Source organism: Lontra canadensis, unplaced genomic scaffold, assembly GCF_010015895.1.
Source record: "Lontra canadensis isolate GAN:19392208 unplaced genomic scaffold, GSC_riverotter_1.0 scaffold117, whole genome shotgun sequence".
NCBI lineage: Eukaryota > Metazoa > Chordata > Mammalia > Carnivora > Mustelidae > Lontra > Lontra canadensis.
In genome coordinates this window covers 1,787,748-1,848,695 of record NW_022631111.1, presented here as the reverse complement: position 1 = coordinate 1,848,695, position 60,948 = coordinate 1,787,748, and the positions used below count along the sequence as shown (strand labels likewise).

Sequence of the window (60,948 nt, the reverse complement as noted above, 5' to 3'; positions counted from 1 at the left end):
AGTCATTTACTCAGTCACCCTACATGTCATTGTTGTTTGGTCTTTCAGTATGCCCTTAAAAAAAAAAAAAATCACATAAGTAGGCCTTATTGTTATTTTATATAGACATGGCTTGTTTAGATTTATCTTCACGGTTACTATTTCTTTGTTTACCATTCCTTCTTGTTTTTTGGCTTCCCCTGGGACCACTTTCCTTCTATCTGAAGTATACTTTTTAGAAGTTCTTTAGATAAGAACTATTGGTAAACTCTCTAATTTTTGCATATCTGAAATGTCTTTATTTTGCCTTCTTTCTTAAAGATCAGTTCTGCTAGATTTACAATTCTAAGTTGGGAATTATTTCCTCTCTGCACTTTCAAGATGTCAGATCACTATTTTCTGATTTCCAATGATTTGTTAAGTTTGTTACAATTGTGAAATGATTTTGAGCTTCCTAGTGTGTCTAGGTGTGGTTTCATTTTTCAGATTTGCTTTCCTGCTCAGAGGTATACATTGTACTTTCTGCTTTTCCAGAGTCTAGTATTTTCTACCATTTGAGTTCCACTTACTTGTATGTTAAACTTTTTCATTTTAACCTCTATTTTATATTTTCTGGCCATTTGTCTCCTTTTTTTTTTTTTTTTTTTTTTTTTGCATTCTGGGTAATTTCTTCAGCTCCATTTCAAAATTCACTAATTTTCTCCAGTCAGCTATTAAATCCATCAAAATAGGTTTGTTTCCAACAATCTCTCATTTCTGAATTTTCTATTTTTCATCATACCTGATCCTTTCATTGTGCCTTATTTCTTACTTATTTTTGTGACTCTATTTTTTAATCATTTAGTATATCATCATTTTCTATTTGATAATTCTGTTCTTTGAAGTCTTTGGGCATTGTGTTTCTGCTGACTCTCACTTGTGGCTCGTTGATCTTAGATACTGAGCTCCCAACTTGGTTGGTCTGAATTGAGGCAGAAGGACTTAAATTTGCCTCTGCCAGGAGCCAGGGACAGCGTTGTCTAGTTTATTCGTATGTGTATGCATGTCCCCATTTATTTTCTGCCCTAGTGTTTGTTTTACCTCCTGAGAGCTTAGTGGTACATTAAAAAGTCTATCTTTCATCCAGGAACTAGTTGCTTTGTAGCATGAAGACTCCTCTGGAAGTGAAAACCTTAAATGAATTCTCTAGTTAGGGAACAGTTTTAACTGTTGGATAAATTAGATTTTTATGAGTAGGCTCTGCATATGATAGAAATTATAGAAATAAGCTAGGTTTCTGGTCTGGTAAATGAAATCAACACTCAGTAAACAAGGGGTTGATTATTCACTTGATGGGAGGATTGGCATAGAGGCTTTTGGTTGCTAAGTGCATCAAAAGTTCCATTTGTGGGGGCACCTGGATAGCTCAGTGGGCTAAGCCTCTGCCTTCAGCTCAGGTCATGATCTCAGGGCCCTGGGATCAAGCCCCACATTGGGCCCTCTCCTTGGCAGGGAGACTGCTTCTCCCTCTCTCTCTGCCTGCCTCTATCCCTACTTGTGATCTCTCTCTGTCAAATAAATAAATAAAATCTTAAAACAACAACAACAACAACAACTTCCATTTGTGACTGTCCATTTCTCAACAGAGAAAACAAAAATGAATCTAAAGCATTTTGAGTAACTATCAGAGGTCAAACTGAGTAAGATAAAGTACCTGGAATCATTACAGAAATTGGTGGGGAAAATAGAATTTACCTAAGCAAAAACTCCACTTTGCTCCTCAAACAAAATTAGTACGTTTCACCTTAGACAAAAAGAATGTTATAAACAACTTGTTTGTTTCTTTTCATTTTGGCTAACCCTATCAACGTTCCCTGGACAGCTCCTTTTGGACTTTCTCCAACGATTATTTGCAACCTTTTCCTCCCTCTTCAGCCATCAGAGTCAAGTCTTCCCTCATGGTTACACTTAGCAGATGCCTCTGACTTTTTTTTTTTTTACAAAGGATACAGACATCATCAGAAGAGAACTTCTACACCTTGCATCACCAAAGTAAATCCTCCACCCATTGGCACCTATCCTTTTCTCCTAATTTAATGTAATTAATTAATTTTGGGGGGGGGCAGCAGGAGGGGTAGAGAGAGAATCCCAAGCAGGCTCCACGCCCAGCACCCCAGCACAGAGCCCAATGTGGGGCTCCATCTCACAACCCTGAGATCACGATCTCGCTGAAATCAAGAGTCGGACCTCAACTAACTGAGCCACCCATGCGCCTTTCTCCTAATATTAAAAGACAAGCCACTCCTCCACTCCTCACCGAAGCCAGCATCTCTTTACACATCCTCTGGGACTTTGATCCCCACTCTCTCTCTTTCTCTCAACTTCAACTACTCCTGTTCATCTTGTTCTTTTCCAAGAACACCTAAAACATGTTCAGGTTAAAACAATGGGAAAAAAAACCCACAAAAACAACCAACTCTCCTTCTTCTACCCCCCTATTTCTCCCCAGTTACCAATCCTCTCTTTCTCCCACTTCATAGCCAGATCTCAGATGAGTTGTCCACTGCTCTCCATTTCCGTACTGGAGTTCCGTACTGGAGTCCTCCAGTACTCCACTGACATTCTTACTGTAAAGTTCCCATATTTCCAAATCCAGTGGACATCTGTTGGTCTTCACCTACTGCTACTTTACTTCTCTGCCTCATTGAACACTTCAGACATTCAGGGCACACTTGTACATGCACACACACTCATACACTTCTTTAGATCTTATTTAATGTCAGTTATAAAGAAGACTGATAATGTTGAGTATCACTGTATTTCTCTTAAAACCAATTACTGGGGGCACATGGGTGGCTCAGTTGTTAAGCGTCTGCCTTCAGCTCAGGTCATGATCATCGAGCCCCGCATCGGGCTCCCGACTCAGTGGGAAGCCTGCTTCTCCCTCTCCTGCTGTGTCTCCCTCTGCCAAATAAATAAGATTTTCAAAAAATAATAATAAAACAAATCACTATTCATTATTAGTGTTGTATATGTTAGTGTAAATTATTTCTCCTTTATATTGCAATTAAGACCTTCTTGATTAAGAAAGTATATGCATAGGTGGGTTCCATTTCTAAATTTCATTTTAGGTGAGTAAAAAGGATTTTCAAATCATCTATTAGCAAAAGTTGGTGCTGTCCTGGTGGGACTGAGAGTTTCTGCTCTACTTTCCTCTTTATAAAGAGAGCAGGGCAGTGACCCAGTAGAAGCTAGTGTCTGCACTTCCAAGGGCCCATGTCACTGCTTTCGAAAAAGACGCAGCTTGTCAAATAGCTGAGTGATGAATCTTCCCTGAAACTTTTATGGGTTATTTTGGTTGCTCCTTAGTTCTGGTGTGAACCACCTTAATAATGGACATAATGGACATTCTTTCATCACTTTTTTTTTTCCCTTAAGATTTTATTTCTTTGACTGAGAAAGACCCAGAAAGAGAGGGAACACAAGCAGGGAAGTGGGAGAGGGCGAAGCAGGCTCCCCGCTGAGCAGGGAGCCTGATGCGGGGCTTGATCCCAGGACCCTGGGATCATGACCTCAGCTGAAGCTCAGATGCTCAAAGACTGAACCACCCAGGCGCCCTTCATCACTTCTTTTAAAGCTTAACTCTCTCAGGATCATGTGTGGGAGGACACGGAGTTGAAAAACAAAACTCCAAGCATGAGATGTAGTGAACTTGTTTTCTGACCATGGTTCTTTTCTTTGGAAGGCTCTTTTCATGGGCTCAAGGCCGTCTTTTGGTTATTGTTCCCAAGAAACGGTTTTTAGCCACTAGACTGCTTTGTGCACATGGGTTTCTTTTTCCTTTTTGCCCCTATCCAGTAAGACAGCTCTGCTTTAGTGGAAAAGCTTGGCTACCTAATAGGTCGGCGTCCTGCCTTTCAGAGATGGGGGGCTGTGACCACATCTGCAGTGTGCACAGGCCTGTCTTTCTAGGGAGCTGACATCCTGGGGAGGGTTAACAGGGCAGCCATGCAGCCCAGCAGGGACAAAGGAAGCCATGTAAGCCCTTGTTACTTAAGAGTGTCTGAGGATCAACGTCACCTGGGAGTTTATTAGAAATGCATAGGCTAAGCCTCGCCCCAGATCAGTGACTCAGAGCCTGTGTTGGAACACGGTCCTTACTGAGACTCCAGGTGCACATTCTAGTTTGAAAAACACCACTGCTCTAACCTATTCAAAGCCGCAGCCTTCCGACGGACCGCAGCACAGACACTGCTTCCTCCAGGAAGCCTTCCCCGGACTCCCCCAGCTTTGGCTTGAGTGTTCTTTCATACACACAGTGGATGCCCCCCACCCTCGCCACATTGTCACCTGGATCTCATCCGGCCTTCCTTGCCTGTTGCTGTAGGTATGCATACCTGTCCTTCCCCAGAGGTGAGCTCTAGCCCAATCATTCTGTGCTCGCCTTGCCTATTGCCTGACTCAGAACAAGGACCAATCGGAAGGCTCATGGAGCCTGTGAATGAATGAGTGAGCAAGTGATGAGTAGGACAGAAATAAAAGCCTGAAATTCACAGAAGGTTAGGTGTTTATTTTTTGCTGCTGCTTAGACAAGCTCTACAAGGTCAACACAAAATACACAGACTATTTCAATGGCATGGATTTTAAACGTCAACCTCAGACCACGGCATTTAGGATTTCTGGAGCACATTGGTTCAGGCACTTTTGTGCCCAGAGGCACATAGAGTTTACCAGGGTGAAAGGGGGTGACTCGCTCTCATGGGGATGCTGTTGCCAGCTGCCTGGTGAGGTAAGGAAGAGCAGCAGACACCAGATCGAGCCCAAGTGCCTAGAGCACCCTGCCTTTCATGAGTTGATTGTCCAGCTGGTGGGTGGCCAGGTCCTCTACTACACCTGTTCCCTCCTGCCACCCACCTTGGAACCAGTTCCTTCCCCTGGGAGCACCTGCGGCAGAAGGTGGGCAGGGGAAAGGGGAGGAAGCATACTGGATTTTGCTGAAGGTCAGCATCTTTGGTATAAGGAAATTCTCTGGGGCCCAGGGAGGGTTAGAGAAGGCAGGCAGCCAATACAGACTGGGGTTGAGATCCCTGGTGGATCCCGGGTGCCCCTGTTCTCCCTGCTTCCCACCAGCAGGAAATGGATGGGCCCTGTTTGTGAAGCAAATGTTGGAACCTGTGCTTCGCCTGCCTCCTTTTCAGCGAGCCTCTCCGAGGACCAGGGCCCATTTGGAAGACAAGTTTCTGCCGCTCAGCCTTGAAGCAGCAGATGGAAAACATCTGCAGGAAGCAGACAGCTTCGCCTGCACTGCCTTCCCTCCATCAGTCACTGGCCTAATGAGAGATCCTTGCACTTGGCTTTTTTCCCCCCCCCTTTTCACTAAAGGATGCTTACGTGCTCTACAGACATGAAGAGCTCATGAAGCCTCCCTGGGGGGGGGGGGGGCTCTTCTTGCAGCATGGTCTTGTCAGCCTTTGCTGGCTCAACTCTCTGTTCCTGAAATCCCCTCTGGCCCAGAAGACCTGAGACATAAGCATGACCAGCATTCCCCATTCAGAGCAGAATTCAGCATTTGCCTCACTTGTATCTTCCATTGGGACTTCATCCCCTCTATGTTCAAAGCTGCTTTTTTTGTGGAGGTGACAAGATCATCCTGGTTCTAGAGGCAGGGGCGGGGGTGGGGGTGGGGGGAGGAGGGCTCGGCTAAAAACAGCTGTTTCGCCACAGGGGACATAAAAGCGGTTTTGGTAGGAACGAGCAAGAGATGGCATGGGATTTGAGGCCACATGTCCCATGACCCTGTCTGTGGTGCAGCCTCTTGTGCTTTGGAGCAGAAGCACTTCAAGTCTGTAGCTTTGGTAGAAAAGACCCTCCCGATGATTTTGACCCGCCTGGGGTTGGTGGGGGGGTAGGTGGGTCCCATCGCCCACGTTCTCCCTGTTTCCCTGGAGCAGTGGTGAACTTGGAGCCAGTCTGGTTTTCTGGCAGGTTCTTTCCCCACCAGCAGAAGACATCTGACAAGGTCCCCAATGTTTTTTCCACAGGCCCAAGCCAGTGGAGACAATCAATCATCAGTCCTTCATGCCCTGGGTGGGGCCCAGGAAAGCCTCAGCTGGGATACCCAGCGCTGTCTGCCTTGTTTTCCCCTCCCCCTCCAGCTGACTTCCAGAGGGCCTGCTCTGGGCCTTCCTAAGAGATATCCAAACTAATGATCTGAAAGGTGAGAAGGCACAGTGGTTTAAAGAACGGTCATCAGCAACTAAAAGGAGGGAAAGAAATTACACTTGTTCTCAAGATGGTTCATTAGTGGCTCCCAAACGGAGGTGACTTCACACTCCCACAAGAGATCAATGTACTTCCACTGTTGGGGACGTAGGACTTCCAGGGAAAAAAACTCTCCCCAGCTCACGGAGGACAAGGGAGATCAGCTTGGGCCCCGTCCCCCACCCCCTCCTACCTGGCAAAGGAGCCCTCAACAGTTGGCTCCAGGGTCCAGCCAGCAGGCTCACCCCCCAGTCTGACCCCCCAGGGGCTCCTGCCTGACCTCTGGCTGCTGCCCAAGGTGAATGAGGGAGGAGGCCAGCCCCTGCTCTGCCTGCTGGGTCTCAACTCTTTAGCCCTGTGCACTGAATCGGCTCCAGGTTGAGCTTTTATCTGCCCCCTTAGAGCCCCAGCTCTGCAAAAGCCTTGGGGAAAGCAGCAAAAAGGGAGTGGGGACACAAACGGATCGAATCCACCAAGGTACAAGCCTCTCACTGCCCTTTTTCACTGCAAAGAGGGTGTGTCCGTCTCTGCAGAGATCCCAACAGGCTGTTCTACATCTGGCACTGGCTTTTTAAATCTACAAGTTGAAATCTCAAGAGACTCAACTTTTTAACTAAGTGAGTATAAATGCAAATCCCGTTATATATATGACATCTACACGAACACCTATGTCACACCCGCGTGTGTGCCCTTCTGAGTATTATACTGTGTACATTAGGGTCCCAGGAATTCAGACCTCCAACCACCGCTCTGCGCCCAATTTCACCATACCGCACCATCCAGAAAAGCAGCCCTGACAGGCCCAGGGGTACTGTCTGGCCCGCGTCTGGTTTCTGGGGCCGGAGGCAGGCACCTCACACGTGGCTCGTCTTCTGGGCCAAGGTGTGGTCCATTGGCAGAGTAAACTTGACGCCACCATCCTTCTCCCAGCCCCGCCGGATTCTGGAGAGCTTGCGGCGGAAGCAGGGGAGCAGGAAGAGGCCTTTGGCCAAGATCACGACGCAGGGCACCAGCAGCGTGAGCGTGAACGTGGGAGGCAGGTAGAACTTGTAATGGCTGTCTTCGAAGGCGCGAGTCCAGCCATAGGTGAGTGTGTGCAGGGTGCTCAGCACCAGGGCCACAAAGCCCAGAGTGGACTGCGGGAGAAAGGAAAGCTGGGGTTAGGGACAGGCTGGTGACACGTGGTGATTCCTCCAAGCGCTTGTCTCCCTGCCTGGCCAAAGGAGAGGAAGGAGGGCTGCTTTGGTAGTTGAGACTGTGGGATCGGATCCCAGCTCCGTCACTCCCTCTGTGCAGGACCTTAGCACTACCTAAACTCTTAGAGCCTCAGTTTCCCCAGCAGAAAAATGAAAATAATGTCTCTATCCTGCAGGTGTGTGAGGATCGAGGGAATCATGAGGATCTGATAAAAGTGATGCTGCTTTTCCCCAAACTGTGTTATTTGTCTGGTGACTGCCAGGGGAAGGAGACTTGAGATGGAATGAAGTTCAACGATGTTTAAAAAAAATTTTACAAGTTTTATGCATAGTTTCATGTACACTAGAGTCACAGGTGTCTGCCAGCAGACCAAAGCCAGAATTTCACCAATCATATTTGGCCTAAGATGAGGCCAGATAAAATAGTGGATTGGTTTCAAGTTGATTGGAACCTGAACACAAAGTAACAAGCATACTCCGTGTGTGGATTTGGCACCATGAGTGAGGGCGGCTTGAAGTCTGCGGGCCAGGCGACCTGACACCATCTGGGAAGCCTGGCTTTAGAGCATCATGTAAATGCTCTTGGTGGGGGCTGGTCCCCAACCCACCCACACCTTGACTCATCAACACCTCAGATGGAAACCCCACCAGGTTCCTCTCTTGCCTGGAATGGAGTGGATACTGTGCGGAGACCGAGACCATCACAAACCCAAACGGAAGCGGTTTACACCATCTTGCTGGGAAGGCGAGCGTGCCAGCCCTTGATCCTCAGGCGGGCTTCTGTGTACCCACCCACTCCAGCCAAGGCCTCTCTTCATCGCCGAGAGGGCTACACAGTCCTGACTTCCCATGGGAGCTGGGAAGTCTTGATCTATAGCTCTAGCCTGGGAATCTCTAGCAGTTTCTTGTGGACCACAAGCAAGGCATTCCAGAGTCTACTCCAATGACACTGACCCCTGGGCAAGACACTAACTGAGCCTCAGTGACAAGTCAGTGGTCCCCAGAGCTAAAGCTGGAGATGTGGGGGAAGCGCTGTCCAGATGGGCCAGGGATGATGGAGAGCATGGGGCACCCAAGAGGCGGGGCACAGAGGCACAGAGGAGAGGCACTGGGCGCATTGAGGAACCACAGAGAGATCTGGGGCAGGAGAGCCCTGTGTTTATTACATAAGGAATGAAAATAGCAGTGACTCATCAAGCCATGAACACGTATGCATTTTCTCCAAGGAGACGCCGGAAGGGTTCAACTGAAATGTGGCAGTATGACGGTACCTCGGGGTACTCTTCATAGGCTGGCTTGCAGCCTCCCACAGGGAAGCTACAGTTGGGCCTCCTGGATGTCCTTCCAGCCCTGCTTGTCAGCACCGATCCAGGGCTCGACTGAGAGACACGGTCTTGCTTGTGCTTCCCTTCAAGCACAGTGCTAAGTGGGTCTGATTCTGCTACCTGGCCTCATTCTCACTCCTCCCTTGCATGGGGGACGCCTTGCTTACCGCCACTCCAGTACAAACACCAGGATGGTCAACCTTGGTCCTTGGAAGAACACTGTTTGGAAGAAGTACCTGCAATACTTTTATGAAAAAAAACATTTTCTAATGGCTCTACACTCTACATTCATAGACAGGTTCCCAAGTACAGCATTTTTGACCACTAAAAAATACTAGGTGCTAAGAGATCCCCAGTTTCTGGCCTTCCTAGCCATCTCTGTGTTTTCTTTCTTGGCTTTTAATAACTTCGGAGATGTTTTTATCCCGTCTTTAATAATTTCCTGTTGGGAAGAGCCATAGTTGGCTCTGGGCTACTACCCACACAGTCAGGTCATATTAAAATGGTCAGCCCCCAAAATGAAGGCTCCCTGACTGGGAGTCACAACCAGACCCTTGTCACTTCCAGAGGACTCTATCAGGAATTTCAAATCTCCTCTCAACTTCTGACCCACACCAACTTTGTCTAAGTTCTGATCTATCGATATTGAAGACTGGGGTTAAGAAGGTCTCCAACACTGAGGAAAGATTCGGAATTAATATGCAGACTATATAGAGAACTCCCAAACTCAACAACAGAAAACCAAACACCCCAACTCGAAAACAGGTTAAGTACTTGAATAGAAATTTCTCCAGGGAAGTCCTATGGATGGCTAAGAAGCATGCGAAGAGATGCTCGACATCACTCATCCTCAGGGAACTGCAGGTCCAACCCACAGTGAGATGTTGCCTCATACCCATGAGGATGGCTATGGTCAAAAACCCCAGAAAACACGTGTTGAGAGGATGTGGAGAAATCAGAAGCCTTATGCACTATGAATGGGTGCAGCTGCTGTGCAAGGTGGGGGCAGGGGAAGAGGGGCTCCTCAATAAATTGAAAATACAATTATCACTCACTTCGGCACTCCGACTTCTCATGTACCCCCAAGGAATGGGAAGCAGCATCCTGAAGAGACATGTGGACACCCCATATTCCCAGTAGCCAAAACACGGAGGCAGCCCCAGTGCCCACCAGCAGAAGAATGGACAAGGGAAATGGGCTATTTCTAAACAGTGGAATACGAAGAGGTAGGCATTTCTGACACCTGGTGGGACATGAACGTACTTGAGAACCTGATGCTAAGCGAAATCAGCCCGGCATGAAAAAGACAAATACTGTAGGATTGCACTTATGTGAGGCGGTGAAGTCATAGAGACAAAGTGGAATGGTTGTCGCCCGGGGCTGGGGGAGTGGACAGTGGGGGTTAGTGATTCATGGGGACAGAGCATCAGTGTTGCAGGATGGGACGAGCTCTGGAGATGGGTGGTGGGGACAGCTGCGCCACAGTGGGGATGGACTTAGTATTGCTGAACTGTACACTTCATGGCTAAGAGAGTATACTTTGTGTTATGTTATTGTACTGTAATAAAAAGAAACTGAGAGGGGAGGAAAGGTCCCCAGCACTGACCATCAGGAATAAAACTTGAACAAGCTGGACAACCACCCTCATGCTCCTCAACTAGCTGCCGCCCAGCCGCCCGGCCCCAAACCCTTGCTCCCCTTACTCACATGGATTTACTGGGCTTTGCTCGGATGGCTGGGAAGCCTTTTACTCCTGAGTCTGAGACTGTGGTTTTCAAATCTGGCTTCATGGTAAAATCACGGGGACCTTGGGAAAAACAGGAATGCCCAAGCCTGCCCAGCAAATGCACTTGAGATTGGCTTGGGGTGGGGCTCCCGCATCATTAGCTTTTAGGAATTCAGCGACAATGCTCATGAGCAGTAAGGACTCAGAACAACTGGTTAAGAGACTCTCCTCACGGGAGCCTTTCCAGCGTCAGGGATGAGAAGCCCGTGTGTGTGCCCCCCTGCCCAGGCTACAGATTACGATGGACCTGATCCTATATATCCTTCCACAAAGATCCACTGAGCCCTTGATGGGCCCACATTCTGCACTTGGGGCTTCCCCAGATGCTGAAGCAACAAGAACCCACCCAGGCCGAGGGAGCGAGCCCTGGTGGTCCCCGGGGAGGCCTCAGTATTTCCCTTAGCGACATGTCCTGGAGCTCCAGGGTTTGACCCACGTGGACCACCATCCCTAGCCCCTAATTTGGAGGGATGGATTGTGCCAGACAATGTGGATGTGCGCTGGGAGGGCACCGAGATAGCGGCTCCCATTCCCACATCGCCATCCTTTTGCCATCCCAAATTCCACGGTGACAGATGGCAGGAAGCCCCAGCCTCGGGCTAATGGTCTACAGAGAGGGCTAACAGCCAAAGATCAGACAGTAACAAAGGGCCTTTGGACTTTGCAATCCCAATGGGACGCCTGGATGGTCCCAGTGAGTTCATTTTCCTAAAACACTCTCCTTGGAAACAATATGAAAATCCCACACTGCCCTGCCCCCAACCTCGACAACCCCTGCACTCACTAAGCTGAGGTCATTTACATTGTATGTAAGCTTGTTAGCAAAAAAGAAACAGCCAGGTTGCCAGTGTCTCTTGCTCCTGGTCAATTACTGTGGCATAGAGGGGCTGCGGACAGTCATTCATGAAGCTGGGGTCAGAGATGGTCTCTGTCATTGTATTAGGCAGGTGGCTGGCGTGGGCAAGGTCACGGGAAGTCCCTCTCACTCGGGGGCAGAACTGAGCTGCTAGAGCAGAACCCCGATGTCTCCGAGTGGCCCTGACCTGGCAATTCGGCAACCCGACAAGGCTTAACTGGCTAACTTTGAGCAGTCAGCACAGCCAGGACCAAACCAAAGCCATACAGCCATTAACCACAAACCCCCAGATTTAAACCTGGGGAACAGCCTCAGGAACAAAAGTATGAACAGAAGCACAAGTCACCACCACAGTGTCAACATGCTGTTTTGGTGGCTTTCAGCTCCCTAAATCGTCAGAGACCCAGGAGTCAGGCCAAGTGCATCGGGGAGCATGGGTCTCCATGGCCAGCGGTTCAACCGTGGTGACCCGAGGTGGTCGGGTGCGGCAGCGGGAGGAGACAGGGTCCAGGCAGCCGGCTTGGGACTGAAACCCGGAATCCAGTGGCTTCGAAACCTCAGCCCGCCACCCCAGCGGTTAGCACACACGTACACCTGTCACCCAAGGAGCTCACAACAACAGACTTCTCCGGCATCTGAGTCCTTAGGTCGGGGTGGGTCTGGGCAACTGTAATTCTCCAAAAGAGCCTTGTGACTTCAGACATGGAGATGGTGGCATGTAGTTAAGAATCACATTTTTCATTACTGTCCCGGACACAACCAGGTATACCACATACGTAAATACAACTACTAAATCAATATAATTGAAAAAAAAAAAACAAAACCTCTCCTTAAGACATGCAAAGCCTGCTGACATTTTTGTAACATTCTGTCCTATTTCATTTTTAAAAAAGCTGGCTGTGATCCACTGAATTCATTTCACGACCCACCAGTGAGTATCGACCACAGTTTGCAAACCCAGCCCTGGACCATTCTGATGTTCAGGGCGGGAGTCTCTTGGCCTCTTGTGAACTCAGACATTGGTAGCTTAGTCAGGGATAACGGAAATTTGGCCACACACCCTAAGAATGGTAGCAAGATGCTTTCTACTTTCTTCCACATGTTGTCTCTCACCACAGCTCTGCACCCATGAACACCTTACAGGTGAGGTGAGGTTCAGGGGGCGTTTGTCACCTGCCCATGATTCAAGAGCTGGGACAGGGGAAGGCAGAGCTGGACTCCAGGCCCTGGGTGCTAACCGTTCCTCCTCCCCATATTAGCACCCTCTGGAGACAGAGCATTTGTTTTCATGGACAGAATGTGGGCATCTGACTTTCCCAAGTAAAACCCTGCCTCTCTACCTATCTCCCGGCCTTGCAACCTGCCTCCCCTTGCAGTGGCCGAGGGACTAACATATTTACGTTTCAGCTCTTCAATGTGTGAAGTTGAGCACGGCCCGAGAGGTTCCAGCCCGCTTTTGCTAACAAAATCAAATCCTTGGGCTTTCTCCGGCAGCCAGAGCCCGGCTTGTAATCTACCGCTGCTTAGTGGGGCAACTTTTCGGTGAGGGGAGAGACCTGCAGTCTGTTTTAATTGCGGATAAACCATGCACTCCAGGATACTCCAAGCAGGAACAGGAAAATCCGAGATTTGGGTGTGCGACCCAAGGGGATTAACGGCAGATAAATAAAATTCTGTTTTTCCCCCATTGCTGCTGGCATGTGTCAGCCCGAGCATTCCTCCAGAGACCTTCGGAGATGAGCAAAGCCAGTGACGTTCAGAAACAGACATACTTCAAAGAAAACCCAAAAAAGCCCAAACAACCACAACTGTGTTTTGTTCTAGGGAATGTAAGCGTCACCAATCGGGAACAATTCATTTGGATTGCATAAGAGCACTGCACGGTCAATGTCCCTCTGTGAATCCTGTACTGTGTCCTCAACATACAGAGAAGAGAGATGTGACAGATTTGTGTTGATACTGGGGGTGGATATGAGCGCTGTTCTCTGCCCCAATCCAGTATCAATGACAGAATGTAGCATTAGTCAGCACCCCTCCACGGAGGGATGAGTTAATCCACCAACATTTGGGGGGCTGACCGAGTACTCCGTATAGAGAACAGTGGGGGAATGCCAAAGCAATATGAAAATGGTCCCTGTCCCAGTCATCCTTGTAACTGAAATGTGGCTGTGCTTGTCTTGTTCCCTATCACACCGGAGGCCTACCACGGGGCAGTCACCGCCCAATAAACACTTCCCGAAAGAACACCTGCAGAAAGGCCCCGAGCCCTTTAGCAGCATTTCCTAAACCGTGTCTGGTGGAATGCAGTCGCTGTTGTCTGAAAACCAGAAACAAAGCAAAAAGCCAAACCTGCAAAAGTGGGGGGAAGGAGAGTGTTCATGGTCAAAGAAGTCTGGTTAACAAGGTCGGTTTGTTGTAGATGTTACTAGAATCTTCGATGTCCCAAAAGCACACTGTGAATCTCTTAGGGAAGCAAATCTTTTCTCAAGTGTATTAGACTACAGGTCTCCTTTTCTCTGGGTGTGTCACAGGAATGGTGTCCTTTGGGACGTGCAGTTTTATCCCCTGTAAATGGGTGATCTTAATGCTCACCTCCTCTTGGGCCTAAAGGGGACAACAGAGTTGGTTGAAAGGAGGCTGCTGAGTGGTCAGCGAGCTCACTCACTGGCTCACTGACTCCTAGGCTAGACCAGTGAGATACACAATGACGGTGCATCATGGAATTTTGTTTGGAAAGATCAAGAACTGTAGGAACGGAGAATGTTTTAGTTCAGGGTTCACTGTTCTGTTGTCTAATCCTTTCACATGTCTACATCTGGCTTCCCCAGATGTCCCGAGGACGAGCTTGTCCTGTAGCCCCTTTATCAGGAGACGTCGGGGAGCCCTCAAGGCTTGGGAAGCCCCCGGTGTCTGTCAGAGCAGTCCTGTCGCACAGATTATAAAGCCAAGAGGGTTCACGGAGGGTCAGGGCCAAGGCCAAACGGGCTGACGCTCACCAGCACAGGCAGAACTGCTTTACCTGAACGAAGCTGAACTCCCTCCAGTTGAGCGAGTTTGCAATGGAGGGCAGTGATGTGACAGCCAGCAGGGACAGTGTACCAAGGGCCAGCACTCCCAGGGAGAGGTAGATCTCCATCCGCCAGACCTCTTCCTCGATCCACAGATGACTCTTGTTGGCCAAGACCTGACGTGGGTGGAGGAAATACCATGAGCACAGCGGCAGAGGTTCGTGCCCTGGGGTGAGGGCCAGAGGGTATTGTAGGGCTAGGGAAACACCGGAATGACTAACATTCCCACCATGTCCCACATGGGCCTGGTCCTGCTCTAAGTGCTTTTCAGGCATTAGCTCACCTAATCCTCAACCCCAGAGGTCGGGGGCACTGTTATCCCCACTTTACAGATGAGGGAAATGAAGCACGAGGATCAAGTAATTTTCCCAAGGTGACACACAGAGCTGTAGATGGCAGAGCCGGGGTGGGGACCCAGGCAGTCCAGGTCTTGGCTTTCTCAAATCTTCCTGGGGTCAGTCACCCAGTACAATCAGCCACGCAAACCACCAGCTTCCACTCAGGGCACACAAAAACACACAGAGACACTAAACCCCTCCGCGTTTCCTGACTCAAAGCCACCAGTTCCCGACTTCCCACTCAGTTCCCCATTTCCGCTGAGGAACAGAGTTTTGGCTCAACCATTGCCAGGCAACAGAGACTGACATCTATCACCAACACCAAGTCGTGAGTACTTACGGGGCACCTGCTGTGTGCTGAGCCCTGGGCTGTAGGGAGCCACGGTGCCTGGCCTCCCAGAGTGCTGGGAGTCCCCACTGAGCTAGGAGTAGACACAAATCAGGGAGCCCCTGAGGGCCTAGAGGTTTCTACTGCCCACCTCCCCACTCCCAGCCCAGCCGGCACTTCCTCGTACGGCACACACACTCAAGGAAGCTTTTATTAAGGTCTTTTCATTGGAACCGTCATTTGTCAACTAAACCAGGTAGCAGAGTTCCTGGAAATCAAGGTGTTCTCTGAGAAACCCCATGAAATGCTGGTACTTTCACTCTAGCAGCAGATCAAGGAACAGTATTTTCTATTCGGAAATGTGACTCTGCCTTAGCAGGCAGGTCTCTGCTGTGCAAAACAGAATGACTCATACAAGTTTGTGAGAAACTCTTTCAGCAGGGGAAAAAAAAATAAGCCAGGCCCAGTTACCAGATATAATATTAAAAATGAGTCCAGTGGGCTGAGCGAAATTGTTGAAAAGCTGATGACACAAAGCTTAAAGAAACTGAGAAAATGGGTACTTTTCCTGCAATTGAGAAACACGATGTCTTCAGTTCTGTTTTTGGGGGAGGCTGGCTTGTGTCGGTGTCCTTAAGCCACAAAAGGACCAAGGAGTCTGGGGACTCTGGTTCATATCCTGACCGCAAGTCCAATGTGACTGTGGGCAGCCCCAGGCTGGAAGAGGTGATGTCCACAGTCCCGATCCCATTAACTGGGCTTGTGTACCAAGCACGCCTTGGCATTCGCGGGAGGGCTCTGACCGACACTGCCCTGCACAGGGCGGAGAGGTCTCCTGCGTAACGCAGCTCCAAGTCTTACTCACCCCTTCATGGTGTTGACAACTGCCACTAAGTAAGTCATCTCACTGCAAATTGTTTGTTCTTCCGATAGACTTCATTAGTCATTCCTCTCTGCGTTTCAGTAAGATCAGGCAGTTAATGTCACAAGTCAGAGTCTGGATGACTACACTCACATACCACACTTGCTTGCAAAATGTCTTGGTTTTTGTTTTTGTTTTTTTTTCCTCTAATAATTTCCACTCTGCAATGCCTCCGGGAAGCAGTGGGGTGAGGTGGGCAGGCGAGCAATGGGTGGCAAGGGACCTGCGTGAGGATCTGCACCCTGGCTGCCTTCAACAGCCTGTGGGGTTCTTGCCACCTGGCCGGACCACTGTGCTGGGCTCAGGGCTCTCTGGTGCTCAGGGTCACCCACGGCTACCTGGAATGTCTATTCAGCAGCTCTACATTCCCCTGGTAATTCCCCCGTGTTCACAGCTAGTCCAGCTGGCCACCTTAAGAATGACAAGGATAGTGGTTGCCAATAGGAGACAGAATAGCTCCGTTCACATGTAGGATTTCCTTTCCCTGTGGGTTGCAGGCTCCGGCCTGAAGAACCCAGGAGCAGCAGGACCAGCTTGAGCTGGTCAGTGGCATGAGCCCCTCTCCTTGTCCCAAAGGTGGTGAGAGCGTGGTGCTGACCCCCAGCCTAGCCCAGAGAAAGTGGACACAGGATGTGGAAAGGGTGGCCTTTGGTAATGAACAATGAATGGCTTTAGTCCCGAGACTGAGTGCCATGCCAACGCTGCCACAAGGGGGCAGTCACGAGACCCTGGGCAGTCCCTTCCCTGGCTAATTGCACCACAGCCTCTTTCTGGCTGTTATCACAGAGGAAGAAAAGGACGATGTTTGTGCAGCGAGTCCCATATGACTGGCACACAGTAGGTGATTAGCACAATAAATGGCTGATGCTTTTTTTTTTTTTAAAGATTTTATTTGTTTGACAGAGAGAGAGAGAGAGACAGAGACAGACCGCAGGAACATAAGCAGGGGAAGTGGGAGATGGAAAGCAGGCTTCCTACCGAGCAGGGAACTCGATGTGGGGCTCGATCCCAGGACAATGGGATCATGACCTGAGCCGAAGGCAGACGCTTAACTGGCTATTGTTTTTAACAGCAGCTAGAAGTTAGACTAGTTCTTGCCCTAAGCTCTACATGTCCTCCTCCTAAGAGATACCGGGTATTGGGTTCACGGTGGCTAATTTAACAGCCGCTCCATGAACTTCCATTGGGAATCTCTCAGGAGCCATGGACTTCAGGGGTGGAAGATGCAGTCACGGAATGGAACGGGGGCAGAAGACAGACCTATCAATGAGGGATTATGAAGAGGTGCATAATAAACATCATGGAAGTGTGGACAAAATACAGCAGTCGGTATGGGGAGTGGGCGAGACAGGCTGGAGGAGCTTAACAGAAGCAGGGTTGACAAGGGAAATACAGGGGGCCCCTGGATGGCTCAGTCGTAAAGCATCTGCCTTCGGCTCAGCTCATGATCCCAGGATCCCGGGGTCCTGGGATCGAGCCCCACATCGGGATCCCTGCTCAGCAGGGAGACAGCTTCTTTCTCTCCCCAATTTGTGCTCTCTCTCTCAAATCAATAAATAAAGATCTTTAATAAAGAGAAATACAAGTTTGTCAGACAGGGTGTCCCAGGGTGGGGGTTCCGGGCCAGGAGGAATGAGCTGTGGCCAGTCAGTGGGCAACACGGGACCTGAGTGTCACAGGACCAGCGGTGGGGGCGGGGGGAGAACGCCACTGCACTGTGAAGGGTTTCTCATTACCCTGAGGACTGTGGGGGATCACTGAACTGCTTCACAACAGGGACAAGGTAAGATGCAAATTTTAGATTCTCCAACCGCCTGAAGGAGGGTGGTGGTAAGCGGTCGGAGAAAACAGTGTGTGGGTTAATCGTTTTCTTTGATTTTTGTTTTTGATCTTTGATTTTGATCTTGAAAAGCATTTCTAGGGAGCCACACAAGCAAATCAGAAAGCCCTGTGCAAATATTAGGTATTGTAAGGTGGTCTACTGTCGATGAACACAGTCTCAGGGACTGTGGCTAGGATACCACTCTGTTTCCAAATCTGCAGACTCAGGGGATTGAAGGGAACCGTGGAGAGTTTCCTGTGCCCAGGCTAACGGTCCCTTTCCCTGCCAGGGTGGTGAGTGTTGGCTTCCCTGGAGGCCCTGTTGAGGATGGCCTGGGGGCAGGCAGGAGCCTGAGGTCAGGGCTGAATACCGAGCAGCTTCGGCCGCTCAGTCTCAGGCCACAGACTACCCAGCCTCTCCCCCAACTCTTCCAGGTTCCAACTGCTGGGCTGCCCTGCCCAGTGTTGGCCTCCTCCCCACTCCTTTCCTCTAACCCCTCCTCCTCCCCAACACTCTCACGTATGCCCTGGGTTTAGCCCCAGCTCCTTCCAGAACTCTGCAGGACAAGTGAAAGCCCGGTGCATGACAGGGCTTCACAGTCTCCAAGGGATGCTGTCCTGTGGGAGTGACGGTTGCCTGGCAACCTCCATGGTGGGGAGATGCGCCTGCAGCCCTACAGGGCTCGGCCCTCTGCGCTCTGGTTATTTGCAAACGGAGTTAAAACAACATCCAGTAGAGCCTTGGCAGGGGCGAGAATTAAGAGAATGGCCATCAGAGGGCGGATGGGAGAAGGGGGGCGCAAGGGTCTGCCTTGTGCTCTAGAGGGGAGGAGGAATTACCTTCTTCTCCACCCACTCCCTGAAACACCTGCCACCCAGATCTGCCACCTCCTGGGCAGCAGACATTGTGCCAATCCCCGAGAAGCCACCCAGAGCCTCCTGCTGAGCGGGCTGGCTCATTTTAGAAGAAAATATCATCAAAGAGCATCACAAACAGAAGCAGTGGGAGAGGCCTCACTCTGCAGTAGGGCCTTCAGGACAAACCAGGGGGGCTGTGACCTGCTGAAGGTCAAGGTCTCTGTTCTAGTTAGTGATGCTGGAGAGCAAGCGTTTAGGGCTCTGGCCTTCAGGCGTTTTCACCACCCTACTCCCACCGCAGAATCAGGACAGCAAGAGGCAAGCCGGGTCTTATGCCATTCTGCAGCCCCAGGGCCTGGCAGGGTTGGTGCTCAGGGAATGAATGAGTGAATGACCTAAGTTCTGGGATCATTTACTCAACTGTTCATTTGGACTTAGTTTCCCCAAATAAAGCAGTAAGGATCTAAGCAAGGATCTGAAGTCAAACGACTGGACCTGAATCCCAGCTCAGCCACTTTGTATGACTTTGGTCAAGTGACTTAACCTCTCTGTGCCTCCATTTGCTCACCTATAAAATAAGGGTAGCCTAGCACGTGCATTAGAGGAATGAGGGTTAAAAGAATTCCTGGGGAGTCCATGAAGCACTTAGGATGGTGCCTGGAATGCAGCATGTTCTTTTTCAAGGTTTGTGCCCTATTATTTTTCCCTTCTTCGCATTTCCAGTGGGCGTCTTGCTTCTTCGCCTGCAGTCTGGGGTTCTTCCTTTCTCTTGGGAAAGCCTCAGCCCACAGACGCAATGATGCCAGGTGTCCATGGGTAGGGAAGGATGGGGACACTTGGGAAACTACCAGCAGGGGAGCCCCAAGAGTGAATGGGGGGCTGAGGTCCATGGTCCTCTGGAAGCGGCCCAGACTTGCCTCCAGGTCCCGTTCTGGGAGGTTGCTGGGCTTCTGAGGGGATGGCTACATGCTGGGTCTACCTGAGGAGAGCCCTGTCTCCCACGCGAGAACAGGAACTGCAGGGGCCGCCTGGGCCGGAATGAGGGTCTCACTGGCAACTGGGCCAAACTCTAGTGGGTGACTAGTGTCCTGCAGTGGGAAGGACCCATGTGCCTGGCCAGGGACTAGAGGTAGCATTAGCACATGGTAGGGGAAAGAAAGGCAATGTTGCTTATAGACTGGAGCCTGGGACTCAGAATCAGGCCCTGTAAGCTTTGTAAACTGGGGGGATCACCAGGGGGCCCTTTTCTGTGGGTACAGGTGCCCGCTGGTGCTGCCTGTGTTGCTACCTGGCTTGGCCCTAGGCCCTCCATTCCCCAGGAATCCTGCTGGCAAAGAGCACCATAGGGTTTCCTAAATGAATGAATCATTAACACCTCTCCCCAGTCCCCCAACTCCCCAGCTTGCTTCTGTGGTCTTCCCCACCTCACCTGATGGCAACTGCCTCCATCCAGGTGCTCAGGCCAAAAACCCAGAGTCATCCTTGACCATCCCACATACCTTCTATTTCAAAATGCTGTGCACTTTGGCTTCAAAATTTGCCTTCAATACTTTCTTGCCCTCTGCTGCTCCCACCTTACTCCGGACCCCTGTGACTTCTCATCTGGGCTCCCATGCGGGCACCCAGTGGGTCTCCTGGCATGTGCCTTTGCCCCCTGCTGCCTGTTCTCCCCACAGCAGCCAGAACAGGCCAGCTAAAACATTAGGCAGAGAATCTCCCCTCCTCAAAACCCTTCCCTGGCTCCCTGTTTCACTCAGAGCCCAAGGCCAAAGCCCTTCCTCTGCCTTCAGGGCCTCCCCGGTCTGGCTTCAACTACTCAGGCCTAGCCCACCACCTTCGCTGGTCTCTTGGATGCTCCCACCGGAGAGCCTCTGCTCTGGTTGCTCCCTGGGCCAGCTGGCCGCTCTCAACCTCCTTCCTCCTCTGCTCACCTGTCACCACCTCAGCAAGGCCTCCCCTCTAACCTGCTTTAAGACAGTTCCACTACTCTCCCCTGCTTGGCTTTTCTCCTTAGCACCCAGGTCCTTCTGCGGAACCTCTGAAACTGTCCTGTGCCCATCCCCCCCACTGCTCCCAGCCTTGGGCTGCATCCCCCAGCGTCGACACCACCCCGCCTGGCTCACCAGTCCTCGGCATCTCGTGCAGCCGCCCCGGCAGGACCCCGCGGGCCGGGGGTGGGGTGGTGGCTGCACACGTAGGACGTACCTGTTTGATGGCAAGGTTGACCACCTCGTAGCGGTTGACGCGGCCCAGGGGCAGGCAGAAGCTGTAGAGCGCGTGCAGCGCGGCGCAGAAGAAACTCAGCAGGCCTATCTGCTTGCGGTGCTGCAGCCAGTGGTCCAGCCAGTCCGGGAAGCGGCGGTACTTGGTGCCACGGTGCAGCTGCAGGGTGGCCGCCAGCACGCCGGGCAGGTACACAAGGGACAGCAGCACATAGGCCACGCACGGCAGCGTCGTGTTGACCACGGACACGGGCAGCTTGTAGAACTTGCTCTTGCCATCCCGCACGTAGGGCTGCAGGACGTCCCGGACAAAGTTGTAGACGTAGAAGAAGATGAAGAGCCCCAGGGCCAGGAGGGCGGGCACCTTCCAACCTGGGAGAAGGCGCAGGGGCATGGCTTCCACCTCCCGGGCGGAGACCAGGGACCCCATGTCCACAGGCATGAAGCCCATGGCCTGCACCATCTCCGAGACCGCCCGCTTGGCTTCCGGGTGGTCACTGCAGATGGGCACCTGTGGCAGGAGGTAAGGGGAGAATCAGACGGGGTCACAGGCCACAGGGGCGAGCAGGGACTGGGGGGCAGTGTCTCCACACAGCTCCTCACTGAGCAGCAGAGGAAGTTGAGGCCACGGAGCCACAGCACAGAAGGTGGCTCTGACTCCCAGCCCAGGCTGTTCCCCCTGCCCCCTGTAGCCTCCTGGCCCCTGGTCCAGCATGACCACGATGCAAAGAGAGGACCCAGGGCTCACCCAACAATGAGGGTTTTTGTCCGGTTCAAGGCTATCGGCAACCACAAGCAACATGGCACCTGGGGAGCCCCCAGGAGCCCCTGGAGTAGGTACTTGGAGAACGGTGGCCTGCTCTGGGGCTCGCTCAGTAAATGGGCTTTGAATATGGCCCAGAATGTGCAGCCGTGGACGTAGCTCTGTCCCTCAGTCCATGAGTGTCCCCTTTGATGGTGTACCTCGGCCCCCATGGCCCTCAGCTAACACACAAGCCAGTCCCAGACTCATAGCCCATGGCTTCCCACTGTGAGCTCCGGTTGGTGTCCTTGGTTCTCTGAACACTGTGGGCCTTGCTCACACGGCTATGGTCCATCTGGTCCACCGACACAGACTCAGCACCTTCTATGCACTAGGCTTTACACATGTAGTCCTGCCGCTTTACCAAAAGCCTATAGGTCGGTACAGCCCCATTTTGCAAATGAGGAAACTAAGGTCCAGAAGCTTCATTACTCACCTCTGTACCTTTGCAGGTGGTCCCCACAGCCGGGGATATCCTCCCCGCTCCCCGTACCTGACCCCAGAAGTAGGACCAGGCCAAAGCTGACCTCAAAGTCTTCCTAGCCAGCTGCTCTGTTTCCTTCTAGGCCCTGCCTCCCAGTCCTCACACACTGTTCCTTGCCTGTCCACACATGGGAGTCCTATGGTGCAGGCTACACGCAAGGCCCTCCAGTCAGGGGCAGTGAGACCCTTGAGTGCTCTCCCACAGAGTGGCACAGAGTTGGGCACAGGAGGTATCTGGGCTGGACAAATTGGTGGAAGTTCTCACACATGTAGAGCCTGACATCCTTTCGGCATTAAAAACCACCTTGTCGGGGCGCCTGAGTGGCTCAGTCGTTAAGCATCTGCCTTTGGCTAAGGTTGTGATCCCAGGGTCCTGGGATTGAGCCCTACATTGGGCTCCCTGCTCAGCCGGAAGCCTGCTTCTCCCTCTCCCACTCCCCCTGCCTGTGTTTCCTCTCTCGCTGTCCCTCTCTCTGTGTCAAATAAATAAATAAAATCTTTAAAAATAAATAAATAAACACCACCCTGTCTTCATAGGAACCCCTCCTGCCAAGAACTGTATGCAGCTCTGGCCATTTCCTGGAGCCATTTTCCACCCCTCAGGGAAAAAAAATCCACTATTGACTATTCTGGAAAACTGACTCAGTTCTTGGAAGCCCTTGGAATTCGAGTGCTCAAGTTTGGGACCTGCCTGCTTCCTCGGGACCTGGCACATAAATGTGTTACTTTCCTCTTTCTAAGTCCGTTCTCATAGCAGAGTCTCTCTTCTTGACTCCAGATAGTAAAAAGAAAGCGTCTTCCACCTTGCCCCCGCCGGAAATTGAGTTACCATGGCAGAAAGGACATGGGTTTCAGATTCGTATGAACTGGGTTCACATCCCAGCTCTCCAGCGATGGGACCTGGTGTGCATAAGTTCATTAACATTTTCTGAGCCAGTTTCCCACTCTGTAAAATGGAACTCTACAGTGATGTGAGATAAGCCTGGCGTACTAAGGGGCCTCAACAAAAATTAGCCATTTATATTTATTGTTTTGATGGCTGGTATACCCCCCTCCCCCTCCAGCACCTACCTGTCTGTTCCCATCCCTTGGGCCAGACTGCAGGGTCCAGGCAGAGATGACATTGAAGGCCTTGACCACTGTGCATGTGGGGAAGAGGGAAGCCAGGTACTCTGCATTGGATTCACGGTGCTGGAGGTGCTCCTGCTCTGTGGGGTTGCTCACGTCCACGAGGATCTTGCCAGCCAGCTGGTCGCTGAGGCCACACAGCGAGGAGTAGTGCTCCCGGAACATGGCAACGAAGATGACGTCAGGGGAGTCCACTGCCTCCGCCTGGAAAGTCACTTGTGCCGCTGAGGGGAACAGCCCGGCTGTGCGTTTGGGGTTGCGGCTCCCCACCACCACACTAAAGCCAGAGCCCACCAGGCGTGTGACCAGGGAGCGGGCAAAGTCCCCGCTGCCCAGGATGCCCACTTTGGGGGCCTCACTGGGGGTCTCGGCAAGACTCCCATCACTGTCCACCAGGCGGCGGCTGATCAGTGGCTTATCCATCTCTCCTGACACTTGGGTGGCTGGAAAGAAAGCAGGACTTGATCAGCGGAGAGCTCCCAGACTGTCCTTCATACCACCTTCCTCTTACTTGTCCACTGTAACCACACGGTGGTCAAACATTCACCCAACAGACCTCCATGGGTGTTAACAGGTGCCGGTACCGGCTGAGCGAGGCCTTCCCCAGGAGGGCACAAACTCAGAAGAGTGGGAAGGACCTCTGCCTTCCACCCTCTTCCCACTGTCCTGAATTATTTCCTGGGGACAAACATGCAAATTTGCATAGTGCTGAGAAAGAAGTATATAGAACTTCCATATGAGGGTGCCTGGGGGGCTCAGTCGGTAAAGCATCTGCCTTTGCCTTGGGTCATGATCCCAAGGTCCTGGGATCACATCTGTGGTAGCCTCCCTGCTCAGCAGGAGTCTGCTTTTCCCTCTATCCCCTGCCCCCACTCATGATCTCTCTCTCTCTAAATAAATAAATAAAATCTTTTTTTTTTTTTTTAAGTAATGCTTGGGGCGCTGGGTGGCTCATTCAGTTAAGTGTCTGCTTTTGGCTCAGGTCGTGATCCCGGGGTCCTGGGATCCAGCCCTGCATTGGGCTCCCTGCTCAGCGGGAAGCCTGCTTCTCCCTCTCCCAAATCCCCCGAGTTCCCTCTCTTGCTGTGTCTCTCTCTCTCAAATAAAGAAAAAAAAAATCCTTAAAAAAATAAAAAATTGAAAAAAAGGAATGCTTAAAAAAAAACCCACCAACTTCCATGATGAATGCTATGCAGTGCCATACTTCTTTTCAGAGGAGTATGTGAGAGATGGATGGACAGTGTTACTGTCCAGGAGTGACCCCCACCTCACCACCGCTGGTTATTTTCTGATTACTAGGAAGAGTGACATGTCCCTGTCCTTGTTCACATTTTGCACTTTGGGAAGGCACCTCTGTGCTCTTCCTTGAGTAGATGATGAGCAGCTTGAAGGCAGGAACCTCATATTATTTGACTTTGGGTCTCACCATTTTTGTCCCAGGGCCTGGTACAGAGCTGGAGTTCAGTGTCAGCTGAGTGAACGAATGAACACTGACTTCTGCTCTCTCAGAGGTGGGCTGGAGTGGGATGTGACAGTGAGTGGGACCCTGAGATTGCGTGGGTGCCCTGGGATCTCTTTTACTGAGCCAGACACATGAGTGGCCATGGTGGAAAACCTGGGCTTGAGCCAGGAGCTCACAGTGAACTTGGGCAGGAAAAATTCTGCTGACCTTGCCACCAGCTTCAAACTGAAATTTGCCATTTCCTTCGAGCATGAACATAAGCAGCAGACCCCAACAGTGCTGGTGGTCAGTGCTGACCATATCCCAAGTTCTTCAAATACTATTTAAGAGTTCTTCAAATACTATTTAAACTCATCACTCACTTAAAATTATGGTAGACATACAATACATTTATAAAGCAAATATTAACAGATGTGAAGAAATAGATGGCAGCACAATAATGATAGGGGACTTCACTACCCCCCCCAACAATGGATAGATCATCCAGAAAATCAGCACAGAAACGTTGGACTTGGACTACTGCTGAGACCAAACAAACCTAACATATACACAGAATATGCCATCCAAAAGCAGCAGGGTGCACATTCTCATCCATCCATAGAACACTGTCCAGGACACATCACACATTAACTCATAAAATGAGTCCTACAAATTTATAAGGATTGAAATCATAGGAAGTATCTTTTCTGATCACAATGGTCTATAACTAGAAAAAGGGCAAATTCACAAATATGTGGAAATTAAGGCATACACTCTTTTACTTCTCAATTTTTTATTTAAATTCTAATGAGTCAGCATACAGTGTAATACTGGTGTCAGGAGTAGAATTCAGTGATTCATCACTTACATACAACACCCAGTGCTCAACATAACAAGTCACTTCCTTAATGCCCAGCACCCATCTAGCCCATCCCCCAACCACCTCCCTCCCCCACCCCTCAGTTTGTTTTCCATCTTTGTCTCTTACCGTTTGTTTCCCTCTCTCCATTTCTGCCCCTCTCCTTGTGTGCATCTGTTTTATTTCTTAAATTCCACATATGAGTTAAATCACACGGTATTTGTCTTTCTCTGACGGACTTAATTTTGCCTGACATACTACACTCTGGCTCCCAAAACAGACACCTAGATCAATGGAACAGAACAGAAAGTCCAGAGGGCCTGGGTGGCTCAACTGGTTAAGCGACTGACTCTGGCTCAGGTTATGATCCCAGAGTCCCAGGTTGGAGTCACACATTGGGCTCCCAGCTCCATGGGGAGTCTGCTTCTCCCTCTGACCTTCCCCCATCTCATGTTCTCTCAAATACTAAATAAAATCTTAAAAAAAAAAAAAAAAAGAATAGAAAGTCCAGAAATGGACCTACAACTATATGGTCAACTAATCTTCGACAAAGCCAGAAAAGAATATCCAGTGAAAAAAAAGATTGTGTCTTCAACAAATGGCACTGGGATAACTGGCCAACAACATGCAGAAGAATGAAACTGGACCACTTTCTTACACCACACACAAAAATGAGTTCAACATGGATGAAAGACCTAAATGTGAGACAGGAATCCATCAAAAATCCTAGAGGATGGGGGGCCTGGGTGGCTCAGTCATTAAGCGTCTGCCTTCAGCTCAGGTCATGATCCTAGGGTCCCGGAATCGAGCCCCACATCAGGCTCCCTGCTCTGTGGGAGGCCTGCTTCTCCCTCTCCCACTCCCCCAGCTTCTGTTCCTTCTCTCTCTGTCAAACAAATAAATAAACTCTTAAAAAAAATCCTAGAGGAGAACACAGGTAGCAACCTCTCTGATCTCAGCTAGAGCAACTTATTAGAAACGTCTCCAGAGCCAAAGGGAAACAAAGATAAAAATGAACTACTGGGACTTCATCAAGAAAAAAGCTTCCGTACAGCAAAGGAAACAACTAGAAAACTAACAGGCAACCTGAAGAATGGGAGAAGGTATTTGCAAATGACGTATCTGATAAAGGGTTGGTAGTATCCAAAATCTATAAAAAAATGTATCCAACTCAATACCCAAAAAAACCCCTAATAAACTCTTGGACAACTAATGAGCCAAAGAAGAAATCAAAAGGGAAATTCAAAAATCTTGAAACAAATGAAAATGTAAACTCAGCATACCAAAACTTATGGGATGGAGCAAAAGTGGCTCTAAGAGGGATGTTTGTAGCTTAATGTGTATCTTACAAAAGAGGAAAGATCTCAAACAACCTACATTTACGCTTCAAGGAGCTAAAAAGAGAACAATTCCAAAGTTCTAGCAGAAGGAAAGAAATAACAAAGAGCAGAGTAGAAATAAATAAAATAGAGGCTAGGAAAACAATAGAAAAGATCAACGAAACTAAGATCTCGTTTTTTAAAAAGATAAACCAAATTGATAAAACTTTAGCTAGACTAAGAAAAAATAGACTCCAAATAAAAAATGAAAGGTATATTACAACTGATACCGCAGAAATACTAAAGATCATGAGAGACCACTACAATTATCAAACAATTATATGGCAAAAAATTGGACAACCCAGAGGATATGGATAAATTCCTAAAAACCTACCATCTATCAAGACAGAATCATGAAGGAATAGAAAAGCTGAACAAGCCAATAATGAGTAAGGTGACTGAATCAGTAGTAAGAAATCTTCCACCAAGTATTTCAAGAAGATTTTTTTTTTTAAATGTTTACATTTATTTGAGAGAGAGAGACACAGTGAGAGCAGGAACACAAGCCAGAAGAGTGGGAGAGGGAGAAGCAGGCTTTCCGCTAAGCGGGGAGCCCGATGTGGGGACTTGATCCCAGGATGTCGGGATCATTACCTGAGCCTAAGGCAGATGCTTAATGACGTCCCACCCAGGTGCCCCCTTTCAAGAAGATTTTTAATGCTAGCCCTTCTCCAACTGTTCCAAAAAAATCAGAGGAGGGATCACTTTCAGGCTCATTTTATGAAATTAGAGTCACCCTGATACCAAAGTCAGATCAGGACACTACAAGAGAAGAAAATTATAGGCCAATATCCCTGATGAGCACAGATGAAAAAAATCTTTGACAAATTACTAGCAAACTAAATTCAACAGCACATTAAAAGGATCCTATACCACTATCAAGTGGGATTCATCCCTGGGATGCAAAGATGGTTCAACATGTACAAACGAGTAAATAAATGTGACACGCATCCACAGAATGAGGGATAAAAATCATGTGAACCTACCGACACATGAATAAAAATCATTTGGCAACATTAACATCCTTTCATGATGAAAACTCCATTCATAGTGAAGTACACCTCCGCATAATAAAGGTCATATATGACAAGACCACACCTAACATCACACCCATTGGTTAAGAAGCTGAAAGCTTTACCTGTAAGGTCAGGAAAAAGACAAGGATGCCCTTCTTGCCACCTCTATTAAACATAGCATAAGAAGTCTTAGCCACAGCTCGTAGCCAAGAAAAAAAAAGAAAAGGCATCCACATTGGAAAGGAAGAAGTAAAATTTGTTTCTGTCTGCAACTGACGTGATCTTACATATAGAAAATCCTAAAGACCCCACCAAAAAAAAAAAAAAAGTAAATGAAAGAAAACAAGACAACCCCTCCCCAAACAAATAATTCCGTTTAAAAATGGGCAAAGGACCTGAACAGACATTTTTCCAAAGACAACATACAAATGGCCAACAAGTATACGAAAAGACGCTCAATATCACTAGTCATCAGGGAAATGCAAATCTAAGCCACACTGATGTCTCTCCTCAAACCTGTTAGGATGACTATTATCAGAAAGATCAAAAAGTCAAAAGATAGTAAGTGTTGGAGAGAATGTGGAGACAAGAGAACCACTGCACTGTTGGTGGGAATATAAACTGGTGCAGCTATTACAGAAAACAGCATGAAGGTTCCTCAAAATATTAGAAATAGAAATACCATAGGATCCAGCAATCCATCTTCTAAGTATATATTCAAAGGAAATAGAATCACTATCTCAGTGATGCCTGGGTGGCTCAGTTGGCCAGGCGTCTGCCTTTGGCTCAGGTTAGGATACTAAGGTCCTGGGATGGAGTCCCACAATGGGCTCCTTGCTCTATGGGGAGCCTGCTTCTCCCTCTGCCTGCTGCTCTCCCTGCTTGTGCTCTTTCTTTCTTTCTCTGACAAATAAACAAAATCTTTAAAAAAAAAAAAAAAGAATCACCTTCTCAAAGAGATATATCTGCACCCCATGTTCACGGCATTATCAGTCACGGTAGACAAGATATGGGAACAATGGCAAGCGTCCACTGGTGATGAATGGACAAAGGAAATGTGGTGTTTCCAAAGGAATATTATTCAACCTCAAAAAAGAAGGAAATCCTGACATTTGTGTTAACATGGGTGAACCTGGAAAACATTATGTGAAATAAGCCAACACAGACCAACAAATACTACATGATCTCACTTGTGTATGTCACACTGTACACCTTAAATATATAGTTTTGTCAATCAAACTTCAGTAAGGGTGGGGGAAAATAAAAAAAATAAAATGACAGTAAATATCACACCAGCCATTAGATGTTGTTATTTAATGTATTCATAAAGAAGCATGTCTATTACTATGACACATTTAGAAACATTTGAGAACTACGTTTCACTGTAACTGGTCTCCTTTGTAACCCTATGTTATTCTGTGCATGTAGGAGCATTATTTTTTTTTCAACTAACATCTTCTTGCTTGACATTGGAAGTGTTTATTATCATTATTAGTTTCAGGGGTAGAATTTAGTGATTCATCAGTTGCATACAACAGCCAGAACTCATTACATCATGTGCCCTCCTTAATGCCTGTCACCCAGTCACCCCATCCCCCCAGCAACCCTCAGCTTGTTTCCTAGTGTTAAGAGTCTCTTATGCTTTGCCTGTTTTCATCTTATTTGTCCTTCCCTTCTCCTATGTTCATCTATTGTTTCTTCAATTCTACATATGAGTGAAATTATATGGTATCTGTCTTTCTCTAATTTTACTTAACATAACACCCCCTAGTTGCAACCACATCATTGCAAATGGCAAGATGGCATTCCTTTTGACGGCTGCATAGTATTGCATTACACACACACACACACACACACACACGCGCGCGCGCGCGCAACATCTTTACCCATTCATCTGCTGATGGACATTTGGGCTCTTTCCATATTTTGGCTGTTGGGGACATCGCTGCTATAAACATTGGGGTGCAGGTGCCCCTTTGCATCACTATGTTTATATCCTTTTGGTAAATACCTAGTAGGGCAATCGCTGGGTCCTAGGGTAGTTCTATTTTCAACTTTTTGTTTTCCAGAGTGGCTGTACCAGTCTGCATTCCCACCAACAGGGTAAGAGGGTTGCCCCTTTCTGTAAGAACATTATTCTGAGTAGAAGTCCAGGGGTCTCACCAGCCTATGGGTCCATGGGAACCCTCGGCAAAGAAGGGGTAAGACCACTGCCACCAATGGAGCAGCAGGGATGGCTTAACCCCCTCTTCCCACTTTCCACAGCTGTCTCTTGGGTGAGGGCTGTCTATGTGTATGGAGGGTTTAGGGTCTAAAGCAAGGGGGAGCAGGAGGACCAGGAGGCTGTGCTCCAGCTCTGTCATGGACCAGCTGTGTGCCCTTAGACAAGCCCCTGTGCCTCTCTGGGCCCCAGCTTCCACCCCTGCAAATGCAGATCGTGATCTCAGCTCCAAGATGACAGAAAATGCAATCTTGAAAGGTTTTGGAAAACTGTGACCTGGACATCTGACAAGGCAACACCACGCATGCCTATCATATGCTGGACATTTCTCTAAGACCTTTCCATGAGTGATGGTTGTTTAGGCCTCATAGGACCCCACGAAGTAGGTGCTATGATTCTCCCCCAACTTAAAGGGGGAGGAAGCTGAGCTCAGAGAGGTTGAAGAACTTGCTCTAGGGAGCACTGAGGGTAATGGGGAAAGGAGAACTGGACATAGGTCTGCCAGCCTCTGCAGTGAGCTTCACCAAGAGTCCTATTGTCCAGACAGAGGAGCTGTCCAGAGATCCCTCGTGGTTGGTAGAGCTGGGACCCTGTGGCTGAGAAGAGGGGATCACAGTAGAAGGGGATGCACTGACTGTCCATTCCAAGAGTCAGAGGACATGCTTTGCAGCCAGGACCCCTAACCTGCTCACGTGGGACTCAACTCTACGCCCTCATGGGCACAGTACCTCCCTGCAACATGGGAGAGCATTTTCCGCCTGGTTCTGGGGACAAGGATATTTTTCCAAATGGTGATGAGCTAGCCTTTGCAGATGCCAGTGGGGCTCCCGACAATCCCTCGAGTGCAGACCTGGAGTCGCGTGTCCGTGGAAGGCCAACCTGGGCACCCAACTCTGCCTGGGTTCTACTTCTGACTCTGCCAACCTCTAGCTGTGGCTGTGGGCCTGCCAGTACCTCCTCCATCTCCCCAGAAATTGAAGGGAGAAAATCACAGCACCTTCCTTAACGGGAGGTTGTGGGAATAAATAAGTCAATATATGTATAGCACTTAAAACAGCATGGCACTCAGCGGGTGTGGGTCAGTAATAGTAAGCAGATGCTGGTGCCAGCACTGTACCCATTGCAGGGACAAGGCAAAGGAAAGATGCAGAAAGCCCTGCCAGCCCCTCTTCAGCCCTGGGAAAGTGGGGAGTGTCATGACAAGGGCTCTGCCAGTGGCCTTGAGCTCCCAGGCCTGCATGGGGGATTTGGCTAAGCTGAACGTAAACCCCTCATGGGGACCCCAGCATTTCCTGCGGTCAGTCAGCGCTTGGACAGATCCACATGGGCCTTCCCCCGTCCCTGCATCGGCCACCTGAAGACACCTTCCCTGGGGTGAGGCTTGCTTTTATGGGTGGGGGGGGCAAAACCACCCTGAAGCCCCCAGACTAACTTCTCCATGTCTGTTAGCAATTCGGAGGGCCCCATGGAGGTCCCTCTGGGCCAGAAGTGTCTCCTTTGCTCTCTCCTCCCAACAAATGTGCTGAACTATCTTAAGAGAATATAGATGAGAGGGGCGCCTGGGTGGCTCAGTGGGTTAAAACCTCCACCTTCGGCTTAGGTCATGATCCCAGGGTCCTGGGATCGAGCCCTGCATCAGGGTCTCTGCTCCGCAGGGAACCTGCTTCCTCCTCTCTCTCTCTGTGTACCGCTCTGCCCACTTGTGATCTCTGTCAAGTAAATAAATAATCTAAAAGAGAGAGAGAATAAAGATGAGAAAGACATGGCCCCCACTCTTGGATGGTTTACAACCGTGCACGCATGTGTGTGGTGCGGGACACATTCCGTAAGATGCATCCATCCACGACTGGACACAGGGTGCCAGAGGACGGAGCCCAGGAGTAGACACTGCACCCCAAGGGGAAACCAGGGAGGGCTTCCTGGCATTCGAAGCATCGGCGGGCTAGGGGAGAAACCCTCGTGGTTTACAGCCTCGTGGCAAACTAGACCCGGAGGAAGTCGCTGGCAGCCACACTTTGAATCTCGTCCATGCTGAACCCCAGACTGAGCACCCCAAGGGGGAGGTGGGGAGGACTTATGTGGGGCTGGCTCCCGAAGCTCTGTGCTCAGAACCTGACTCGATATTGCTTCCCTTCTGGAGGCCGGGGTGAAGGCAGCTGCAGCATAGGGAAGCCGTGGGCAGGGGCTGGGGTTGGGGGGCGGATCTGGGGCCGGTCCTGGCTGTGCGAGGACCTGGTGGTGGGATAGCGGAGTGTTGCTGAGCCTCTCTGGGCAGCTTCTCTAACTGAGCGGCTGTGCCAAATCACCAGCGGTTCCCTCCCAGGGTATTAGGGGCCTGCCTTCAGTCATAAACTGCATAGAAACCAAACACAAAGCATCCCTAAGTGCTTCTTGCCACCAAGACTGGGTCCTTGGCACTGGAAAGGGCCCGGCTGTAATGCTGTCTTGGGAGGCCTCCCACCCCAGGGGCAGCTCCGGCCACTACAAGTTCAGATGCGGGGACAGAGCTACCCCGGTTGGGGCGCTGGGGTCACTTACTGGGGAGAACCCTTTGTGCCTCAGTCCCCTCCTTTAAATGGGGTGCTACTTATACTTCCTCCAAGGTTGTTCTGAGGATGAACTGAGTTAATGGGCAAGAGGTCAGAGCCGGGTTTTCTGACGCATGTGCTGGCGTGTATGTGTGCGTGTATGACGTGCGTGTATGTGTGTGTGTGCATGTACTGTGCTCTATGGGGCTTCACAGGCCGCCTCCCAAAATTCTGCCTTCCAGGTGCCCAGCACAGGTCTGCTGTTGGCATGAAGGCCAGAGAAGGGAGAGCAGGTGGTACAAGTCCCAGAGGCCCAGGATGGGGGGTGGCGTGGGGCCAGTGGAGCCCTGTTGCCTGTCCTGTCCTCTGGGCCCTAAGGTGAGTGACTGATCCTGGCTGGGCCCTGGCTCCCTGGTGGTTCTATTTACGGAACTGGCGGACAGAGCGGGGAGGGGATCAAATTACAGCTGGAGTGGGGATGGCAGGCTGGGGCCTGCTGTGGCCTGTGCACAGACCAGACCGGTCCACCTGCCTGCGTGCCCCACCCCCGCCGCCCCCCACCAAGCAGCGGACAAAACAGGCACTGAGGCTAGTTGTGCAGAAACTGGCACAGACCACAGGTCCTCATCCCCTCTGGGTGTTTGCCCAGGCTTGCCTGTTCCCTCCCACTTCCCGGCAAGGTCATGGCACGAGCTGTGTTTGTGGCTGGGAGTCATGTGGGGTCCACTGGCCTGCCTGCCTGCTCCTGCCCACTCCCACCCACTCCTGCTTACTCTCAGGCAGGCCACTAATGGTGGCCAGTCACGCCACGGACAGCCTGACAGCCTCTTCTGCGAGGGCAGCGGACAACCCTCAGGCTCACGTGGCCAGCGCAGTCCCTGTCCATGAAGGGGTCAGGGAGGGGTCACATGGGGGTGGCAGGGGTGGGGTAGCTGGCTGTGGCACCTTGCGGCTGGATGGAGGAGAGGTGGCTTGTGGGTGGGCTAGGGTGCCTAGTCGGCCTTCCACAGAGGCCGACTTAAGCCAACATCTCTGGTCCTAGCCGTCCCTGGAGACCAAGAAAGAACTAGAATACAGCTCTTAATCTCAAGAGGCCCACGGTTATCTTCTAACTTTGTTTAGGTTTTATCTAGTCAGTAAAATTAAATTTGAGGGTTGGGGGGAAGACACATTCCTCCTATTACTGCTATGTTTACTTGTAAGATAAATATATTGAAAATGTAATTTGTACTGTATAATGTTATGCACAGAATAAATCCTATGTTAACATAAATGTCAATGTAAATAAATGTGAAAGGATAAGACTAAACTTTAAAGAAACTCTAAGTATTCTCGCTGGCCCCAGGGAATGATCCTTTACAATCCAGGGGAGGCCCATACCCATCCTGGAGACCTGAGCCCAAAGGCACCAATAACAGCCCAGGTTCCCTCCTGGGACAGCTGGGGGCCGCATGCACCCGGGGCCTTGCTCGGCAGCTGGGGACTTGCGAGTCCTCGCCTGGTGGCTCCTAGGCTCACTTGAGCTGCTATACCCTCCTGTCAGCTTTGGCAAGGGAGAGACTGCCACGTTCGGTTGCACGGCTGTTAACTCTGCAATCCAGCCCTGTGCTGGGCGCATCACGGAGGTTTCATGTATATTTCTGAAGAAAGGCAAACATCCTGGATCTCACAGCTTCAAAACTTACTCTGCTCATCCTTGGGGACCAAAAATCCTTCCAAAATGCAGTGCGTATTTCAAGAGAAGCAGTCAGATCCTCACTGAGCACCCTGGCATCACCCCAAACTGCAGGAGGGAATGTCCTTGGGTTTTGTCCTCGTTTTTGTAAAACCCTTTCATTAAGTTTACAGGTTTAAATCCTCCCTGGTTGTCAGGACATTGATCATGGCTCGCTCTCTGCCCACTTGCTCTTAAAGCCCTCCCAGGTCCTGCTGTGGACAAAGTACAGGCCACACACCACTGAGAAAGCACAAAGACAGCCCACAGAATGGTAGAAAAAAATTTGCAAATCATTGATCTGATAATGGGGCTTGCTCCCAAATATATAAAGAACTCTTACAACTCGGTCCCTAAAAGACAAATAACCTATATGACCATGGGCAAAGGACTTGGATCCACGTTTCTCCCACGACGATACACAAATCGTCATGAGGAACACGCAAAGATGCTCACGAAGATGTGAGCCCCCAGGGAAACACGAATTAAAGCATGACAGGCCACTTCATACCCACTTGGATGGCTTCATCCATCACATCACAACAGAGTTATCATTCAGCAACAAATAGCAAGATAGCACGGCTATGGGGCTAGGAAACCCTGAGTCTTGGAGTCACTAGGCTAAATGAAAGAAGCCAGTCACAAAGGCCACACGCTGTATGACTCCATTTATATGAAATGCCTACAAGAGGCAAGTCTACAAAGACAGAAGTAGATTAGTGGTTGCCTTGAAAGGGGGCTGTTGTGGGGGTATGGAAAGTGCTCACGGTACAGGGTTTCTTCTCAGAGGTGATGACAGGATTCTAAAATGGACTGTGGTGATGGCTGCCCAACTCCGTGAATATACTAAAAACCACGGGGTTATATACTTGAAATGGGGGAGTTGTATGGTAGGTGAATTATAGCTCAGTGAAGTTGCTATTTAAAAAAAGAAGAAACTGAAGGATGCCTGGGTGGCTCAGTTGGTTAAGTGTCTGCCTTGGGTTTGGGTCATGATCCTGGGGTCCTGAGATCAAGTGCCGTATCAGGCTCCTTGCTCAGTGGGGAGCCTGCTTCTCCCTCTCCCTGCTGCTTCCTCCTCCCTGTGCTCTCTCACTCTCCCCCTAACAAATAAATAAAACCTGAAAAAGAAAAAAAAAAGGAAATTGAGATAGTATAGCCTGATGTGTGTGGACAAACGGTAAACTTGCTTTGCATGGGAATCCAAGGCCTCCTCATGAGCTTAGAGCATGGATCCTGTGACATCAGTGCCGGTGGTTCTAAGTTATTCCCTGGTTGTGTCCCATATATCTGAGTTTCTCGGCCCTGTGTCCTCTAGAAAAGTAAGTGTGTAGTCAACACTATTAATAACTGTTGTAGGGGAGCAGTGCCACAGGCTGGTCCTCTGGCTTCTGGGTGGACCCTGCAGGTTTTTCTCACACAGCTCCCGCTCTGAGCGCCAACCCACCAAGCAGACAAGCCACGGAGGGCCATGGTGCACGGCACACGAGGAAGGTGCCGAGGTCTGAGGCCCGCTCTTCTAGCTCCCGGGATGCATCCATGAACAAGGCCGATGCATGCCCATAAGAGGGAGTACGGAAGCATCCTCTGCTACTCTCGCCAATGGCAGAGGGTTTTTATAAGGACACGCAGCTGGAAACTAGCACCTAGCCATGAATCTGCCAGCAGTAGGTTGGATCCATTCCTCGTACCCCCACCAAATGCATCCCCTCCTTAATGAGGGAGAGGAGCATCCCCTCAGGGGTGCCATCAGGGTCACTGGGAGCCTGTCTGGGTGGGCTAGGCTGGCTCCCCTGAGCGCAGCCATCAGAACATGGGCTCAGGAAACAGCTGGATGTTTCCGACTTACGCAGGTTCAGTGGCCTTGATAAACTAGCCAGCAAGAACACAGGCTCCGAGAGAGCTGGGGTCAGATTGCAGCCCTACCACTTACTTGCGGGGTGGCCTCAGCAAGTCCCTTTACCTCTCCGAGACTTGGTTTCCTTATCTGTACTACAGAGTAACATTACCTACTTAAAGGAGACTTCCGAAGATTATACGGATCGGCAAAGTGCACGATCCGAACCTGTTCAATTCACTCCCTTTTCATTTTGTTCCTCCCTGTCCAGGGTTTTTGAAAACCTTCTGTCTGTGTAAAGCAGGAATAGACGCACACAAATCAATACATGGCGTTCTCTGCTGAATGGAAAAATTTACTCTGAAATTTTCTAAAAATGTGCTCGGAGATAATGGCCTGGAGCTAGGCACACATTTCCCACAAAGGCAATTGCAGGGAGGGACCTGCGGCTCTTTGGGGTTCAGGGAGTGGGGAGAAGAGGGGGCGGCGGAACAGGGACAGGGGGAGGACAGGAGGGAGAGGCTGGGGTCAGAAGTGGGGCACCAGAGTGGTCTGGGACCAGGCCGTGGGCTTCCTGAGCTCTCCGAGGATGGCTAGTCCCAACATTTGGCTCCCCCCAAGGGACGGTTGTCATGCCACTGGTGTCCCCAGGCCCCCCTTCCTCACCAGGATCCCCAGCTCCTGGATCAAACCTGCACCAGCTGCTTCTCTGCTTCCACAGCCTTGAGAGCAGCCCCCTTCCCACTGACCGCATTGCTCTCTCTCCTGTCTGCCCTCTCCCCAGACTCTAAGCTCCTCACATGTGGGAACTGAATCAAACTCACTTTTGTTAGCCCAGCACCCAATCCCTATCGGGTCAAACCTGAGCCTCACCAGGGTCATCTGGAGGGCTTGCTAAAACTCATTGTTGGGCTCCATCCCCAGAATTTCTGACACTGCTGCTCCCAGGACCACGCTTTAAAGATGACTGCAGGATACCTTTGCAAAAGGTGCTGTGTGAAGGGTGAACCACTTCAGGTTCGATTTTTTTCCTGGGTTTTTATAGTCAGGCCCAGCTCTTCACCTGTCTCCTCCGTAAGTCCTCCCTGCCCCCCTGGGACCCCTCCTACCAGAGCTCTCTCCCTGTGCTCCTCCCAGCCCTGAGGGTTAGGTGCCCATGCCTCACCACTGCAGCCCCCTTGGCCGCCCAGAGCTGGGTCCTTCTGGGGAGAAGGGGGTCAGGGCCATGGAAACATTACTCCCTGAGCCCATGAGGCAAACTCTCCATGAAGTGCTCCCACAGCCCCTCCCCTCCCACGCATGGGTCACCAGACCCACTGCAGCCGGAGAGTAAAGAGGGGGCAGCACTGGGCTGTCCCCATTCAGATTCTGGGGACCCAGGAGCCCCCAACACCTTGACTGGGGACATCTTCCAGTTACCTGGCTGGCCAAGAATTCAGATGGCCTGATTCAGCATCCGGGGCTCTTCCGCTACCACAGTTTGACAGCGAGGCTGGGAAGAAGTGTTCAGTGGACCAGTTCATTACCACCCATGGCCCTCACACAGGCAGGATGGTGGTCCGTGCTGGTTAGGAGGAGTGGAAAGGGGAAGTCCCCACGGTCAGCACCAAGGCTAGCAGCTTGATGCAGAGAAGACACTCAAGCCCTTAGGGTCCTCAGGCTGCCCAACCTCAGGGGGCCCCATCCACATTGTAATCCACATGAATAGTAACTTCTGGAGTTGTGCAGTGCACAACCTGTGCAGTGTTACACAATAGTTGGTCCTACCGATCCTGAAAAATGTCCTCATTTGATATTCCCTGAAAACCTACTATGTCCCTAGTAGGTATTCTGGCAGGCAGCCAGAAAACAATCTATCCTCTTGGGGCTCTTTAAGGAAAGGCCAGCTACAGCTTGTGATGAGGAGAAGAATGCTCACACGAGGGCATGCCCAGGCGCTGTGGGAGCCAGGGAGTGGCTTATCTCTGCCCAGTGAGGTCAGGGCGCTGGCATGTGGGGGCAGCCAGCTCCCTACGGGCTGGTTCATCCAGCCAGGCTGGAGGCTATCAGGCGGCGGCAGCTGTATCTGCAGTCTCAGCGTCTGGGCCTGGGTGCCTTCTTGCTTTCCAGGGATACCTGGAGCCACAGAACCCGGGGCCAGATGGGTCTCATGGGCTGTGGCAGCCCCGGACCCTTCTCCCCTTGCCATGGTGTAGGTGTGCAGAATCAGAGATTAGAGCCCTCTGTTCCTGGGCAGAAGGAGGTGTGGAGGCAGGGAAAGGGGCATAAGCAGCTAAGACAAACCAGGGCAGCTCCAGGGGCTTTGGCCAAGGAACTCAGCCTGCCTCACTGGCCTGGTTGGGGATGGATGCATGCTTCTTCTGTTTTGTCCAGCCAATGGGACACTTGTTCAAAGAAGCCTTAAAGAGGCCCTTCCAGTCCTTCTGCAGAATCTTCCTCTGGGCTCCAAGGGACACTGAAGTCAGCCTCCAGTCTCCAAATATGGGTAAGGTCCTGCACTGACTTCCCACGCACCCACCACGGGCTGGCTCTGTGCAGACCTCTAACTTTGGCAAGAATCCCTGAGAGCTCCAAAGGCAGCCTTGGGAGACCTCCTGACTTCGTCCCAGACCCTTAAAACGGATCGGATCTCACACTCTGGGCTTACTTTGCATTGGCATGGGACCAATGACGGCACATTGATGGTTTGCTTTTCCATCGATATGGGCCACTTCATACTCATTTCTATGTCCCTAGCACTTAGCCTGGGACCTGGCACCGACTAGGTGCTCAATTAATGTTTGTGGCTTGAACGACTCAACCGCTAGTTTCTGTAGCTAGGGGCAGAGCAATTCCGAAGTCCTGGGTTGTTCTCCTCGGAACCTAATGGGCCCTCTTATACTCAGTGGTGATTAAATATCACGACTTTCTAACCCTCACCATGGCCCCGATCCTGCTGTTAGACCTGGTCAGGCATTTCGCTATTCGATACGCTTAATCACACAGAAGACTTATGTACAGATGAGTTTAAACATTGAAAATAAACAGAAAAACATGAAGAGATTCCCGCAGCTCTGGCCAAAGTAGAAAATCAAACAGCAGCTGTGAGCCCTATCAGGGTACACCCTGGTATGTGGGTACCCACGGAAGAGGGTTTCAGGAATGCTAGGTCAATGGCTCTAGGGCCTGTGGACTTTCGAGCCTGGAGGGGGTTTGGTGGGGGGAATAACCATTCGAGATGGTCTGCCCAGTTTCCATGAAGCAGGGGTGTCCAGGGGCCTCCCCGCTCACACCGCGTGCTTTTTTTCTGGACACAGATGTAATCTTTTTGCCTGGAAGTCCCCTTCCCTCCAAATGACAAAATTCAAGGTCCAGCAGAAAGGCTACCTTTTCCATGAAGCCCTCAAGGTACCTCTTGTTTGAGACAGAACGAACCCCCCCACCCACCTCAGTCCTCTTGACTCGGCAGGGGTACCAAGATGGGACCAGCATACAATGGTGGGTACTTTCCCTTAGAGGTCCAAGGGGTGGATGGTGGTAAGGTCCTGGATCCCCCCTACCCCAGTCTCCATCACCCCGCACCCAGGTGCTAATGTTGACATTAAAACTAATTCCCTTTGAGAGAAATAATTCACATTTCCCATGCAGGTAAAAAGAATAACAGTTTCTGTAAGACCTTTCCTGTCGTATGAATCTGAAATAAACAACCCAAGTAAAAAGCAGGCTACTTACTATGCAAAGAGAAGCAGCCTAAGGGAAGTCCCTAGTTCCCCCTTCCCTCCATGTGACAGCCCCTAGAGCCACATCGTGTAGAAATTCTGGGCTTCCCCGGGGCAGTAAGGTCCGTGCTGGGCGGTCCCATCCCAGCATCTAGCCTGGGCCTGACATGTAGCACACCTGCAATCATGGAACAGCAGTCACGGGGAGATGTGGCCAGACTCACACCATGGAGATCTTGGACTTGCCAGACTCACACCTGGACTTGCACTCTCGGGGTGTGGCCTGTGGAATGGCCGTTACTTCCACTTTACATATTCCATACTGTATTCCATTTTCCATACTGTAAAATGGCCGTTAATTCCATTTTACAGATGAGAAAACTGAGGTCCAGTTAGGACTTCCGTAAGGTCCCAGAGTTGGCTCTGGCCCTAGTCCCAGCCGGTTCCAGGATTCAGGCTGCCTCTAAGGTAGTGAGGCCGGGCAGCTCGTTGCTGTGGGAATGACTAATAGCTGGTCACCTGGTCACATGGGGCTCTGGGGTGGTCTGCTCCCCTCCTCGCGGCTTTCCTCTGCCCTGCTGAGCTGCCCAAACTCAGACTTTCCAACCTCTCATTCTCAGCTATTTCTGCAAACTCGGGGCCGCCCTCTATCCTAGCTTCTAAACCACAGCAGCTCAGGTCCCAGGCCCTCCCTCTCTCCAGCTGGGGGTTCAGAAGGCAAGAGCAAGGCTCCACCTGACTCCAGGCACCCCACCCTCCGATCCTTCAGGGCTGACCTGAGGGTCGGTGGGTGGGGGGACAGGATAAAGGATGCCAGTCTCAAATCAGGGTTTAAAAGCTGGGTTACAGCCACACGCATCTTAATTGGTCCATTTCTATGTTCTCTGTGGCCATTTTTCCTTTCTGATGGACTCTTACAAACATTTTACTGTTATATTTCTTGTAATACTGCCTGGAATCATTATTTAGACATCATAAAAAAATCATTATTATTTCTAAAAGAAAGGCTGACGATTCCTACAAAAGAGAACAGAAAAAGCTCGGGCACACACGCAAACACACACACACACACACACACACACACGCCGATCCAAACACAAGTACACATACCAGCGAGTTTAGTGTGACAAAAAAAAGAGGTCTATCACCACAATGCTTTGCAAAATAGACATGAATGAATAATTTATAGGGCTCTTTACAAACATCTAGATTTCTTAATCATTCTAGAAAAATCCGGTTCGATTACTTACAGCAGCAGGGCTGTGCTAAACCAACCCAGAAATGGTTACCAGTAAGTAAAATTTACAGTTCCCAATGGGCCAGCCTTTCACAGACCTGCACTGCAAACATCTTTTTTTTTTTTTTTTAATATACCAGAACCCACAAAGCCATCGTTCTTACTAGCCAAAGGCACCATGTGTGATAAATCCTCAAACCCTTTACTTTGCAAGAAGGTTCCTGACTTCATGTACGGATGATCCTATTTCCCGCTTTACTTTGGCAAGAACTCCATGACGCTGTGCTCTTTGCGGCCAGTTTCAAATCAGGGGTGCCTGCACTGAGGCCGCGAAGCCCTAATTCTTTGGACTCTCTGAGACGCTGAGGCACAAGGAAGCAGGCCAGGGGTTGGCGGCGTTGGGGGGAGAGGCCCACACGCCATCCCATGCCACCATGGACCTGTGCCCTGCCCAGACTTACCGACAACAGGCTGCTGTGACATGTGGCCAATGCCAGCATCTGAAGCCTGAGTCCCCTGGCAATCCCGCTGTGATCCAGGCCACTGCCTCTTGCTCAGGGCTCCCTCTGATGTATGGGCAGCCCGACTCTGTCTTTGAAGTCAGGGCTCAAGCTGACCCTCAGAGGCGAGGGACCCGCTGGGCTACTGCCCCCTCAGCTTACACTCCAGCTCCTGGCCTCGGGGACCGGCTCCTGGACAGGGAGCAGTGACTGATGCCCGGTTACAGAGTGCACAGCAAGAGAGCCGTTATTGATACTTCCTGTTTGGGGAGGAAACCTCACTGGGGATAATGAGTGGCTCAGACTCCAGTGTCTCGGCCACAGGAAGTGAGGCAGGACAGCCAGCAAAACCCAGGATGCCCACAGTGAATAAATGTCATCTAGGCCAGGTGGAGGCTGCCTCCCCGTGTGTGTGTGTGTGTGTGTGTGTGTGAGAGAGAGAGACACGGAGGGAGGGAAGGAGGGAGGTGCGTTTACTCCCTGTGTGTGCATGTGTGTGTGTGTGGGGGGTGCATTTACTCCCCACAGAGACAGAGAGACAGAGAGAGAGAGGTGCGTTTACTCCCCGTGTGTGTGTGTGTGTGTGTGTGTGTGTGTGTGTCTGTGTGAGAGAGACAGAGAGAGGGAGGGAGGTGCATTTACTCTTTGGGTTACAAAGTCAAACATAATGGCTGCAGAAAGCGGCAATTTGTCAATTGCCGTGGGGATAATTTATCGCAGTCACCGTGGCTGGCATTGGCTTCGTGATCATTTTCTCAGAGTTTCTGTGCCGACAAAGCTTCCACGGTCATCCTTGCTAGTCAGTGCCCACAGTGGGGAGAAGGACAGACAGAAGAAGGACCCACAGACAGAAGACCGCGCCACCACAAGGGCGAAGCCAGGATGGGCGTGAGCAGGCCTCCTGCTGATGGCTTTTCTGGCGACCCCAGAGGCCACGCTGGCAGACCAGAGGGCGGGCAGAGGCTTGGAGTCTTTTTTTAATCATCGAAGTTAATTATACCACGTCCAGTCTTAGGACAAGTATATTCTACAGCTTTCCACTTGTTTGAAAACTGGTGATCTTGGAAAATGGAGGCTTTGAGTAACCCTGCTCATTTTGAGAACCACAATACATATTCCACCCGGCTCTGGGCGGGTCACTCTGTTTTTACAAGTGGCAGAACAGGGGCTGCACGGTCGTCTAACTGCTGTGTCTGTGTCCCGTCTCTTCGGCCAGAGAGAGACCTCCCACGGGCAGGGGTATTCTTGAATCCCCTGTGTCCAGCATAGATCAGGGCACACAGAGTGAAGTGTGACCTTGCCCAGATGCCTTTCCTTCTCTGTTCTGATCATTCAGTTAAACAGTGAACGTGAAAGCCCCCAAACCACATTTTGGTTTACACCTTTCCTGTGCTTTGCTGTGGGCCACTCGCTGACTGCTACCCCAGAATCTCCTCCCTCTGCTGCCTCCTGGGACTCTGCATGGTCACTCAGCTTCCCAGTGAGACTGTAGGCTCCCCAAGGGCAGGGACCTGGTGCCCTGTACCCCTGGGTATCCCCACCCCTGCTCATGGTATTCTGCTCACTGGGAGTGCATAGGTGCCTGTGGGGTCCAGGGGGGTTCTTAGGCTGCAGGTTTGCGGCCCCCGATTCAGTAGCTGGGGTGAGCTCCGCGTTCTCTTATCTCCTCAAACTTCTGGGTGGTCTCCCATCCCCTTGGAGAAGCTGTACTGTCAGGACCTCATACATCCGTTCATCCATGCTTCCTCCCTCCCTCCCTTTCAAGATTTTATTTATTCATTTATCAGAGAGAGAGCGAGCACAAGCAGGGGGAGCTGCAAGCCGAGGGAGAGGGAGAAGCAGACTCCCCACTGAGTAAGTACCCTGGTGCGGGGCTCAATCCCAGGACTCTGGGATCATGACCTGAGCCTGAGGCAGGCGCTTAACTGACTGAGCCACCCAGGCATCCCAGGACCTCATCATTTCTTATGAAGGCAAACGCTCCAGGTGTGAGTGGACAGGGACATGCCCATGGTTCTGAGAGGTCCAGGCTGGCTGTGATTCCCCCATGTCCTGGGGTTGTCAATGAGCTCAGGGCACAGCTGAGGAGCTGTGCCCTGAGCTCCCACTCTACGTTGGCCACACACAGCCCTGGCAGATCAGAACACTGAAGAACTGGAGCAAAGTTTACAGGAGGACAGACAGGCCCAACAGGCAGCACACAACAGCTCACGATCAGCTCTCCAGTCCAGGAACACCCGGAGGGCAGAGCTTTCCTGGACAAAAGTCCCCAACCCCAGCACAATCCTTGGCTGCCCCGCCCAGCACAGGCTCTTTTCCTTCCGTTCCAGTTCCGGTACTTTTGGCCAGCCAGAAGCCATCTGCATGGACCAACCACCGGAGCCCTAGTCCCGCCTTTGGTTGGGGCTGATTCATTGGACCGTGGTGACTGGCTCCCCAACCCTGACCCAGCACAGGCCCCTCCCATTCCAAAAGGCCACCCTAAGTGATGCCGCATGTCACCCTGTCTGGGCACAGACTCCACCCAGAGGGCCCATGTCACACCCACTATGAGCCCAGAATAACTGACCTTCAGAGAGACCCTCGCCCCGACTGCCAGGCATGCTGGGACGTCCCGAGCCCACCCTCCCGACACCCTGATGGCCATACCACAAACACACGTGCCAGTCAAGGCTCATCCAGCAGTGACCCCCATACCCAGGCTTTGGGAGACCTGCTGTTCCCCCCACCCCCCACCCCAAACGGAGACCGCCCCATTCCCCAGTCCCCAAATGCCTTTACATTTCCCTGTGATTGAGTTTCTACATCTCGGGGCTCTATCTTCTACAGTTTAATCTATTGGGATAGCTCTGGAAGGCTTAAGAACGTGACTGCTTACATCCCACCTGGCTCCCAGGAAGCGGGAGACAGAGGTAGAAGAAGTCACTGCCTGATCGAAGGACAGTTGGTGCCCACCTGTCCCATGATCTGCCAGGTGACTGTGGTGACTGAGGAGGACAGGCTGATCAGGAACAGCTGTGCAACTAACTGTCCAGTGACCGTGTTCCACGTGTGAGGGGGAGGGAAGCCTTCTGCCCTGGGATGAAGTGACCATGAGGACCTTTGTGATACTGCGTGATTGAGCAGTCCCCGATCCTGCCCGGCAGCCCGTTCACCCCTAGCCGGTTCCCTCTCGAGTACCTGGCACCCAGTTGGTTCTGGGAAATGTTTGTTGAATGAATAAATGAGGCAGAATTTGGACAAGCGTGTATAGGTAGTGATTAGGAGCCTCAAGTTTGGGGGAAGAATGGATTGAAGCCTAGTGTTTCCTTGGGAAGGTTATACCATTGGGAGAAAAATATTACCTAATTCCCACGAGAGCTGAAGGTTCAAATGAGCTCACAGTTATATGAGTTATATGAGTTATATGAGTTAAATGAGCTCACACCCCAGAGCCTGGCATGTGGGGTACTGAGTGTTCAGGGATGATGACTGTCATTTCAGGTGTGCTCCAAGGCGTGCTCATGGCATGCCAAGGACATGAAGGGTGGATGTGCAGATGTCTGGGGAGCCTGGATGGCTGGCGGGCCCAGCTGCAGAGGGCAGCAGGAGGAAGGGAGAATTCTGTAGCTGAATGTTCAAAAACCACCTCTAGAGTGGCCCTTCCCCACCTCTTCTCTCCCACCTCCAAGTTCCGTAACCCCCATAGCCTCCTGGATTGGGGCTGCGCTGGCAAAGATAGAATATGAGTGGGAAAAAGAGGCACACGTCCCACTAACCCCCAGGAGGGATGAAAAGAGGCTGCCTGACCTTAGGTTTTAATAACTGTTTAAAAAGGCAAGCTTCTTTGTTTTAAAGCAAGAGGTCCAATCTGGGTCCAGGGGCTAGGAAGCAATTTCATGGAGTGCCCATCTGAAGCAGCCGGGACCGACCCGCCAAGCAAGTCCTAGCCACTACACGGGTGGGGAGGGCAGGAAGCGGGGGAGATCCAGCCCCAAGGAGCCTTGGACATCACTGAATCAACTGCTTCCCAGTGTACCTGAAAATCACCCTGGCCACCGAGATATTCTTTTTGCCGACTGGCCAGAGAATGAAGCAGGAGCACAGACTTTTCTCCCAGTCTGGAAGACTCTGGCCAGGACAACAAGCAGGGAGCCTTGAGGCGTGGGCCCGTGGCCAGCTTTGCAACAGAGAAGCAGCCACTCTCTGGGCCTTAACCACCTTCTCTAGGGAACTGAGGGGGCTGGGACTAGAAAAGCAATGAGCCTAGAAGGTCCCCAGCTGATAAACGCTCAAATCCCTGGGGAAAGAGGGTGGGCTCTGATATTTAATTTATTGCACTCCTAAAACTCAGCACTTGACACAGCTAATCCCCCAGGCAGGCATTATCGTCACTGTCTTACAGATGTATCAGGCCCAGCGTCCTTAGCAAGGTTTTACAGATGGAGGGAGTGCAGGGAGTTGTCAGGACTTGGTCAAAGTCACATGGGAAAGAGCTGGGGTTCCGACTCGTTCCATGGGACTGTGAAGCCAGAGGCTCTCAGCTACAATCTGCCAGCTCCTCGGCTCAGGTGTGCAGCTTTGCACTATAGTCATTAACTCTCACTTTTCAACTATTTTGGAGCCCTGCCCAGTACTCTGATAAGTGCAAGGAGGGAAGGGCCACAGGGCAAGGACAGGAAACATGAATGGGAGGACAATTCACCTGCTTGTCCTAGAGTGCCCACAGGTCCTAGGAAGGCAGCAATCCCCGTTGGGACTGGCTGTCCAACCCTCTAGGAAACAGGTGGCCTGGACTGAGCTCCCTGCAGACTCAGAGGCCAGCGTCACCCCATGCTGACTCCAGGCCATCCTCCTAGGTTGCCTGGCTGAGGCCAACTGGCCCATCATTCAAGGTCTCCTTCCCTTCTGTACCCCAGGGATACCCCCTGCTCCACTAAGGCCATTTATCCATCAGTTGATGATCAAACACCTGCTCCAAGCTGCACTCCCATCACCCCTCCCCCGCATCTCCGTAGGCCAGGAGGGAGCGCTCAGACAGGCTCAGAAATGAGGAAGACAGTCCTCCAGGTGCTCCTGGCTGGCTGCAAGGGGGCTCATGCAGACTCAGATTCAGTCAGACGTGGGGAGGATCTAGGCATCTGTGTTTTTAACAAACCATGCAGGTGACTAAAGGGACACATCCACGTGAGACTGTTTGGGCTTGTGGCTATCCTGGACCCCAGCACCGCCTTCTCCTCACTGACACCTCTGAGAACATGTCCTGTTCGTCCCACCGGCAGGCTGCCCTGGGTTCACCAGTCAGATAAACCCGGGTGCAAATCCCTATTTCGGCAACTTGCTACCTTTGTGTTTTTGCCAAATACCCATGCTCTCTGAGGCTCAGTTTCCCCATCTGGAACAAGATGATGGCGCTGCCTTCCTGCCCTGAGGATTAACTGGGACAGTGTGTGCAAAGCAAGCTGTCTGGCACAGATAAACGCACACTAAATGTCTGCTATTAATTATATCATCACTGCACCCTGATGGACAGAAATACTTCCCTGGGGCTATTTCCAGAACCCCGCTTCTGGAGCCTGTTTCCGAAGCCTCCCTGGACATCTGGAAGGCCTTTCTGTGCCCTCCGCCAGGGCTCCAGCACGACCTGCCCGCATTTTCTCCCGGGTTTTGGCCTCCTGGCCCCCCAAACGACATTAGCTCAGTACCTTCCCCTTTATCTACCCAGAGTGCCCAAAAGTTACAACCACACCCTTGCCTCCAAAGTTCGGGAAAAGGGACAGGAGGGTTAAGTTTGCTGGGCAAGAGCGGGCAATGGTCAGCCTGGCCTCTTCCAGTTCAAGGTCGGGCGCCCCCGCCCTTTTCCCCGGCTCTGCTTGGGGCTGTGAAGCGGATGGGAGGCCTGACGGTAAGGTCCCGCCCCCGCTCCCCGCCCTCCCCGGATACTGGCCCGCCGGAGCCACGGAGACCCGGGACCCGTGCCCTCGGCGGGTCTGCAAGGCTGCAGCCTGGGTCGGGACTCCTGCTCACCCGAGTCCCGCCCCCCGCGGAGCGCCCCTGGCCCTGTCTCCGACCCCGCGCACGCGGTCGGCGTCCCCGGGAGAAGGCATGCGGGCAAAGTGGGGGGCCGGGGATCCGGGTTCTCTGCCGCCCGGCGCACGTGGTGGCTCGGTCCCCACGGCCCCGGTCGCCTGCAGACGCGTGGCGGCGCCGGGCCCCCGAGCAGCGGTGGCGGGGGGCGCAGCGGGGAGCCGCCGGGGCGGGGGTCCCGGGCGGGGCACAGCCCACAGCCCGGCTGCGACGCGGCGGAGGGGTCACTCACCAGTCCGGCCCGCCGCTCAGAGCCGCGGCGGCGGCTGAAGGTCCGCGTTGGAGGCGGTGGCCGGGCCCCGAGGCTCCTCCTCTCCCCGCGCCGCGCCCCGCCCGCCCGCGGGGACTGACCTGCGGGGGAGGTGGCCGCCCGCCAACCCGCCGCTGCTTATCCGCCTCGGCCACGTCCCCCAAGGCCGCAATCGGGGAGCTGCAGAGCCCCCCATCCCAGCCTGGCCCTGCAGCCCAGGCGGCGGCGGCCACCGCCGACCTTCAGCCCCCCGCCCGACGTTCAGAGCCAGCCCGCCCACTTCCTGATCTGCGTCCCCTCCTCCCTGCCGGGGCCAAAGTGTGCAGGACTAGAGGCTGCCACTTATCAGGACAATGAGGGCGTGGAGGCCAGGGTGACTTCCTTAATCTGGGGTACACCTCAAATCCACTGCCATTTTATAATCGAGGGTAACTGGTTGGTCAGGTTTGCACAGATGGCAAGAGGCCGAGGTGTCAGACTGGAAACTGGTTCCTTCTTTTCTGCCACAGAAGCAGCAGGCCATAGAGACCCCTTCTCAACAAGGCAGCATCCAAGGCACTGTGGTCCTGGCACTTTTCCCTCCCTTGTCCACACATGGGGTAGACCTTTAATCCTCGCCCACTGTCTCCAGGTTTCAAGACCTGGGAACTGGCGGAGGGCGCTTAGGAGGAGCTGCTGGGGACCACGGGGTTTGCTTTCCTGTCTAGATCTCCTAGGCCCCCCCACACTCCCCTGCCCCTGCCTGCTGCCCTCCCTTGCCCCCTGTGGGTGGCATCACAGCACAGCACAGATGTTTCTAGAGGTGTGTGTGCCCTTCTGAAGCCTTTTCTCACCTCCAACCTCACCTCACGGCTGGGCGCTGCTGACTTATTCCCTTCCCTTTACAGGGGATGAGGCAGGGGCTCTGGTTAGGCAGGGTACCATTGGCATTAAGGTCCCTCATCTTCTGGGAAACTGACTGGGGCAGACCCTTGGGACTCCATCTAGAAAATGCCTGGGGGGCATATTTCACCAGCACCTTTAGATTATTCCCAGGAGCCCAGCAGGGCAGGAGAGATAAGCCCTAGGGAGGGTTATCTGAGTCTGGAGGCCAGACTCTGGGGACTGGGCCCTACAAATGGACCCCACAGAGCCTAACAGAGGGCGAAAAGGCAGAGTTCTGACCTTCCCCCACAGTGGTAGGGAATGCTGCTGGGAAAGGTCTCTTCTCCCCACTCCCACCTCTGCCCTCCCTGAGTTCCACCCATGAATACCTATGCTTGCTCACCTCCCGCCTAGAATACTCTCCGCCCGCAGCTCTCTGCAAGGCCCAGATTCCCTCCTGCCTCCTTTTGCTCCATCCTGCCCCAGGGCAACACCCTCACGGAGCTCCCCACGCAGGGAACCCTGCCATACCACACCATGTCCCATGTATCGGGGACCCGGGAGCCCAATGCCTCACCCCTGCCCTTGGATGGTGGGTTGCTGCCGCAGTGGGTTGTAAACTTTAAGAAGACAGGAGCCCGTTCCTAACCCCCTTTGGTGCACCCTCCCCCCACTGGTGCTTTTTAAGTATCTCTGGCTGATGGCAATCTCTGAGCATCCTCCCTGCAGTGCTAGCGAGCAGCACAAGGAGATTGAGCTTGAGAAATGGAGGCACTCAGAGGTGTTCCAGCCTTCTTGGAAGGACCCTTGGATCCATCCAGCATCCTTCCAAAGAGACCTGGTGGGCCTCTTCGTGGGGCTTCCCATGAGTTGGAGAGAGAGAGAGACGAAGGCTGGCCTGACATAGGATTATAGAGGGAGGAACGTCCGAAGGGGAACATGAACTTCTACAAGAGAACACAGGGGGCCTGGAGGAGACAGGGAGGGAGGTCGGTGAACGCCCTGCTGTAGGCCAAGAGCTTAAGTGCCACCTACTCCATTGATCTTGGTGCTTTGCGGGTCTGTATCCCCCACCAGGATTGGGAGCAACTTGTCTGTCAAGGGGTCTGATGTGGGTGCGGGATTGGGAAATGTTTCCTGAATCCTTTGAGGGCCAAGCTCTTGGAAGCAGAGGAGCTCTGTCCTGACCTAGCGGGGAGGACAGTGCGTTGACACTGGCTGAGCCCCTCCTCTGTGCCAGCCTCGCGTCTGATCAGGCCAAGGGCAGAGCAGTCAGAGCCGTTCTTTCCAGACATTTGGCAGCTTGTGTTACTTCTCTGCTCCACCCACACCCCATCCTCTCCTGGTGGCCTCCTCTCCTCCCCTCAAACAGATCAGACAGGGTCCTCAGACAGGCCACAGCCCTTGCTGTTACCTCTGCCCAGCCCCTGGCTGTCCCGGTGGCACTCCTTCAGGTGTGAAGGACCTCCTTCAGGTCCTTGCAGAAATAGCATCATCTCCGTGAGACCCGCCCCATCCTCCCCCATCCTCCCCCATCCTCCCCCATCCTCCATCCAGGTACCCTGTCCTATTTCTTTTCTGCTTTTTGAAAGCTTTCTCTTCTAACATGCCGTGAAACATACTTTTCCCATTTGTTGTGTCTTAACTGTCTGCTCCCACAGAAATGTGAGCTCCCCGGGGCTGGAAGCTAGCTCTGCCTCATTGACGTCTGTATTCTCAGTGCCCAGTGTGGTGCCTGGCACACAGCTGAGTGGAATGTACTCCCATTCTTACCCTTCTTCACCTCCCTCAGCATCGCTGGGAAACCTCCCCCATGGTTCTTGACCACCCCAGAGCCAGCGTGTTACTGGAACATAGAAATTGTCCAGTATGTGCACAGAAGCATGTCTGGGCCTCGAGTTGCCCAGTATTCTCTTTATGAAGCCCCTAGTGTCAGCCTCCTGAGATGGCCCTTTTCTCTGAAGATGAGGCTTGCCCTCTGGCTCGGAAGACAAGAGCATCCAGGAAGAGAATCCAGAGGCTCACCACCTTCTTGGGCCAGAGAGAAAAACGTTGTGTCCTCTCAGCTTCTTGGATTGATCCAAAAGGCTAGGACAGAGCACATCTATTTCACAAAATAAACACCCTAATTGACTGTGAAGAGATGGCCACGAGAAGCCATGGGCTCAGGACTCTGATGGCTGGGGGCCAGGCCCTCCTGGATCTAGAGGGTACTCCAAGCCTCTGGGCACAGGGAGCTGCTCCCTCTCTCATGAGGGAGGAAACAAGTCTGCAATTGTGGTGCTTGATCCTGACGGTGATCTGGGCAAATGAAAGAATTTCTCTGCCACAGTGGTGACCCAATGGGTAAAACTGTGTGGGAGCCACCCAGAGCTGAAGCAGCAGCCAATGTTAGGAATGGTCTGTGAGGAAGAGGCACGGAATGGGGAAGCAAGCTGGCAGAAGTGTGCTTGGGGCCTGGGATTGAAGTTCACAAACGGTCTCTACTTGGCACCTTATTTCGAACCAATATTGGTATGGCATGGTAAAGGTGCCTTCCAGAGCCCTGGGAGCCCCAGAGCAGTACCCCAGAGCTTAGTGCTCTGGCCTAAGGCTGCCCTTCTTCCAGTCCTCTGTTGAAACGTGAGCCCTCCCAAGAGGAAAAGCGCTCTGAGCTCAGTGTAATGATCTGTATATCCCGGGGAGATTTAACTGTGGCCAGGACAGGAGCGTGGAGAAGATTCTAAAGGCAAGTGCTAAACGGGGAGTGTGAATAACGGGCGGGGGATGGGGTAGGTGGGAGCAACCATTCCTCTAAGGGAGCTCACTAGCACACAGTAGGCACTTAACTCGCTGTGTAAGGTCAATTGTCTTGGTTTGTGACCAGACCACCAGTGGCCAATGAGAATGTAGGAAGCTGCCCCAGTAACTCCAGGGAACATTCAATGAGCCCAGAAGCGGGTCCTTCTTGTGGGTCTACGGGAGCATACTTCGCCTTTAAGTTGGGGGAGTTTGCAAAAGGCACACAGCTGGAGAAATCTGGGTTTCAGCCCCTTGCTCCAAAGGTGGTGCGTGTGGTGGCCTCAGAGAGGGTTTAAAATTAACAGAATCCCAGCCCCGCCCCCGACATCCTGAATCATATGTGCATTTTAACCAGACCTGCCAGAGATTATGGGCACCGTCAAGTTTGAGAACGCCCTGGTCTAGGGTGCCCAGGAAAGCAGCAAGTCCTCGAACTCCTGGGCCAAAGCTGAGGATCAGAAGCCTAGTCCAGGCTACACTCCGCCTTGGTGGCTGGCACTTTAATACCGCGCTTTGCTTTCCCAGGGTTCTTACGAGCCAAACGGCCTGACTTAATCTGCTTCTGAATTTTTGTAAATAGGGACTAAATGATTCTGCCCTTCACAACACTCAATGCCTATTATATAAAGCTTCAAGAAGAAAAATGTTACATGAGTATGCTTACTCCTTTCCAATAACTGATCTTAGTTCTTGTTTTACTGTGGTGGCTAGGATACTCAGACCCACAGTCATTGACTATATGATCCTCATTGAATATACTTAAATTCTGCTTTATTCTCCCATAGTCCGTGACTTTTTTGGTGTCAAGTTTACAATAAGTTATCTTCAGCTGCTTTTGGAAAAAGCCAGTTGTGTAAGCAAACTAAATAGGAAACACCTGGGTGCTGCCATGGCTAGTCCTTTCTCCCCCTCCGCAGCCATCACCCTTTCCCGGCAAGAGCAAGGTCACAGCACGTTCTCTGCTGTAATTTTGAGAAGGGGACGGAGGGCTGGGGAGAAGGATGTGCCCCTCCCTGTAGCCAGGCATCACCAAGCAAATCCCACCAGGCAGGGGTCACATGGAGGGGGGAAATCATGATAAGGGCTCACACCATGCCCCCCACCCTCCCCCGTTTCCGCTTGGTCCATTCCCATGTCTGTCTCACCTGATGGCGGGTGCAAGGTCCTATCCTTCATGCCAGGGGACTCTCCACAGCCTGGGGTGGAGGGATCCTGTACCCCTGAGGCCTCGGCTGCCATCTCTCCACGTGCTGCTACTTCTGCCGGGTGGTACACGCTCGGCTCACTTGGTGCAGGAGATAGGCGGAGGATAGACTCCGCCGAGGCAACTCACAGACTCAGACTGGGAGAGTCACAGCTCTGCAAGGCAGAGGTGGGGGTCACTGACCTCAGGCTCATCTACAAACACACTGCGGTCAGCAGCAGAGATAAGCCCTCCCCACCCACTGTGTTTCAACCTGCTCCCTTCTGTTTCATGAGTCTTGGTTCTCCAGGAAAGGTGAGGGAAGGCAAAGGACATTGGTTGAGGTCCCACCTTGAGGCCGGCGCTGGGCCACGTTTAAATCACCCCCCATAAGCCTCACTGGCCCCTGCCAGGTGACTGGGATCTGCTCCATTCTTTAGATGGGGGAGGGGACCTGCTTGGCCTCATGCACTGAGGAAATGACAGCAGCCCGACTCCTGGATCTTTCTACTACCTTTGCCTCGCTAGGTGGAAGGCTCCTGTGGGCAGTGGCCAGCACCCCTTTGGTGACCCCCGTTAGTGCCCAGGACTGGGGCCAGCGTGGTGCTGGGAGCGGAACAGGGGCAGTCCATGTGGTGTGACAGAGGGGGCATGAGCCACAGCATGGGATTCTGTCCCCAACACTCCTCACAGTGCCTGCCATGCCTTGGTGAGGTTCCATCAGCTGTCCCCAGCCTCCACAGGGGTGGCAGCTACACGGGGCTATGTCCCCCTGAGGTTTGCAGAGCCTGGAGCAGGTCTGTGGAACGCCAGGGAGGCCGCCAAGAGCCTACTTCTCTCTGGCCTAGTGCCGGTTTCACTGACACGCACACAAGTATGTCGTCATCCTCAGAGCCACCTTCAAATGTTTGCTGGGATCTCAGTTCTACGCCAAAGGCCAGGAGCCACAGTCAGCCGGCCACAGGGTCTCCTGGGATGAGGAGAGGGCCGGGCTTGGTCTCTGGAGGCATCTGGAGGATAAAGAAACACACTGACCTGGGTTCAGATGGGGTCTCCCCACAGAACCTTGATCTCCTCAGCGGTAATCTGAAAGAATATGCTGCCTCAGGTGATGTGAGAATGAAGTGAGAAATTTCCAGATGAGTGCCTGACCTTTAGTGGGTGTCCATTAAAATACTGCCAGCCAATCTGAGAGGAAAAGAAAGTGTGTTCAGGGAAAGGAAGACAGGCCACTGAAAAGCCCAGTTCCATAAGAAATATACTTCTTGGCAGGCCCATCTTCCCTTTTGGAAAAGTCTTCTTCCTTCGTCCTGTGTCCTGATCTAAATACTCTCCTCCTCTGAGAAGTGCTCAGGGCACCCTGTCTCCTCTGACCTCATGGCCTGGAACCAGTAGGTGATGAATGCCTACCCCTCCTTCGTCCCCTGTCCCAGAGGTCAGCGGGTGCCGGGACACCCTAGTCTGGGAATCAGGAGACTTGGCCATGCTCTGCCTTGGAGCTTACCATCAAATCTCCCCTTGCTGAGCCTCCCACTGCTGCCAGCTCAACCTATCTGTGAAATGGGGATGATGAAGCGGGAGCAGTAAGCTAAGTACAGAGGGTACTCATGTTAAGTCCCTATCTCCCCTCACCTAGATTCCCTTGGCTCCTTGTCCTCTGCCACAGTCAATCCCCTGGGACTAGGCCAAGGGTGGGACTGCAGACTGCAGGTCCTACCTTGGCCCTCATCTAGAAGCAGGGTGGAAGACGGGGTGGAAAGAGAGTCCTAGGACCCTGGATGCACTCCGTCCCTTCAGCTGGCCTGAGGGTGGAGGTCCTGATTTGGTGGCAGCAAGGCCCAGTCTTCCCTCTACTCTCCCATTCAGGGTCACAGTCTTTCCTGAAGTTCCAGAAACCTTCATTCCCCCAGGGTGGAAGGAAGGGTGGGAGGGACCCCTGTCTCCACACATCTGCTCCAGGCCCATCTGGCTGCTCTGATTCTGGAAACTGTTCTGTAACACCTACAGTCTCCCAGGCATGTTCTCCACTTTTGCTGGGTACATAAGGATGTCAGCTCCCCTGGATTCTGGTTCCAGTTTTGCTCCAGCCACCATGACCTTGGCCAAGACCCTCCTCCTCCTCAGACCTCCATTCCCCCAGAGGTAAAATGCAGTGGGTTGCAAACGCCCAGAGGAGCCTGAGGTCTCGGCAGATGCCTTTGTGGGGTGAGGACCTAGGTCAAGGCTGGGTGTGTGTCCCACCCCTTCCTTATCTAGAGCAGGGGCCCTCTTATCTATCTATAGGTGGGATCAGGTTGACCATCTCTGTGGTAGAAATCCCAAAAGTCCCCTCCACAGCTAGGATTCTCCTTTGGTTAATTTAGGGCCCCTGAAGAGTAGGGGAGGATTGGAGGTGTCAAGAAACTGGTCTCCCCAGGAAACTAATTTCTGATGGTCGCTGCCAAGGCAGTCAGGGTTCAGGGTCAGCAGCTGCTGGGAGAGGGGAGGTGCAGGCCTAGGGTAGATGTTTTCTGTGCTGGGAGAGGGGTGGGATGGGGCAGGGGCTGTGGTGCCCTTTTGACACTGAAGCCCACAGGGCCGCATCTCTCCTGATGCCCTTTCCTGGAATGTAGTGATGCCTGAATGAATTAATTGGCTACAAGATACACGTATACAGTGCTTATGCAAATTTATGCAAACAACATGCAAATGCAGCTGGCCTTAGGCTGGGTGCCCTGGGATGGCAGCTGGTGGGGGATGGGGTGCCCCTGTCATTTCTGACTTTGCCTAAGGCCTCTGAGGATGTCACAGGGAGAGGCCCACCACTTTCCCTCCGCTCTACACAGTCCCTTCTCAGAGGGCTTAGACAGGAGACCGGAGACTGTGGATCGGCGGCACCTGCCCCCATGCCTATGCCCCACCATGCAGGAAGACGCCAGGGGTACTCAGAGGACACGGAAGAGGAAAATCCCAGGCCCGATGGTCTGGTTTGGGTCAATGTCCTCATTCCTTAGGAAAGAACAGGGAGGTTTGGAGACTGCACAGCTGGTGGTAGGAGAAACAGAATTTGGCCCAAGGCTGCCGGAGGCTGACTCCATGCCCTTTCCCCACGGCTGCCAGCTCCAATGCTGTGCCCCCCTGTGTGTGTGTGTTTGTGTGGGCATGGGGCTGCATGGAGCCTCCAGACCTCTGCAGTAATGGGGACTAGACCTGCTTGACGTGTAAGCCCCGGGCCACACCTCCATTCTCGGACCCAGCGCCTGGTGCTTGGCAGGTTTTCTATAATGGTTCTCACGAAGGGCTGAAAGCCTGCCTTTAAGGTGGGTACTTGTTGCCCTTTTCTTGAGTCAGCCAGGGTCCAGGCCAGACTGCACCCTGGGTGGCTTTTTGGCTGCAGAGAATGGCTATGGAAAATGCGGGGGCCTCTCCTTGGGCAAGGAGGTCCCCTCTAGGCCTGAAAGCTCAGCGTTCCTGCTGATTGAGATGCACCTCTCCCCTCTGCCCCCTGGCCTGCCCTTCCATTCCAGGGAGTCACACTGGTATAGGCAGCGCGACTGGAGTGACAAGGTCAGTCTGCCAGTTGCGCAAGCCCGGAGCTCTGGACTTGGGGGACCGTGAAACTTTGTGGGACATTTTGCGGGGAGACACCGGGCCTGGTTGCGCTGGGGGCCACTGGGGATTCTGTCCCCTGTCAATCGGAGGCAGCAGTGGTTTCTGGGGCAAGAGCCATGCCTACACAGGTGGGCGCATGGCCACCTCATGTGGTCATGGGCCATGCGGGGGCAAGACCAGATGCTGGGGGAAGGACCTGGCGCTGGAGCCCTTGCAGGCAGTCTTCTGGGAAACACTAAACAACAACAACAACAACAGTGGTGGGGGTTGGGCAGGTCTACTTTGGGTAGATGGTGGTGGGAGCTTAGACTATAATGATTTCAGCCTAAAAAAGCCAGGGTGCTTTCTTTTTTTTGGTGGGGGGAAGTGTGTGTCACAGGCCAATGGGCTTGGAGACTCACACGTTCCAGCCTGCTCTCTGGCCTGGGGCCTGGCGAGGCACAGGGTGGTGAAGACCCATTGAGGCCAGTGTTGGTGGTGACAGAAGGAAGAGCCAGAGCTGGCCGGGGTCTGGCCTCCTGATGGCTGTGGTGACGGTGCAGAGTCTCCAGGCCCAGAAGGCCAGTTTCCTTTTCCCATCAGCCTTGGCGCCCTGGGAGGTCTTCCCAAGCAGCACTTACTTCAGAATGTGACTGGTTCTCCAGGTGAAGTAAGACACAACTTTTTGCTTTGCCGGGCTTATCACGCAAGGACCAGGTACAATTATGGGTAAGATACGATGCCAGGCCCACGGCAGAGGCCCGAGTCCTTGGCAAAGCACACACAGGAGCCGGTGGTGGTGTGGCGGGCCTTGCAGCAGGGCAGCACCGGGCTTTCTGCCCAAGCAGGGCAGGGGGTGGGGGAGGCCTGGGCACTTAGGCAGGGATGGAGGCCCAGCTGGCTTCCCAGCCCATTAGCAAGGCAAGCAGCTCCTGAAAAATTAACCACAGGCCTCGGTAATGTACTTTGGAGAGAATATCTCCTCAGGTGCTCAAGTGCAAGCTGTTGACCTGAGGGGTAGGCTGGAGGCAGGCAAGGCCTTTTGGAAAAGAGAAGAAAAAGGCAAAGGAGTCTGCCCCACACATCTCTCCTCGAGTGTGTTTGAGGCTGTGACCCTGAGGGGCGTTTTGAGTGTCCCTACCTTTGACCAGGCTCCAAGGCTCTGCCCTCTCTCCTTGAGGGCATCCCACCATGGGACATACTCCTAAGGCAGGACCACATTTCCCGGTCAGCCCTCAGAAGCGCTTTCTTGAGCCAGAAGCCTGGTCTTAAACACTCCTGCACAGAGCTCCTACTTGAGCCTGGGCAGGAGAGCATGCTTGGGCAAGGGCCCAGAAGACCCTGGAGTTCCTTCTGCCCACCACTGGGCCTCCTTCCGGCTCAGGGGCCAACCTGCTGTCCTTGAACCCTCACTCACCGGTGTGGGGCTCTCCCACTTTCATTGCCTCTGACCTCGTCATCAGCAATCTTCTGGGAAGGTCCTCCATCTGCCCATTTCTCAGCCGAGATCACTGATCCTCTAGTTGTGGGAATCGAACCCAGTAATGCGGCGGACGGTGCTGTAGGGCCGGCGAAGCGCTATGCGGCATGAGTAGGAATCTGGCCTCTACCCTTTCTCGCTATGGGGAGGTCACTTGCGTAGAGTTCTTCCTGGCTCAAGGTGTCTATTTCGGTAGGCAAATATTCATTTTTGAAAGCTTTTATTGGGTGGCTGATTTGTCCGATGGGTATAAGGCGATGGCTTCCCGGCTTTTTCACAAGGTTGTACAACCTGACACAGTACAGACCCACTTAAGTATGGATTATAGAGCCATCACTGAAATGAAAGTGTTCAGAGACAGGACTTGCCTTTACAACATGGGATAATATCTGATATTTTAAATTTAATTCTATTCTACTGCACTATTAGTCCACTGCACTATTCCACTTTTAAAGAAAAAGCTCGTTGACCCACTGCTCTAATAACACCATACACTGAAATTTGCTAATGCTGGCTGGCGGCCACATGTGTGGGGTCAGGATGTGAGGCCGCCAGAACAGGGTGGCAGCTATGCTGGTGGCTTGTGGCTTCTCAGGATCCACAAACTGGAGCCCCTGTGAAAAACAGATGGAAGACAGGCCCAGCCACACACCTCAAGCAGGTACTCGAGGGCATGGCTGGGGTCAGAGAGATACTCTGCCAGGGAAGCAGGGACCCCGGCTTCCCTAACAGGCTGTGTGCCTTTGACTTCTTCATCCCCATCTCCCTGCTCCCATTTCCTGCTCCAAGCACTGAGGTTACAGCTGGAAACGTTCACAGGCCTTTGCAGCTTGGGCATTCTGGGATGGCCCCAACTTAAACTTGGCTTCCTGGTCTATAAAACCCTGCTTCTTCGAGGCAGAGTCATGGAGGGCTGAGGCACTGGAGGCCGAGTGGGGGCCACAGCAGTGCAGGGGGAGCTGGGCGGAGGAGGACAGAGAAGGAGGGTGGTGGGAGAGAAGAGGGCTGGAGGCTTCCGCTTGTTGCTCTGAGCACTCCGGGAGGCTTTGCAGGTATAAAACCTGCTTCTGTCGAGGATAGGTCTCCATGATACGTGCTTTTTTGGGTCTCCATGACACCTTCTTTTTGCCAGGCCTTCTCCAACCCCTTTTGCCGTGCACACACAGCATGCAGGCCTTCAGGATGCAGCAATGCCGAAACCACAGTTAAACACCCATAAGCCGTGAGCTTCTGATCAGCTCGCCTTGCTCTTCTGAAAGCTCTTCATTTAGAAGTTCCATCTCTTTCCTACTGGTACAAGAGGATTTTTTTTTTTTTTTAATGAGGATAAGAATTACATTATTTTTGAAAGCAGGATATAATTTGAGCCTCCTGGGCTAGGGGGAAGGCAGAACTTCTCTGAGAGAGAGAGAGAGAGAGAGAGAGAGAGAGAGAGACGGAGATCGGCTCCTTTGGGATGATCCCAGCTGGCCACAAAAGGCAAACTCCCTTCTAATCGCTCACCTCACCCCCAGGGGCAGAGGGACCAGACTCATGGGAGATAAATTGTTCTGCATTTAAATACCAAGGATTTTGAATTTCAGGCAACCTGGAAGGGAAGAGAGAGGAGTCAGACCTCTGGTCAGGCTAGGAGGAAGACCTGGAAAGAAAAGGGTCCCTGAAACTGGCGGTGGGGGCTTGGGGGGAGGGTGGTTTGGAATCTAGGAGCATCTGTCTAGAAACTGCACTGTGTGACATCCTGCTAGAAGTTGTTCCAGCCCACATGTCAGTTATGCACGGTGTTCCCCGACCTCAGTGAGTATATTTGTCTGGGACACCTGCTTTGTAACTGCTTTTGGGGGGCATGTTTTTTGGAGGCTCAGCAAAGAGAGCAGGCTATGTTTATTCCGGGGGCCTAAGGACACACACACTGAGCTGAATAAGCCCCAGTGATGGCTGGGGGCGGACTGCGGTATGGACTGTCCAGGAAAACATGAGCCCCTAAACATCCAAGAGGATCTGGTTCTAGAACATTCAGGCGGCCCACCCTCTAGAGGCCTTGTGGCCGTCTGCCTCTTGCTGCCTCCCACACACTAGCCTGCCATTGTTCTTTGCTGCGTGTTTGCTAACTCTGCCTACATATTTTCTTTTTTAAGAAGATTCATTTATTTATTTGAGAGAGAGAGAGAGAGCAGTGAGTGCACACATAGCAGGAAGGGCAGAGGGAAAAGGAGAGCGAATTCTAAGCAGCTTCCCACTGAGGGTGGAGTCTGACGTGGGGCTGACCTATAAACATCCTGATCACAACCTGAGCTGAAAACAAGAGTTGGATGCCTAACGGACTGAGCCATTCAGGCGCTCCTTCCTACATATTTTCTTTAGGCAGGGCAATCAGTAAGGAGAAACCAAGATCCCCTTAAAGGAAGCTCCCACTCCTGTTTTGCCTTAGGGTCCTTTCTCCTTGACAGACAGATAACGGGAGGTCACACTTCCATGGCCCTGACGTGCACCAGGCTCTATCACGTGCGCTGACATCCATTAATGATCTCATCAAGGCCTCTGCCCAACCCATGAGCTAGGTCCATTACCAACACCCCCATTTTACAGTTCAAGAAACCGAGGCACTCCAGAGTCCACAGGCTTACCCATTCTCCCTAGTGAATAGCCCTCAAGCTGGTGTGTTTCTTGAATCATCTCTGATTAACCCAGTGCTTCTCATTTGGGTCAATATTGCTGCTCCCCTCCTGGAACCGCTCCCCTCCCGGGACCGGGGAATATTTGGCAATGTCTGGAGACATGTTGGTTGTCATAACAGGGAGGGTGAAGCTAGCTCTAGCAGGTAGAGGCCGGAGATGCCACAGTGTACAGAACAGCCCCTCCTCAACAAAGAATTGTCCAGTTACAGACATCCATGGGCTGAGAAACCTTGGATCAACCAAAGCCCCTCTAGGGCTTTCTTTCTTTCTTTTTTTTTTTTTTTAAGATTTTATTTA

General features: G+C 51.9%; 1 protein-coding gene across 3 annotated transcripts; it reads right to left on the bottom strand.

The window, feature by feature from the left end:
* Positions 1-6,769: 6,769 nt before the first annotated feature.
* On the bottom strand, positions 6,770-52,982 carry STEAP3 (STEAP3 metalloreductase). 3 transcript variants are annotated; one of them, XM_032840870.1, is made up of 5 exons: positions 52,889-52,982; positions 23,296-23,795; positions 20,923-21,450; positions 14,402-14,566; positions 6,770-7,355 (listed from the first exon to the last, which is right to left on the bottom strand). In XM_032840870.1, exons 1-5 carry the CDS (start codon positions 52,980-52,982, stop codon positions 7,074-7,076), a joined length of 1,569 nt encoding a protein of 522 aa, XP_032696761.1. In that variant the 3' UTR covers positions 6,770-7,073. The 3 variants fall into 3 exon arrangements, with proteins under 3 accessions (XP_032696761.1, XP_032696763.1, XP_032696762.1); XM_032840872.1 differs by lacking the exon at positions 52,889-52,982 and adding an exon at positions 48,081-48,172; XM_032840871.1 differs by lacking the exon at positions 52,889-52,982 and adding an exon at positions 41,744-41,785.
* Positions 52,983-60,948: the final 7,966 nt, after the last annotated feature.

What these genes read in the sequence shown, in the direction of transcription:
- STEAP3 (XM_032840870.1), bottom strand. Translation starts at nt 52,982, where the DNA reads ATGGCAGCCGAGGCCTCAGGGGTACAGGATCCCTCCACCCCAGGCTGT. An exon ending in GACCTTGCACCCGCCATCAG is followed by an intron (nt 23,796 to 52,888) that starts GTGAGACAGACA and finishes CTTTCTTTCCAG; the next exon opens with CCACCCAAGTGTCAGGAGAG. An exon ending in TCAACCTTGCCATCAAACAG is followed by an intron (nt 14,567 to 20,922) that starts GTACGTCCTACG and finishes CACCCACGTCAG; the next exon opens with GTCTTGGCCAACAAGAGTCA.